This window comes from Pituophis catenifer, unplaced genomic scaffold, assembly GCF_029215685.1.
Source record: "Pituophis catenifer annectens isolate HBS135680 unplaced genomic scaffold, rPitCat1.0.hap2 SCAF_1, whole genome shotgun sequence".
NCBI lineage: Eukaryota > Metazoa > Chordata > Lepidosauria > Squamata > Colubridae > Pituophis > Pituophis catenifer.
In genome coordinates, this window is record NW_027256881.1 from 107,453,498 (window position 1) to 107,525,586 (window position 72,089).

General features: G+C 37.6%; 1 protein-coding gene across 1 annotated transcript; it reads right to left on the reverse strand.

The window, feature by feature from the left end:
* Positions 1-5,334: 5,334 nt before the first annotated feature.
* UFL1 (UFM1 specific ligase 1) lies at positions 5,335-37,795 on the reverse strand. The gene is made up of 19 exons (XM_070932839.1): positions 37,694-37,795; positions 34,549-34,694; positions 32,410-32,438; positions 31,572-31,669; positions 30,408-30,522; positions 28,559-28,689; positions 26,847-26,905; positions 22,809-22,955; positions 21,600-21,775; positions 19,774-19,953; positions 18,526-18,646; positions 16,856-16,978; positions 15,448-15,568; positions 12,898-13,061; positions 11,731-11,861; positions 10,537-10,617; positions 9,005-9,090; positions 7,736-7,916; positions 5,335-5,577 (listed from the first exon to the last, which is right to left on the reverse strand). The coding sequence occupies exons 1-19, from the start codon at positions 37,768-37,770 to the stop codon at positions 5,359-5,361; spliced, it is 2,385 nt and encodes a 794-aa protein (XP_070788940.1). The 5' UTR covers positions 37,771-37,795; the 3' UTR covers positions 5,335-5,358.
* Positions 37,796-72,089: the final 34,294 nt, after the last annotated feature.

Here is a 72,089-nt window from a genome sequence, read left to right on the forward strand (position 1 = left end):
ATAAATTCTAGCTTCTGGGTGACTTGGCTTTTCAGAATACCATCTTCCTTTGGCAGCATTTTGATCAAGGTTGCCTAGGTGCCATCTCTGTCCGAGTTGGATCCAAGAGTTCAGATTACAGCTCTCCATTTCAAGCAAGGTGTTTGAAATGTGTTGGGGGCACAAACCCATTTCTTTTTGTCTTTTAAAAAGCAACTACCAGCAGCTTCCACTGCAAACCATAGTGATGTCACAGGGTTGCTCTAATCACCCAAATGCTGCAATTAATTACATAATTGCTTCAGGAAGTCTGATGCAAGTACACAAGTCACAGCACTGTTGTGATTACATCATCACGCACATAGTTTTGCTTCCCTTGGGTTGCCCAACCCATACATATATATTCAGGATAGCTGCTCCTGGCTGCCTTCATATTTTGAAGTAGCTGTGCTTGCGCTCACAAGCACAACATTTGGAAGTTTCTAGAGGCAGCTGCGAGACTTTTCCTGGGGGAAAAAGATTCAGCTGTTTTCATAATTTGGTGTCAGTCCTCCTGGGTAATCCAGACAGGAAACACGATTAAATGAGCTAAATCTACCTAATTGTAAGGCTACATTAACAGAGCAAGTCTGAAGGTAGAAATTTCCCGTTCCCACTTTTAACCACTTGACAGTTGGGCAGGTCTTTCCTAAGTTTCGTTCTCTGCCTGTTAAACAATTGTAGGCTCCTCCCCCTTGTCTGATTTTTCCTAGGCAGCATATTTTCTCTTGTCTTCAAGGTTGCAGGTTTAGATTTGGCTAGTCTAAAGAAAAGAAGGGACATGATAGCAGTATTCCAGTATTTGAGGGGCTGCCACAAAGAAGAGCGGGTCAACTTATTGTCCAAAGCACCAGAGGGCAGGACAAGAAACAATGGTTGGAAAGTAATCAAGGAGAGAAGCAACTTGGAATTAAGGAGAAACTTCCTAACAGTGAGAACAATTAACCAGTAGAACACCTTGCTGTCAGAAGTTGTGGGTGCTTCATCACTGGAGGTTTTTAAGAAGAGACTGGACAGTCACTTGTCTGAAATGGCATAGGGCTAACCTTTTCCGGACCGAGTGCCCGTGTGTATGAACCCCCCAAATGCCCCCACATATGTGCACTCCCAGCACATGTGCGGCAGAGACCCGAAGACTAGCTAGCTGGTGGGAGGCACACATGCATGCGTAGCAGAGCTGAACTGGGGTGACGGCTTGCGTGACCACAGAGGCGGCGCTGCATGTCATCACAGGTATAGGGTCTTCTGCTTGAGCAGGAGGTTGAACTAGAAGACCTCCAAGATCCCTTCCACCTCTGTTCTGATTGAAGTCAGGTCATCCAACGGCCTCCCATCGACCTGTGCGCTCCCACGGAGAGGGCCTCATCGGGGTGCCATCAGCCAAACAATGTAGGCTGGTGACCCCCAGGGGGAGGGCCTTCTCTGTGGGGGCACCTACCCTCTGGAATCAGCTGCCCCCCGAGATAAGGAGAATCCAAGACCTCGGTGCCTTCCGCCGTGCCCTTAAAACCTTCTTTTTCCAGCAAGCCGGGCTGGCCTAACACTTTTTAAAATGTTTTTAATTGTTTGTTATTGTTTTTAATCATGGGGCCAAATTTATATATATCTTTTTAATTGTATTTTAATGTTTGTAGTTTATGCTTTTACTTGGCTGTTCATCGCCCTGAGTCCTCAGGGAATAGGGTGGTATACAAATTTAAAAATAAATAAATAAATAAATAAAATCCACATATTCCATTTCATTTGGAGAGATACTTCTTTTGGGCTTGTTTGAATACTTTGTGTGCTTCAAGCTCATCCAGGTTTTTCTTCAGTTTATGGTTGTAATGGGAATGCTTAAATAGTATTCCTTAACTAGAATTGAACAACCTTTCAGCTTTCAAAGCACAATGATCAGTGTTAGTTCCACTTTAGTTGCAAATTACTATACTCTGCAATCTGCAGAATAAATTACTTGTACACATGGGTAGAAATTATCGTACAACATTGGAGCTTTCTTCTAGTCGTCTTCTACTCTTCTAAAACAAATAGTAAACTTCCAGAGTTCTCAATGCAAAATGTTGGGTTCCATCCTAACTGCTTTTCCAATTTATTATATTCATGCCCTTTTTCAAACTCACTTCTGCATGTAACCTTTGCAGTTATTTTCTATATTACAAAATATATAAAAATTACCATTATGATTTCTTTTATCTGTTGGCCCAGACAAATTTGAAATACAGATTCATGCAGGGACCCAGGAGTGTCAAATAAATGCCTATGGTTATCTGGTTTAAAAAGAGTTATCAGAATTGCAATTTTGATACCTCAGGGTATTAAAAAGATAAAATAAATATCCCAACGTATTAAAGTTGGTTCTTCTTGCTTACCGAATATAGCAAAAGATCTGTAATCCTCTAGTTAAAATAAATATATGAAAACCTTACTTGCTTTAATTAAAACATTTTAAAAATATAATTTTATTCAGAAGCCCTTACAAAATGCATTATTGTATATATATTTAGGATAGATAATCATATAAAGCTATATCCAGTAACAAGTTAAATATGCTGAACAGGCTTGTGTAGAATGAGAGTCGGAGTATTTGAGTAATTAGCTTCTGTCATCTTTGTTTTTTTATCATCGGCTTAGCGCTATGCTGTTTGGATGCAACACGGAGGCACAGAACTGATTACAATACATCCCACAGATGCTAAAACTCATAGTTACATTTAGAATAAAACAGTGAGACTACTAGCTAATGTACACGTAAAGCTGGCATGTGGTGATTTACTTGGCTGCTTTTACCATTTGGCAAGTAATATATTAGCAACTCATCCTTATCTGCAAATGATTGAGCACTCCATGCAAATTTGAGCTGGAACCTGGGGTGATACTGCTGCTTCCCAGTTTTCAAGTGATTTTAAATCACAACCCTGTCTTTTTAGTTCTCTGATCCTTTCCAGTATCTAAAGCAAGATCAGAACATGAATACAATAGTACTATTTTCATTAAAAGGAGACCCTGAAAGTTAATGTTGGAATTTAATGAAAAACTCTGAAATATAAACACACACACACACTCATAGATTGATTCTGAACCTTTTACATTTGGATATAACTGGCAGTGGAGGGGGGGATGTTTTAAAAATTTGATTATTATGCATTCTTCTCGATCAGTAGATCAAAATTGAATTGCAATGTTTAATTTGTAAGAACAAACGAAAGAAAGCATAGGAATACAGAATAAGGCAAGACTGTTCTCCAATGGAAACTTGGAAGCACTGAGGAAAGCAGAATACTGAAGAAAAGAAAATTGGAACTGATGTAAGTAGCAGAGATCTGATCCAAAGTGAAGGGCAGAGAGAGAAAATGGGAGGGACAGGCACAAAATATGCCACAAAGGAGAGGATACTAGCATGGAGCAACTGGGTACATGATGGAGGTGTGGAAAAACCAGGAGGGTAAGAGTTGGATAAGGCAGGGAGAAAAAAAAATCTGTCCAAGAGGAAGGAAGGAAGGAAGGAAGGAAGGAAGGAAGGAAGGAAAAAAGAAATCTCATTTTGAGACAAGTAATTCTGTTATGCTTTTATGACTAAACACTCTTCCCTTTGAATCCAGCTGTCACAATCCTATTTTGTGTCTTCATTTAAAGCCAGCAGATGCAAATTACGTTACAAATGCAGACAAGACATGAAGAAACAACATCAATTCTGGCATTATAAAACCTGCTAATATTGTAGTATCCAAAAAGCACTACCATATTACTGCATATAAACTGGGCCGGGGGGGGGGGGGGAATCAGGAATTACATGAGTGTCGATAAACCAAATGCTTACTACAGTGTTAAAGTCTGATGAAATTATACTGCTAACACAAATGGATAGAATGAAAGAACACAGCAGCACTTTGTACAAAAATAAGAATAAAATCCTCCAAGAATAGCATTAGGATGAAATAACTCACTCAACAACACTGAGAAATACAGAAACTGATGAAAGTGCAAGTGGTAAGTTTTCCTTCTGAAAGAAGATAAAATCCTATTATTATGGATATTACTGAAGAAGCATCTTGCAATAAGCAGCCATAGATCCTATTTAAGTCCCTTTACTATAAAAATATGGCACGCTAGCAAAAACATAAACTAGAATATATTGGCCTCCAAAGAATCTTAAAAAAAAATTGGTGAGCAAATTTTCTCCCCCCCCATAAGATCAAAATGATATATCTTTATATTTAATATAAATTTAATTTTATTTAATTTATAGTATTTAACCTTTTTCAGTAACTTTAAGAATACCAGACAATTTTGGCCACTCCCATTTTCTTCATAATAATATGGCTTTGACATTGCCACTGTAAGAGCTTATGCATATTATATTGTATTCTTCACCAAATAATCATGCGTGTTGAAAAAAAGTTACAGTGATGGCTGTTGAAAGACCAGGTTATTTTTTAAATCACAGCCCTGTCTTTTTATTTCTCTGATCCTTTCCAGTATCTAAAGCAAGATCAGAGCATGAATAAAAAGGAGACGCTGAAAGTTAATGTTGGAATTTAATGAGAAAAATCTATCCATGTGGTTGCTAAGGGCTGACACTGACTTCATGGCACAGAATCAATTAATTTTAGGGGGGTGGGGGATTGCTATTTCCCTCTTTCTCCAGTGGACAGTTCTGGAGAATAACATACTAGATCCAAAACACAGTCTTGTATGTTACCAAATGTTTCAGAATGATTCCATGTTCAGGCAAGTCATGGTTTTGCAAAAATACTAGATTTCCTAAGGGGGGAAAAAACCCTCTCTTGTACTGAATGTATGAAATTGTAGGTTGTCAAATTAAAAAGAATTTCCTAGACAGTGTTGTATAAAATCTGAAAGTTGGCATGACTCTATATAAAGCACTTTAATAATACTATTACTGATATAACTAATATATTTTATATTTAAAGATCATTGCTACAGGCAGCCAATCTCCAAAACCGAATATTAATTCTGTTTATAAACCTGCCTAATAATCACCTGATACAAGAATTATCAGCTGTATAAATAATACGGAAATCAATTGACCACTGACCAAAATGTAAATGATTTTTGTAAAAAAAAAAAATCTTGTTTATTTAACTGCCCACCTAGGAGCTCTTGTTGTTATTTTCCCTTTTTTCATAATTAATATTCAATGAATATTTCTTGACTAGACGCCCACATTGCTACTACATTATCAGCTTCTGGGTTTCATAATACAATACAGTTTTCCAAGCAAAGCTTCTAAAAGCCAAGGCTGTTTCAAGATCATTAGCAATGTTTTTCTCTAAGAAAATATTCTGACTCTTTGAGAAGCCTGAAGGAAGTTTATTAGTTTTAACATTCCTCCGTTACAGAAGATTTTCTGGACCTGAGAATAAGATCTTTGACAGAGCCAGACAGCTCCTGGAGTTCTTTCCAGATTGCTTCTGTGTTTTCTTCAGTGTTCAAGGTGCTCTCGACTGAATCATCATCACCTTGCCCAATCTTCTTGTTTTGACTGATCAGTTGCTTCACTACTAATCCCTGGTATTTGACAAGAAGAGAATGCTGATCCTAAAAAGAAATAAATTAGAATTCAAAGTGGCTTTTATGAAGGCCGTAAGGAGCCTGAGTGGCGTAGGAGGCTAATGCCTCCTAAGGCAGCATTTAACATCCAGCTGCCTGCAATTACTGCGAGTTCAATTCTCACCAGGCTCAAGGTCGACTCAGCCTTCCATCCTTTCTAAGGTGGGTAAATTGAGGACCCAGTTTGTGGGGGCAATAAGCTGACTTTGTATAAATATACCAAAGTATGAAGGCTATTGCTTAACGCATTGTAAGCCGCCCTGAGTCTCCGGAGAAGGGTGGCATATAAATCAAATTTAAAAAAAAAAGGCTAATTAGATGAAATGAAACAGACAAAAATAAACTCAAAAATCCAGAGAAACAGGACGGCTCAAAGGAAATGATAGATCGCAAGTTCCAATCTTGCCTTAAAGTATGGAAGACTTTGGGCCACTCACTTTCTCTCAGACAACCCACCTCAAGGGCTGTTTTTGTGGGGAAAATGAGAAGCGGGAGAATTAATGTATGCCTCCCCGAGATGCACAAAATGAAAGTGGAATAAAAATCTAACAAATTAATTAATGCTTTCTGAACAGGATGATAACATTGGGATCAAGGCAAAAGAGAAATGTGCAGTTTTGTACACTGTGCCATATTTTAGTTCTTTTATGAAGAATATGTCAGATCCAGAAATGTAACATAACAGCTGCATCAAAGGCCTAATTTGTTAACCCAGAGCTATTTGGGTTTCATTTCGTTGCAGACTTAAAATATTTTGCTAAAATGTGGTAATAGAAATGCAACCCATTACAAAGCAATTCTGTACATCCCCATAAAATTAAGGCCCATCAAATTCAATGGATCTTTTCCAATAAATGAGCATAGCAGTGCCCATGAGCAGTGCAATTTAAGGGCTAGACAGTATTGTATCCATTACCATATCCCAAGCTCCATTGGTTTCTAGTGATCAGATGAGAAATCCTGTATGTTTGTGGGAAAGGGTTTTTTAAATTATTATTATGCCAGGCTAGCATAGTTTATGGTACAAAATCAGACTCTTTGAAAGGTCCATGAGATTTTTGATCCAGTGGATCCAGTGAATAACTCTATTTCTCAATCACTGGAACTCTGTCATAGCAAAGTCTCTTTCCTTAGACCTCTCTACTTCATTTTAATTCTGCCAGTCCTTCAAAAATAGTGGTTTATAAGTCATTAAAAAAAATGGTTTAATGAATGTCAGTATGTTCTTTTCTTTTGCCCCCTCAACCCCTATTACAGATGCAGAATGAACACTTGTGAGAAGGCCCAGGATTCAAAGATTGCAAGTCAGACTATAAGAGTAATATTAACTATTGTGAGGCCAGGTTCAATATGGAGATTCAATTGCAAACTGCAGATGACCTTAGAGGGGAAGCAACCACAAAAATGTAGTACTGCTGAAGTGCAGACACAAAGCATCAAAGCTGATGGAATGAAAAGGCACTGGCTCAATTGTACACGTATGTTTGAAAAGACATGATGCTACAAAATAAGTTCAAAAAAGAAAAAGGCCTTCAATCCTAGGATGTGGGCTGCAGTGCTGCTTGTGAAAAGAGACCAATCAGAAAGGAAACAAGAAGTGTTGGAATGCAGACATAGTTTCTTCCAATGCCCCAGACCAGGGGTATCAAGCTCGCGGCCTGTGGGCCAGATGTGTCACATGCTGGCCACGCCCACCCCCGGTTTAGTGAAGGGGGAAAAAGTTGTGATATGTTACATAACAACGACGTGACAACATGAGCTTGACACCCCTGCCCTAGACTCTGGCAAACAGAGCGGTAGGGGCAGGTGTTTGAGGAGCTCTGCTTTAATAAACAATCTCTCAATTACTGGAAGAACCATTTAACATTCATTGGAAACATTAATGGCTGAGTTGTGGTTGCATAAAACTCATGAGCCTGCTGAATGAGATATGGTTTCCAACAAATTAACCCCCATACACCAGGACTGGGTATAATTTTCTTAACCCCCTCTGCTTTTTGATTAGGTAAAACCAGATGTGCCTTAGAGTCAAAAACATAACCAGGAGAGTTTGGTGCTGAGTCCCTCTTGTCAGTGAATGAAGTATATATGTCTATGAGTGGAACATAGGAATATAAAATAATCTCCTAGTTTTCAGTGAAAATACCTCTGGGATCCTTGTACTTAAGAAGGTAATTATCTGCGGCACACATCTTCCTGGTGCATGAAGCATAGAATGGGTTGAAAATTGAAACACCAAGACTGATGTCAGATGGAGAATTAGAGCTGGATCTTCTGTGACTTTCAGATGTTCAATCAGAGCTTGTCTATGCTGAAACAGGATTTGTCTAAGAAATTAAACAGAAAGAGTTAAGAAAGATTTTTTTTTATCAACTAAAGCATGTTGAGATTTACCACAATGTTCAGCACATTTACAAAATAATGTATTAAAAACCATAAAACTATTGGCCTTGGAGAAGCATTCTCTTGGGAGCCAATGTGCATATTAAATACTGCTAAATATTGCTCTATCAACCTGTATTTACCTACCAATAAAATTGAAAATATTTAAATTATATCTAATTTTATAGTTATATCTATACTATAACATTTAAATACAATAGCAGATAATAAACTTTTTAAGAATTTAACAGGCTTTCATTATATCAGTAATATAAAATAATTAAAATTCTCTACCCATAAAGTGTTTATAGACAATTCTGGCCTGATGAGCGAAGCTGAAAATCATGACTAGATTAATTTCCATTTGCACAGATCTTCCTTCCTTCCTTCCTTCCTTCCTTCCTTCCTTCCTTCCTTCCTTCCTTCCTTCCTTCCTTCCTTCCTTCCTTTCCTTCCTTCCTTCCTTCCTTCCTCTTTCTCTTTCTTTTTCTCTCTATCCCGCTCTCTCTCTCAATCTGATAGTTTTAATTTCATTTCCCCCCCACAATCTATGTTCTTAGTTAAAAAGCAAAAAACAAAACAAAACAAAAAATCCTTGCTTTTCTAGTACTGGCAGCATCAGTGAGCAAAATCCTTGCAATTTGGTCAGCTCATCTCCAAACCTCCTGGTCTGCTTGTGGGCTTTTTAAACAATTCCCTGGAAATTAGATGAATGCCTTTCAAAGTGGAAGTCTTTCCAGCTGGCATATCTAAATGTTACAGCCTTGACAACAATACAGAAGTAGGTTGCCATTGCCTTCTTCCGGTCTTGAATTTGAAGCTTTTTTCTCCTGTATCAGTTGACTTTCTTCAGACAGAACGTGACCAGCTAATCCCTGTGCTATCGACTAGTCTTAGTATTCACACGCCCCTTTCTAACTTATTGGCAAGGGTGATTTACACAGAACTTCAACCCTCAGGCTCATATGAATCACTATTATATCCTCACCACAACAAGGTGGTAATCTTCCATCACCCCCAAATTAACACTTACCTTTCTTTCTTCTTATCTCCCTTTTTCACCATAATATCACAAGCCTCTGCAGCAGCATCAAGACAAGAAACAAATTCTTCCAAAGTCTTTTAAAAAATAGAAACAAACTCATTATTACCAGTTCAGGTTCCAGCAATTTCTCTAACAAAAGTATTCTTTTCTAGGCATATAAAAAGAATAAATCAATGAATCACCAGAAAGGGGAAAAAGAGAGAGAAAATACTCTTCATCTATCAAAGCAAGGATGTTCACACAGAGGTATGTACCACAGATAGGACTGTATTAAGTCTAGGTGAGATATAGGATAACATTTGAGAGGTCAGATACAATGGTTTGATAACTTAAAAAGAAACAACTTAAATATAGGATTTTGGATAGATCCAGTTAATTGAAAAGTGATTCCATTCCTAAGTCTGATCATGTTGTGGCCCCGCCCTCTGAGCCTATCTCATCGGAGGAAGAAAGCTATGAACATGAGGGAGAGGAGTCAGCCAGGCCTCCCTCTCCAGGCCCCTCCCCTCTGGCACTGTCTCATGTGCCGGCCGAGGGAGAGGAGATTAGCCAGAAGCCAGGTGTCTCGGATGAGAGTGAAGAAGGAGAGCCGTCATTCCTGGATGCACGCCAACAAAGGCGTGATAAACGGTTGCAGCAGTTAAGGAGGCGTGCTAGGGATTAGAACTGAGTCACTGGACCACACCCCCGAGACTATATAAGAGAGGATGGTGGCTGGTAAAACTCCGTGACGAACAAAAACTAACTTTGGCTAGTCACTTGAACAACGTCTGAAGCTGCCGAAAGGGATATTGTTTTGCTGGACTATTTGCAATGCGTATGTAATTTTATGTTATCTGTTGCAGTAAAAGCTCTTGGTAGACGGTGCTTATATTGCTGCCAAGTTTGAGATAATGACCTGTGTGCGTGCCAAGTACTTTCTTAACCCTCGGCTGGCTGTGTTTGTGTGTGTGTGTGTAGACAGGGACAGATCAGATCACTGATTGTGAGGATATACCTTTCGTAGATGCTCTGCCATTTTCTCTTTACCCATTACATTTTTGTAAAAATAGTTCTATCACAATGAGTCGCTTAAGAAAAAAATTAAACACAATTCTTATATCAAGGTATGGAATACAATGAGATGGATCAAATGAAAACTATCCACATTTCATACAGATTTCATTCAAAAGCAAAACTACATTTTAAAACTAATCTGACATTTTCAACTGAGAAAAATGTAATTAATGTTTCCTATTCCTATTAGGAAGTTTTATAATTTTATAACTCTCTTCTTCCAAATAGACATGAAAATTAATTTTCTACCATTGGTGTCCCTACCTTCATCTCCATTTTGATTTCTATGCAGATAAAATGTCATTTCCCCCTAATCTGACTGGTAGTAACCTAATAGTGGTTGGGGAAGAGTGGTTCAGACTTAATATCTACATATTTCAAAATGTCATTAAGCTAATAAATAATTAACAACATCCTTCAACAAATTAATTACAAAATAAACTTGTAATTAACTTGGAACTTACCTTGCCATTCAGAGAAACATGGAGCTTTGTTAAAGGACCTCTCATCTCTTCAGATAATGTACTTAAAATTTTTTTCCTCATCTGTTTGAGTTTTAAGAAGAAAAGAACATGTTAAAGATAATGTGAGGTTTCAAGGTCTAATTTGTTTATTTCTGAAAATGCTTAAATATTTCACAAGTATCAATATATTCTAAAAACTGTTGTATGTGTATGTGTATGTGTATGTGTATGTGTATGTGTATGTGTATGTGTATGTGTGCGTGCACACACGCGTAATTTATTTTTCCTAAGCTACAGTATCTCTTCCTTATTTTTACAAATAAGGAAAGAATTGGATGATAATATCCTAAATAATTTTTTTTATTTATATGCTAGTCTGGGAAACAGACAGGAAATATTGAAAAGTTTAGTCTTAGCTATTTATCTGAGAGGAAGTAAGATACCTAACTCACAGCTACTTAATTCTAAATGATACAATACTTGGCTTAATTTTTTCTTGTTTAGTTTATTTCTACATATTTAAGATACACTTAAGTTTCAAACTGCAATTGGAACACAAGGTAACACAACAGATCCTTTTCAATGTGTCACTTGCTGATCCTACTACACAGGTTTCATCTTAATTGTACTGCTGCTAAGTTGTTTCCATGCACTGTTAAAGGTGATAGTTATTCCTACAAATTACTAAATGGTTTAAGATCAGGATATCTGAAATATCATCCATTTTTCTATAAACCTGCCTATTTTTTTGTTGTTCAGTCACTAAGTCATGTTCAATTCTTCGCGACACCATGGACCATAGCACACCAGCCCCCCCCCCCCCCCCCCCCGTCCACCACTGTCCTTACACTACCTGTGTGATGTTTTCAGTAATATGCTGGAAATATTATTTCCATTTTAATTATTGTAAAATGACTTCAAATGTATTTGCTTTAATCTTCTCTCTTAAAGGGTTCAGGTTCCCCCATGCCTGTTTTTCTTATTTTAGCTTTTTTGAAAATCAATTTAAGTTATAAGTTGTAAGTGTTAAATTTTGGTATGTTTTGGAAGATTCTGGAGGCCATAATCAAACACAGTGAAACGTGGTACCTGTCAAGATTTTAAAATTAACTGTAAATGGGCAGATTTCATGCACAGTTTGGGAAACCCATCATTCTTTAAACCAAGACACTACAGAAAATTGCATTGTTGTACCTCAATTGTAATGGTAGTGTAGTCATCAGCTGCCATCATTACATCAGCAGCAAGGAAGTTGAAAATAAGATTAGTGATATCTGTACAAACTGTCCTCAGCATGTGTTTGGCAATGTTATTTTGTGTCTCATCTGTAAAGTAAAATTTCTATTATTAAAATGCTAGTTTAAAATCAGCACATTACGTAAGAAATCTCCACAATCTAAGTTCAGCATAATATGCATATATGGGTTAAATGGCAAAATAGAAATCTCAAAAAATAAAAAAAAAACTTGCCATAGTTATCCCTTTTCTATCCAGTAAACTTTCTTTGGGTCACACTGTGAAACTCTGTGTCCAGCTGCTTTTATTACTAAAATGTGACATCAAAGACCATGAAAAGCTTGCTGGAAATGTCAAATATTTCAAACTAGGTCATCCTGCTTCCAGCAGACCAAAAAACAACCACCCATACTATGTAAATCACAAATTACAGAATCAATAAAGATCAACACACAAATAGTGTAGAGATGAAGCAGCAGAGAGAAGACCAGAAAAAACAATGAGCCAAAGCTGTAGCAGAAAATGGTCTAAGAAAATTGAAGGAGCAAGATCATCAACCAGCTGGAAATCAACAGTTAGAATCAAGAAAATGTGGTTCATATGAAACCGAGGTGAAATAAACCTGGAACAAAAAATGGAGGCACTTCAGCTACTGCACAGTAAACACTTAATACATACATACATACATACATACATACATACATACATACATACATACATACAACTGTTTTCTTGTTTCTTCTGATTAAATATTTTTTAAAAAAATCTGGATTGATCAGAATCAAGTAGCATCACATATACAATGCTGTATTATGATATGATTTAATTTCTTCTTAGAAAACCATAGGAACCCAACCACAAGTTTTATGAGTTCAAAATTATGTTTGAACCAAACCACTATAATTATCTTCAAAAAATTATTATCAAAATTATTTTTAAAGCAAACTGACTTATCAAGACGTGTAAACCCAGCCTTTGTAGTTACTCACTGTAACTATCTAAATTTTTCTAATCTATCTGTTGTTTAGCTCAACTGTATTCTTCCAGTTCTCCATAATCAATAATTCTCTGCTCTAACAACAAAATGCTTATTTATTATGTTGTTATGAAAACTCTTTATCTCACCGGTGAAATGTTTTGCTCCTTTTTCAAATAACCGGATATTGTTATACAAATTGGAAACTTCTTCCTGCAAATCCTTAATTGTCCTTTTTCTGCTAGCTCCAGAATAAGAAGTTGAGGACAAGAATACTGAACGCAACACTTCCTGATAGTTCTTTGTTAAGGGCCTAAAGGATAGGGGGAAACAGAATACAGGGTGACAATTAGCAGAAACCAACCATTGGTCCAAAAATGATAGACTGTCAAAACAAAACAGCCTGATCTTGAATCAGAGAACTGCTGATGTCAGGCTGACCTTCACATCTGTCAGTACAGAGGAGTGAATGGCTTCCAATAAAGATAGGAAAGGGAAGGACCCCATACTAGGTGGCAGAATGCCCAGGCACGAAAAAGAATTAGCCCTGCAGTACTTTGTGTCTTATTGGCCTTGTTAAAATTAATTTTTCCAGTGGGCATAATAGGCAGACGGAATGAACTTGAGGGATAGGAGGAAGAGTTGCTACCAAGACAATAAACAGATAAAAAACAACAATATTGAATATGGGGAAGAAATGTAACTTGAAAAAAGAAATATGAGACACGTTCTCACAAAGATAAAGGGAGGAGAAAATGCATTCAAGATTCTGTTACTATAATCATATAATAAAAGTAATATAGACCTGTATCAGTGATGGCTAACCTTTTCTGGACTGAGTGCCAAAAGCGCGTGCACGTGTACCCAAACCCCCAAGATGCAATGTGTGCGCGGCCCCCAGGCGCATATGTTCTGCCCTTCTGTGCATGCACCCCCTGCACATGCTCTATCCCCACGCATGCACGCATGGCCTCCACAAGCTGCCCCCCATGTGTGCACGCCCCCTGCATGCACCCTGTGCATGTGGTGTGGGCCCCCCACATGTGTCCCACTCCCGCGCATGCATGCGCCTCCCCACACGCCCTGCCCCTCGTGCATGCACGGCAGAGATCCAAAGACCAACTGGCCAGCGGGAGGTACGCGCGCATGTGCAGCAGAGCTAAACTGGGGCGACGGCTCGCGTGTCATCAGAGAGGGTGTTGTGTGCCACCTCTGGCACGCGTGCCGCAGGTTCGCTGTTATGGGCCTATATGATTTTGGTTTTCTAGGTTGGTCTATCCTGAAGGATTGATAGTGGGTGGGAAAACTCTGTGTGTGTGTGTGTGTGTGTGTGTGTGTGTGTGTGTGTGTTCATGGGGGTGGAGGGAAAATACAGAATACATGGCTCCATTTCCTTTGGTGTTAGACATTTTTATAGGCCACTTGATGCATCCTGTGCAATTCCTGGAATCAAAGATTAGCTGTTTCAGTGATACTTTTCTAATATCTATTTGAAGTTGCTGGATACTAATAGCAGCATTTACTTTTTTCTTGGGATATGCTGATTGATCAAACAATTTAAAAGTCAATAAAACAAGAGTCAAGAAAGAAGTTTCACTTTTTTAGGGGCATTAATGCTTAACAAAGCAGGAGCATTTTCACTCATCAGCTGGAGCTGCTTGAAGGAATGACCATTTGTGGAAGATTTCAGGTCAGGAACCATAAGGGAATCTAAGAAAGCACAGATTCTCTCCATTTTTGCACTGTGCAATTTCAACCAAGCTACAAGTTACAAGCTCTAGATAAAGCCAGATGATTACAAAACAATCAGAATACACTTGCAGATCAAACCAGAGACTATTTTTGGTCCATGGTGACTATATTTCTATTTCTATCCTTCTAACCAAGATAAGCATCTTCTTAGCTCTTATTATATTTACAAAGATTTCACAAACATTACTTATCTGTGACTTCAGAGAAAAATTAGTAACACTCAACTGCTGTCAAAGTGAGAACAAAATACCCTGTAGACATGTATGGGGAGTGATTCTATGCATCTATTGTACGTCTATGTGCATGTAGGAAAAATTATGAAAGTTGTAGGGATTTGTCAATGCACTGCATCTAATAGGATATCTTCAGATAGTTACTGGATAGTCCTAAAACAGGGTTGCCAAACTCACGTCATCATGGTGTAGTCACGTGACGTATTGCAATTTTCCTCCCTTTGCTAAACCAGGCATGGGTGTGGCCAGCATGTGACACATCTGGCCCGCGTGCCGCGAGTTTGACACCCCTGATCTAAGATAATATAAATTTCTATCTCTCTGGAAAGAACAAACATTACAATGATCCATACCTGAGTAATATTATAAACTGCCTGCAGCTGTAGTTTCATTTGTGAAAATACTGAAAAATGTTTCTGCCCTTTCAAGTTCTATGTATTCCTTACAAAATGGAATGATGGGTTTCTGCTTGGCCAGTTATGGGCAATATATCTAACTGCATCCATTTCTAACTGCATCCATGACAAAAATCCCATTGAGATTTCACAATGCAAACTCTCTCCATTCTTGCACTGTGAAATTGCTACCAAGTATATAAGGAATGGAATGTATGCCTCAATGCAGAATTTGTCACTTGCCCTCTGCTGCTCCTGTAGATGTCTGTGTACAAGAGATACAGATGAATATTTTCCCAAGTTAAATGATTGCAGCTACCTGATTAGATGACCCGCAAGTTCTGTGATGAGCTCTTCAGGACAGTCCCTTATGTGCTTTCTTAAAACATCCTCAATTTCTTCTTGCGACATAAAATGGATCTCAAGTTGCTTGCTCCTACCTGTTGTAATATGACAAACATTTCTAATTGACTTAACAGATCCTTATAGATAGAAGAAGCTATTAGATCTTTACAGTAAAAGCTAGTGCAAAATAAAGTCATCTTAATATCAAAGGTTATTCCACAATGCAGGAAAACATTCGGTGCTGAGCATTGCTCCAAAATTATTCTAAATGATGGATATGTTCATGCCACAAACCTAAGGTTTGTTTCTTATAAAGTTATGGTGATGAATTGAATTCAAAACACAGATAGGTGCATTATTTAAACAGTCTTGGCTGATCTTGAAAAGCTAAGCATGGCCAAACCTAGTTAATACTTAGTCTACAGATAATTTAGGAACTATAGTTATAGGTTGGACTATGAAACTGAGAAACATCCTGGAAGAATTCATAGCAAACCAGTTCTGAACAGATGCCACAGAAACTACATGGATGTGAATGTGAAGCCACCAGGAAACAGGTGACTCAAAATCTTTAATTATTTAATCCAGTAAAACAATCTATGAGAGAGCCTTAATAAAATGGATTTCCTACCTTGTTTAAATGACCCATTACTGCTACTTGGTGCAAATAATGTGCTCTGGTATTGGGGTTGGGCAAAGCATTTGATTAAGAGCCGTGATGGCACAGTACTGTAGACTACTACTGCTGGCTGCCGGCTGCCAGCAGTTCGACAGTTCAAATCTCACCAGACTCGAGGTTGATTCAGCCTTCCATCCTTCTGAGGTTGGTAAAATGAGGACCCAGATTTTGGGGGCAATATGCTGACTCTGTAAACCGCTTAGAGAGGGCTGCAAAGCATTGTGAAGCAGTATGTGAGTCTAAGTGCTATTGCTGTTGCTATTAAGGTGCTTCACAACATACAAAGCGTAAATGATTCACCTGTCCTTGAATTATTAAAGTAGCCCCTTCCTTCAAATGCTTTGCATAGCGCCACCACATAACAATCAGATGTAATTTTTTAAGGTAAAAAATAATTAAAATTTAAAGTAGCTAAAGAGTTGTATATTGGGATTTTTTGTTTTTGTTCATTTCTTTAGTATTTGAGACAGTATCTTTTCAGGAAGTGTCACTTTGACCTTAATTTACTTCAAGACACTTTTCAAAGAATTATCTATAAAAATCATCATCATATTTAACTCCTTAGTGGGGGTATGTTCATATACATACACATTTTTGTAGGCATGCATTTTATGATAAATTCAAGCATGTACAAATAAAATGAAACACAAAATAGACTTGGAAAACTACAAGAGGTGGCATAATCAAAGCAAGCACTACTTACTTGTGCTACTTGCTTGTGCCTCGTCATCACTATCGGCATCTTTTCTTGCCTTCTTTTTGGTTTTTTTAGTTTTGATTTCTCTAGCATTTCCACCACCACTATCTCTCACCCTTCCAGTGCCCTCTGGTGGAAAAACAATATAGTTACCATTGGTCATATGAATGAGTCAAGTCATATTCACGGAACACATTCATAGAACATCATCTATTTTCATAAGCATAATGAAATGGAACTGATATCCTTCTGAAAACAAACAGGGGAAAAATAGTAGTCCTGAATTTATAAACACATGCATGGAATTAGTAAAAAGCCACTGTGACATGATTGCATAATAATGAATTAAAGAGAACTAGGAGCACAATAGTTCAACATTTATTCTAATTTTTTAGAATATTGATGAATTCAATATTTTTTAGAATATTGATGAATGAAAATTATTCTAATTCTTCATCCATAAAATATATGTAGAACTGGTTGCAAAATGTAACTCCGATGTAAATCAGTTACTAGGAAAAAGAGAGCCAACATCTATAGCAAGACCTCAACCATACATTTGCTTAGGAATGAAAGAAAACACATTTCAATCTCCAACACTGGAATTAAAATAACACTGTTTTCCAAAAGAGGGGAAACGATTATTGTAGGTAATTTAAACAGAACAATGTCCTGTAGTATTTTTCATATAAAATGACCTCAATTAATCAGCCAAAACATTTTAGCTACAAGCTATATTCAAATGCTTTAGATGTATGCTCCACTAAATAGTTGTAATCAGAAAAATTACAGAGTGGCATCGTTATTGAGGGCTTAAATTGTTTATATTAAAACATTTTTACAAAGAAATGCTTGGATAAAGTGCATTCTTTAAAAAAATGTTTTGTGTTTGTTCCTCCATAGTTATTGTTATTGGAGAACAAAACCGTCTTTTAGCTAGCTATCCTGTGATAAATATCACTTAACAGAAGGGCCATCTATACACAAGTTTGCCTGATTTTCATGCAATCCACACTAATAAATTTTTTGTTATTTGTTCAATGGGACTTTCTTCTCTTTCCTCTCACCACAAGTTTCCGCTGCCTGCAATCCCTATTTCAGAAGTCTCACAAATTTTAAGAATGAGGGCTGAGAGAGGAATAAATGCTTTTGAAGGCAGGCCCCAGAAAAGCCAGAGGGCTTTAACTCTGAGTAAACACATACCATGCTATTATCTCCTCAGCAGCATCATGGAAAAACTACAAAGGGTCCTTGGTGCTCTCCGAGCTTGGTTGCTTTCTTGCAGACATTTCATTACCCAAACTATTACCTGACCTGCCTAAACTAGGTCACCATCCCAAATTTTAGCTAAAACCCAGTCTCCCTAGGGCAACAACAGAAGGGACACCACTGTTCCTCCCACTGGTCAGCTTCAAACAGGAAATTCAAAAGATAACAAGTCAACTACAACAGGCAAGATAGGTTCCAACCACATCAAAGAGAACAAAACACTTGAAACACTTCTGTCCAGGAAAAAAAATGGAACTTGTCCATATCTGAAACAAGACCATTCAATTTCCCGCTATGTCTTGAATAGAGTATCCAAAACTCAAAATTTCGACTGGAAGCCCAGATCGTCCGAGATGAGATGAGTACAAACTATTCTGGATACCCATGATTATGTCCCGCATCTTTACCTGTGGCTTTCTTCCTTCTTTCATCCTTTTTGTCTTTTCTGCTCAAAAATGTGTTTTCCATAAGAGCAGACTGTTTCAGGTCCTCTTCTGTGATTAAATGAACGGGGTCATTTTTCATTTCCTGAAATGAAGACCATATCCAAATATGTGTGTCATATTAGGAATTCCTGTGGGGTGTCAAGATTTTCAGTTATCTTCCCATCAGTTTAATATTAGCCTGAGACCCAAAGAAGTTTGGAGCAGTATGAGATCAATCAGGGAAAGTTCCAATTTATCTCATTTAAATTCTAGACCCAGAACTGAATACAGAATCTGTGATTCAATTGAAGCTAAACCTAGAAAAAATATATAATGTGGAAATGGTTTGGACATCTATGAGATCCTATGTGGGCCATCTGCAGTTCAAATATACCTTCCATGCCATAAAAACGGTAAGCTAAGCCATTGATGCACCTCTCTCCCCGTCAGGCAGCAGTTCTAGTTATAAATATGTATGTCTGTAGCCTTGTTCAGAGATAGGCAAATTTAAAAAAATGCTCAGGACAAGCCCTTCAGAAGACGTTTTGCAAATCATCTCTTTTAAACAGCTGTTCATTTGTCCGTTTGCATGTGCATGATCAGCCACTTTGCTTTGCGTTTCTGATTTTTTTAAAAAAACCCTGCCTATATATTTCTGCAGATACAGAAATCATTGTTTCCTCTCTGTTGTACTTGGTTTATCTGCAACATTGCCTCGAGTCCATCAGTTGAGACACCTTGGAAGAGATCCAGTGGCAAATTATTGTATCTTTGCATACCAGTAAAGAATAAACTGGGAAAGGCCAAAGCTTTGTAGCAATTAGCTAATAAATTTCCCAGAGCTATCTGGCTACCTTTAGAAAGATGATACTGAACTATATATTCTTTTCTCTATTAGAGAATGATTATTATATTTTGATGACAGATACAAGCTCAAATAATCTTTGTGGAAGTAACATATGTGTCAGATCCAAATTCATTACTATTATCTTGGACACTACATATTGCATTATGTCAGTTTTTGATAGGAAACATTTAATCTCACTATCTTTCACTCTAAATGGCTATTTTTCCTGCAGAGAAATGTTTACACCTCAATGCTTCACAAAATTGCTTACAGTATGTATGTCTTGGCTGTAATTTTGCTTAGGCTACTCTCTTAGAAATTATAAATTAGTCAAGCAATCTTCCCCAAGGATTGTTTTGAAATGTTACACACAGTAAACCAACCTTTTCAGCTTTCTGGTGCATAAGATCACTAAACAAATCAGCACAGCTGCTGATAAATTTCTCACTGACTACATTAGTGTCACCAAAGACCAAGGCTGAAGGTTGCTTATTGAAGGATCTCATCACTTGCTGAAGCAACATGCTGGCATCTTCTACAGATAATGAACTTGGAAGAAGAGGCTAGGATCATAAAACAAACACGGTCACATTCAAGCTTACATTTATTGGTTAATGAACCACCTAAACTTTTTTAAAAAATCAAGGAGGAAGCAAGCACTTCACAGTGTATGCAAAATATATTTAAATTTCAAAATACTACCGGTATGATAAAAGCTTCATACTTTTATCATAGTATTTTGAAATTTCTTTTTGCTTTTTGGTGCCATCCTCTTTATTTGATTGTTATAACATATATGCAGTCGTTTGTAAATTTGATATATGATAGTAAACCTGGCACAGAATTTATCAATGCAAATCTCAATTTCATAAAAGAAACTAACCTTATTCAAAACATTACATTTCCAACAACTGGTATAAAAATATTAACACGATGCTTGATAACATCATGGCATCATGTGATGGTTGTGAGAAATCCACATATACATCTGGATAAATCAGGTTTTACTGATCATACTGCAGAATTAAGCTAACTTTGATTGTTCTCTTGTATTATATCTATGGTAATTTGAATAGATATAAATTGTATGGAAGAATGCATAAAGAGAAACCACCAAGATTTTAACAGTGAGCACACTTGTAAAATAAATAAAGGAAAGGAAAGGAGCAAAGGAAAGACAAACTAGTATTAAAATGTAAGTTAAGATACTGTAACTCAAATATTATGTTCTGTAGAATTTGGTTGCAGGAAGTTGATTTCAAGCAATAATTCCTTTAGGATGAGGACAGGTATTGATATATGTCTAGTAAGTCTTGCTACAGGGAAGTGAAGAAATTACTACTGCAGCTCCATTCTAATAGCTCCAGACATACAGTAAAATTCAATAGTCATTTATAGCAGTAAAATGATTGTGTTTTTAGACAAAGTTCTGTAATAAACCAGATGAAATAGTTCAAGCAGGCATTAAAAACAGTGTAAGTTATAAATTACTATTGAGCATAAGTAAGGTACATTATTAATTTAGGAATCCTAATCTCATTCAGGTCTCTGTTTAACAATTGACTTTAATTTTACCTCTACATTCATTCAAAGACATTTAATATCAAGTACTTTCTAAAGGGATGATGAAATAGAAATCAGATGTCAGCCTTCAAAGAAATCTGATAGAATTTTAAAATATAGAATACGTTCTTCTTCCCAACTGAATCACGGAGCAATACAAAGTATGTCACTGATATTATATAGAAGGCTATATTAAGAAATAAATCTGTTCATTCAAGATTTGTAAGAAAATAGCACTTCAAACAGCATTACATTTTGTTGCCCAGGTTAAATATTGATTTGATATAATCTACTCTTTGAAAATTAACCTGTTAATTCTTTTCAAATTAGAATAAATGATTGTCGAATGATTTTCAACAGCCTCACAGGTTGTACTTCTAGAACTCACACTATTTCAATCTGTCACAATTAGATACACAATATTGTATTAAAGAACTACATACAAATACAGGTACAATACATCACATCTCATATTATGATTATAGCACTCTGAAGTACTCTGTAAGATTCAATTCAAGACTCTTTCTCAGCCCTTCCCACATATATTTGGGATTGAATGCAGGATTTTCTATAGACAACATATGTCACTAAAAACTAGATCTTATTTCTCAACAATAAAAGTAATCAAAAGTCAGAAAAAGCATACCATAATATCCACCCACAGACCAGAACTGATGGCTTCGTCCACAGATGCCTCCACTTGATCCAACATTTCACGACCAACACAAGATGCTTTCAGAAACAAAATTGGCAAAGACTTGTATCTTTTCTTTATGTAGCTCACAGGATCAGGGATGCCAAGTCTTGACAATGCATCGAATTCTACAAAATTATATAAGGTCTTTTACAATGACATACAAAGTATTAAGCATGGGGGGGGGAGAGAATATTTATTTCTCAGTGGATTCTAGACCCTTCTTTATATATGGACTGTGGGTTTTATTCTGAACTTACTTAAAAGCCTCTTATCTTCAATTTATTTTATTTATTTCTACAATGTATGCGCTACTAAATTCCAAAAAGGCTCTGAGGCACTTTTATTAATACAAAAGGCAATACAAAAATAAACAATCAAACCCTAAAAGCAGTATCAGTCAGCTTCCTAGCCATTAACACATCAAGAAAAACAGTACCAAGAGCAAATAATACCTACTGTAAAGAGGGGACCTGCCATACAGACCACCCCAATTTTTTTCCAGAACATCCCAGTCTTGAAAGCTTTCCTATGGCCAAAGGCTGCTTTGACCACTAAATTGTGGTCAAAGCAACCTTAGCTTTATTCCAAAGATGAAGGGCAGCTCTATCTATAGAGCCTTTCTACTACTCAGATTGCCACCAGTTTTGTCCCTCATAATAAACTGGTTACCAGCTTCTATAGGGTAAATGGGGAGGTAAATAAGAAAGCAATATATTATTTTTCTGAGCCAGAAACTGTTTTTATAATCTGTATCCATGGGCTTTGGTGAAGCTATAAACACATTTCTCCATTCTTTCTATATGTTCCTTTCTATAAAGGAACATATTGCTCTCTTTCTGGGAATGTAATAGTTGGTGATTGTGGACTCATAATTCAGGAATCATAGTCCCAAGTATGCGCTTTCTTTCTTTTCCATAACAATTAATGGTCAAATTCTCCCTTATAGGAGAACATAAAAGAGCAAATGTAAAAACTCCTGTTTAGTGACGCTACCTTTTAACAATTCATGTTTTCCCTAGTTACTGCAGTTCTTTTCTTGGTCATACAAATGGACGCAAGGATAATGAGAACTGACAAGTGTACATGTGTATAAACAACCTCTAGAATATATTTCTCTTAATTATTTTAAAAAAGGGTTGATCAAAAGGATTTTGTTACCTAAATAACCATTTTGCTTGAAAAATGAATCCACCCAATTACTCTGAGTTCTGGCGTAAATGTCAGGGATAAACACAGCTTTATCTTGCCTTCCACCAACCACTGTGCCTTTTAGACATCCAGAATTAATAAGTTCTTCAAGCAAAGCTGAGGAAAACAAAATGAAGTAGCCACAGTATTAGAAAGTTTTATAAAGAAATAATGAAAGCAAACTTAGCTGCAATAATAAAGTACCGGTATGTACCCTTACGTTTCAGGAATAGAGCTGGCAGAACATAGTAACATAGTAAGTAGTTAAGCATATTTAATGGTCTACAACTAGGTTTCTTTTGTGAAATTATATAGTTTAAGACAGGATTCGCTTAGTTTCCGGCTTGATTTGTAATTTGGAAGCATGAAAGTTTGGATTAAAGTGATTTTTCATGTTTAAACATTGTTTTTGCTTTGCAAATCCCATCTGTCTCTTGTAACGGCTATCAAAAGTCAAATTCAAATTATTAAAAAGGGAAATGGAGAAGTGCTTCTAGGCATGTACCTGGCCTTAGATTAAATGATAATGTATTTCTATATATTCTGCCATCTACTCTTACATCATCAGTGGGGCATTTTCTACAGGTTTAGTCCCATTTCTGCATCAGCAATAAATTCAGCCATAAAAAATAAACATGAGAATTCATACATTTGTGCGCACATTTTGGGGAATCTTCTTTTCTAATATGTATAGATTTGCAAGCAGTAACTTGCTGTTTATCCATACCAGTGGTGGGTTGCTACCGGTTCACCCCGGATCGGGCGAACCGGTAGCGGCAGAGGCGGGAGGTTCCACCCACCTGTCCGCTTCTGCACATGTGCAGAAGCATTACGCACGTGCGCAAGTGCACCCATGCCCATAAGCGAACTGGTAGTGATGGGTTTTGAAACCCGCCCCAATCCTTACATATATTTTTATGAACTTATTTCATTAATAACTACATTTAATGAGTATTACAAAATACTAAAAGCTATGGATTCCGACATATTGTACGTATGCATTTTTTCCTTTATAAATTTATAGACAATTTATATACATAAAAAATAGAACATAGCTAATAACCAGGTCTTAAAAAATAATAAGCACAGGGAATATCAGCCAGATTTTTTAAAGCAAGTAGTTGCAGATCTCTCTCACTATTGCAATATTTAAACTCCAAGAACAACTAAGACTGGAGTGAAGTGAAAGGTTATGATGTGTGTTTTCTTGGGTTTTTGATCCCCTGGCTTAGATAAAGCTTCTGGACTTTGGGAAGCAGTTATTTGCATCAGACTTCCGTTTGTTGACATAAAGTCCCTAGAAACTTTCATTGTAACAGCTATTATTTTAATAAAAATAGCTTTCATAGCAACATGAATCATTTTGAGTTTAGACAATAATGTCCTTCTGGGAATAGCACTCTAGTTCTAAGAACACCAGCCTTTAGAGTGGGCTAAGCAATTGGCTCCGAAGCAAATTATGATTCCATTTTATGGACTTCAATGAATCTATTTTAAATGGGTACGCATCTGAATCCAGCTCACTGTATTCAAGAAAACAACCATTGTACACTATTGATAGCATGGCTATTCTGTTTTCTGTCAAGGGCAGACAACAAAGTGGTTAAAAGGCCAGAACAAAATGCTTTGGGCTCCTTTAGGGATAATAGAAAGTAACATGTGAATAAGGCTGAAATAGTTGAATGACCACCAAAGAAAGCCCAAGGCCTCTTCCTAGAGTGTGGGGAAAAAAAGACACTCTCTTCCCAATCTCTGCATTGTAGAGCAAAGGCAATTACAGGTAGTCCTCGACTTATGGACCACAATTGAGCCCAAAATTTCTGTTGTTAAGTGAGACATTTGTTACGTGAGTTTTGCCCTCATGTTACGACATTTCTTGCCACAATTATTAAGTGAATCACTGCAGTTGTTAAGTTAGTAACATGGTTGTTAAGATGGCTTCCCCATTGATTTTGCTTGTCCCATGACTTTGGGACATGGCAACGGTCATAAGTATGAACCAGTTGCCAAGCATCTGAATTCTGATCACATGATCATGGGGCTGCTACAAAGGTCATGTGAAAAATGGTCAAAAGTCATTTTTTTCTTTTATAACTTCAAGCCGTCACTAAATGAACTGTTGCACCTGTACCTTGAGAGAGAGTTATAGCCTTCTTCTTTTCTGAAGCCTTTTTAGGTAAATGAATGATTTTAGTTGGTTTTTAAACTGATTCTTTTATTGTTATTGCTGATCGGCAGTTGCTTTGTTTTAATTGTGAGTATGCAGGGTATAAATCGAAATAATAAGAAACGTTAATATACTGCCTGATACGGTACAGAGTCAGATTCACTCGTCTTTCTAGCTTATGATTACCTAAATGACAGGTAGTGGACCTCCATTGTTTCAGGCAACAATCTTTTCTAGATCTGGCTAGAAATGCCGGAGATTGAACTACAGAATACAAACTACTTTTGTGTACTATCAGCTATCATGATGGTGCTGACATGTATCATACAAACCATTTTTCCATAACAACTTCTCTGCTATAGTCACCTGAAAACCTGGAATAACTAGCTCAGACCCAATTCTATGGGTTTTTTTTAAAAAATCAACAGATAGCTGGCAAAACAAATCTGACACTGTGCTAAGAAAAATGCACACATGGTTTCAGGCTTCCAAATATTATCAAGGGGGAAGAATGATTTCAACAGGATTGCAAATTTAAACCTGGAGAAATTAAAATGAAGGCAACTAGGGAGAAAAACAAGATTGTTTACAGCAACCAATTTATTTATTTAATACGCCACTTAGTCTTCTGATTCTAAGTGGCTTACAACACATGAGATAAAACATTAATAAAATAACACCAAATTGTAAAACCAAAAATAATAAACAAAAAGGTAAAAATCTATCTATCTATCTATCTATCTATCTATCTATCTATCTATCTATCTATCAAATTAGCTCAAATTCTCTCTTGAAGATAACTGTTTTCATTACCATCCAATGCCATTAGTTTAGTAAGGGCAAACTTAACTTGGGGGTAAGTTATTACAGAGGGAGGGGTCATCTGAGAGTCCAATATCTTCTTCTTACTTCTGGGCTAGATATTTGGAACACCTCTTTATTAGACTGTGTGAATCAAACAAATTCTATATGATGACAGTCAAGGTAACAAGAGCCCAAGCCTACTGGCAACTAAATTGGATACAGAAGTGAACTGGCAGCCAGCTAAACAGATGTTATACTGCTAAGTGGACGAATGCACGTCAATATGTAAGCTTTTGCTTACTGTAGCAGTTGTAGCCTCTTAATCATTTTCAAAGGTAGCCCCATCTAAAGTAACTTGTAGTAGCGTAACAAAGTTTGAGCTACCATTTTTTTTTTAAAAAAGGACAAAAGTAGTAAATGCGCTGAAGCTAATCAAAGGCTCTCTTGGCTTTAGCTTCCATCTGCTGATTCAGCATGACAACCCGGAAATGTCCATCACCTCCTTCGGGGGCAATGCTATCCAATTAAACATTAAGGGATGAACTATTCCATCACACAAGAAAGTTTCAGAAACGAGGTCTTGCTAGAATTGAGTCATTGTCTGTTTTGCCCCGTCAAGCCTCTCATAACCTCTAGCCATTGAGTCAGGACCTCTATACATCTCCTGTTCAGTCTGGGATTGACATCTAAAATTTGATATCACAAATGTATTGATGATATCTGATCTCAAATGGATGGACGGTTTGTCCAGCAGGCTCATATAGATTTTTAATAAAATGAGAGAGAAGGTCAAGCATTCCACACTGAAGTGCCCAACAGGTCCTCCCCCAATGGTACCAGCTGAACACTGCCCACTGAGGAAAAAGGAGTACCAATCAAAAACCATGTCTCCAATTCCCAAGCTCTGCAGGTGACTCAAAAAGTTAATATGGTTGCTTACAGAGATGTAGCAAGAAAATAGATAATGAGCTTGTTAGCACTTTGAAATGCTACTTTTACTAAATGGAAAATAAAGAAAGCATCTGAGCAAAACTCACAGTAAAGCAGATGTTCCTGAAATCCATGTCGAGTGATTAGGTTAATTATTGGTGTAGGTCTAAGAAAGAAGTGACATAAGCATCATGTCAAATATTGTGTCACCATGTCCTAAATAACCAGCAACGATCTTCAGTACAGATGAACTATTTTCTAGTGTTTGCTGTGCTCAATAACCAATACTGTTTTTGTGTTTGTTAGCACTGTATGGTAATACAATGAAAAAGTGTGGAAATTTGGGGAGGAGGCATATGCTCACTCCTAAACAACTATTTGGAAAATGCAGGGATCACCAATTAACATCTCTCCCTTTGTTTTTATTTTTAATGACTTTTTGGCAAATAAAATAATGAATATGGAATGCATTCTCATCTTAGTTTTAAAGGCCTTTATAAACTAGATTTTATGCTACAGAATTTAACTCCAAATTAAACATTTATTTACCACTTGGATTATTTTATGCACACCATATCATGATAACAACTGTCAGTACAAATTTGATGGTTAAGGATGTAACAATTCTGAGTACAGTATTAAGGATCCAGAGTGAGTAGATATCAATTAAATCCATTTTTTAGATATTTTTCATCATATTGCCACTTCATACTTTCCTTTTTGGGTTCTTGTGCAAGACCACCATTCCACCTAGCGCTACATACTTAGAATTACAGTAAATTTACTCAAAATATTCTACTTGTATTATCAATTGTATAAGTCAATGAACCAGTTTTAAGCCCCCAAGTGAACTGTCAGGATATGCATAGGGAAGTGGGGATTATAGAAGCTACTGGGCTCTTCTGGACCATGAATTTCTTGATGGAATTTTATGAGTCACCAGTAGTTTGGGCATGATGCTTTGAAAATCAATTGAATAGGAGTAAATTGGAATACAGGTAAACAATGGATAGGGGCAAGAAGCTGTGATGTATGAATGGATCCTTTTTCCTATCTTCTTTTTCCCTTTTTCTTCATGAAAAGAGTAAAAAACCATTCCAGATTTTTTATATTGCTCTATATAGATCTTTTATGTATCTTTTAAAACTTTTGAAGGGTTTTATCAAGAATGTAATTGGCCTAAAGCAGCTAACAAGCAGTATATTGACTGCTTTGGAAACTCTAATAGTTTTGAATGTATTAGAGAAAATATTTTCAGAAGCTAAACCAACATTCACCTCTACCAATAATTGAAATGTTTATGAAAAGTTGTTTTAAGATTAATGGTCTCAAGTTTTAAAAACAATAAAATACAATTTTTATGCTTTTAAAATGAGGTATAAAAGAAAACATACAATATAACCTTTTCATGCAACTGCATTCCACAATAGATACCTCGGTGCTACCTCGGTATTCATCTTTAATTGGTTCCAGGAGGTACGAATACCAAAAATGATGGGTACCAAACAAACTTTTCCCATAATGTGGTTAGTCACAAGGCAGCCGACATTGACAAGTTCTATCTTGTGTGTTGAGTACCAAACAAATGATGAGGTATATAAGTCTAATGCTACTGCTAGTTTAAAAACTGAATGGCCGGATGCTAAGCAAAAAATAAACAACCCACATTTGGCATTCCACAAATCTAAACTTCATGACTATCTGTGAAGAACAGAAGGCTAAATTATTTTACTTGTACCTTCAAAATACACATTTCATCAAAAACACTTATAAACGTATTAAATTACTCATAGTCATCTTTGCATTTTCTTTGACTTACCGGGTAATGGCCCGGAAGAGGCCACGAATACGGGCCCGATGTCTTGTGACAAATGTCTTAGTGAAAATCACCCCACGGTTATCCTGATCGAATTGGCCATGAATAATTTTTCCCAAGCGAACAGAAAACACCTAGAATAAAAATACACCAATTAAGAGAAGAATCACATTACATGCTATTATGTAGGAGAAATTCTTGTGCATGAAAATTCTAAGTTCAACACATGAGTAATATCTAACTTGCACGTTATCTTATTTTACTTGTACATTAATATAAGAAAATGATTATTTTATTTCTGGCTGCACAATATTTTGTTCATATTAGAGATTAATTGACCTTGCTAATATGTAATTCAAATGTTAAAGAATGGACCACTATCACTCATTGCCTATTTGCCTTCCTGTCAATTCGTCCTGCTCCTTTCCATTTACTTCTCTTATATGCCAATACATAATGTTTCATATGCCATGAACATCAACAGTTAGGACAATAATTACTGACAACACCCATCATGGTTTGTTTAATAAAGGCATCATAACTTCATACTATGCATTAATTGTACTTGTTCCTGGATCAATGGGCCCTTTTCACACCCTGGTCACCTCCCGGTTTAATTATTGTAATGTGCTTTGACATGGGACTGCCCATGAAGAGTATCTAGAAACTTCAGCTGGTGCAAAATGCAGTGTCATAAGCAGTTATGAGTGCCTCTGGTAGAGTACTGCTGCATTAGCTGCATTGGTTACCAGTTTGTTTCCGGGCCCAATTCAAGGTGTTAGTGTGGATCTTTAAAGCCCTAGATAGCATAGGACTGGGTTAACTGAGGGACTGCCCTTGCCCAATTTCATTTATCCATCCCACCAGATCTATCAGAATGGATACGTTATAGGTTCTATTATTTAGGGAGAAACATTTGGTGGGCCCTAGGGCTAAGGGCCTTTTCTGCTGTGGCCCCCACACTGTCAAATCTCCTTCTCCTTCTAAGCTTTCAAAAGTCCCTTAAGACCTGGTTAGCCAGGAGGCCTGAGGATCCCAGGGGCAGGGGAACTAGTGCAGGGGTGGGTTCTACTTACCTTTACTACCGGTTTGCAACGGGATCGCTACCGGATCGCAACGGGATCGCGTGTGTGTGCTCGCTTACGCACGTGCCTTGCTTCTGTGCATATCGCTTCTGATGACGTCAGGGTCAGTGGGCGGAGCCTCCCATAGGTTTTACTACCGGTTCTATAGAACCAGTCCGAACCGGGGGCAACCCACCACTGAACTAGTGGTACTATTAACACTCCTTCATCTATTATTCTTGTTTTTAGCAGTTTTATGGGTTTTTTAAAAATGTTTTTAATATTTGTTAATAATGGTTTTATATTTTGTATTTTATTGTTTCAGTTTTGTTGCATGCTGCCCAGAGCCACTTCCTTGTGAGATGGACCGCTATACAAAATAGATAAATTAATAAATGTACTGTTGCCTACATCCCACCAACTAGAGAATATAATATAAGCAACCCATTAACACAATCTCAGGATTCAAACTATTTTGTTTAATAGAGAATTTCATCAAAGCAATCATGTAATTGGTTCTGAATTACTTTTCATAATTTAAAAGCTACCTTTTAAAGGTATATTTACTTCCTGTTATTAGGCAAGCAGTTGCCAAGGAATTGGCTACAACCTTACCCTAACAATGTGGCAGAAAGAATTAAATTAAAGCTATGCATTTGAGCTTAGTTATGGTTTAAATCTCAAGTTAAAATAGTGTTATCACATTACATTTAGGATATATCTGGCATTCCAAATAGCTACCAAAGTGAAATAGTTTCAGTGAAAAAAGTAATTTTCAGATGAATTACCTGCTTCAAGAAGTCTCCTGGAAGATCGTACACCTTGCATAAGTCAGATATTTTCACTTGGCCGCATTCCTGCAACTTGTCATTTATTTCTTCTGCTATGTGATCTAAGTAATTTCTGATATGACATGAAGAATCAGTATTAGTGTAATGTTTCAAATGTGCTATTAAATATACATCATATCAGTATATGGTTTAGGAGTGGTACTTGATGATAAAACAGAAAAGATTTAGCTGTATGGTTCCTGACTATAAAACTTTCAAGGAACAGAGTAATTTTATTCACATAAAAGCTACTGTTAAATCCATATTTTCAGGTAGCTGATGAAGCAACAATTTCGTTGTTTGTGGAATATTATGCTATCATACCTCTGGATCTCTGTTTCTTTGGTGGGTTTTAAGAGGGCTTCAGGAATGTTAGTTTGTGCCTTCTCTAGTAGAGGCTATTGTTTTTAATGTTGTTTTTGTTTACTGTTTTCAATTTATTATTTTTTCTTGTAAGCAGTTCACAGCCAGGGTATAATAGGATGCACACAGGTCTATAAAACTGCAAAGTGGAAATGGAGATATATAAATAGCTAATTCTTTGGTCTTGTTGTTCTATGAACTTCCATGTAGTTTATAAAATTCGATATTTCTTTCTACTAAAATCCCAAGCTACAAATAGTGTAATGTAACTTAAAAGTAAGGGAACTTTTGTATGTAATAAGATTTTTTAGAATTTATTTTTGTCTCTTTTACTAGTCCCCAAAGACAGACTACTTGTTACTGCTCTCATTCACCTTCATTTTAGATGTTAAGAATAAATGTCTCTGTTTTTACTGTGCTTTCCCTTTTTTAGCTCTTCCCCTCCTAGTATTATTTAGTAATTTTATTTGAGTGTGATTTAAACTTGATTATAATAAATAAATAAATAAATCCAGAGTGGTTTTCTTTAGTTTGGATATATTTTTTTTACCATCTAGACAGCAACACTATTTTAAGATGAACCATTTATCTCCAGTTTAACAAGAAAAATACAATATATTGTGGTTTACAATAAAGTCTAGAATAGCATTTTGATTGGATTCGAAACCTGAAAGGTTTATGTAAATGTAGATAAAGCTATTCCACAAAATTATATCTCAATCATAATTAGATTGCATTTAATTATCCTAAGCAACTCACTCATCTATAAGCTGTCCCAATACCAATCGAACTGTTCGATCTGATTTGACAATGTTGTTAGCTCGGTTCTCAATATGGAGCAGATCAACGTTTATTATCTGGCAGAGCAAAGAAAGGAGGAATAAGTTAGTAATTAGTATTTTATCACTGTCACTGACCTGAATTCAACAAATTAACAGCAGTTGAAACAGAACAAATGCAATAGTTTATAGCAATCAAAATGTATCTGATTTTACAAATACTGTAGTATAGCAAAATAAATCTAATTTGTTACCTCCTGTTAAAACAATCTACTGACAATTTCCTACATAATTATTTAGCAGCTATTCCAATACACGAAATTTTAACTAAAATATGGATTTGAAAGATTAAGACAAAACATGAAGTAATATATTACTAAAAATGTTATAAAATAATTCAATTTACTTGAAGTCTGAAAAGAAAAAAGGTTACTGGAAATGAAATATTTTATTTAATTCACCGATATTTTAAATGAATATCGGTGAATATTCATTTTTATTTATACACTCACCAACATTCAACAATGGATGACTAAAAGGAAAGCTTTTCTCAAAAGTTACAACAGCTTTAAGAGAAATGAAAGAAATTAAAACAATATGATAGAATATTTCAGTATGAATAAAATATTTAAGTACAAAATTATAAACATAATAGAAACTAAGTAGGTGATATGTACAATGATTATAAAATCTACATATATCAAAGTTTATACTTCCTTTAAAAATTATTTAGTGGCAGAGCTATTAAAAACACCTATAAACTTCAAACTGACTTAATAAAGGGAAAATAAACAATGTTTATAATAAAGTCCAATTACCTGTTGCAAATCCACAATGTTCACCCGACCTGTAGTAAGATAAAAAATGAATGCCATGAAATATTAATATTTGTTCATTATGTTTTTCATTTTGACTTCAAATCTCCAAGGTAACTTGGGACAACTTTAAACATGAATTATGTCTATGACTGCTGCCTATAATATTTTCTCCAGCATCATTGCTCCCATCTGTATGCTACTTTCATCTGAATAGCAATAGCAATAGCACTTAGACTTATATACTGCTTTACAGCCCTCTCTAAGCGGTTTACAGAGTCGGCATGTTGCCTGCAACAATTTGGGTCCTCATTTTACCCACCTTGGAAGGATGGAAGGCTGAGTTAACCTTGAGCCTGGTGAGAGTTGAACTGCCAAATTGCAGGCAGCCGGCAGTCAGCAGAAGTAACCTGCAGTACTGTACTTTAACCACTGCGCCACCGTGGCTCATATACAGGTACACCCTATCGTAAATACAGGTAGTATTCAACTTACAACCACAATTGAGGCCAAAATTTATGTTGCTAAGTGAGAAATTTCTTAAGTAAGTTTTGCTCCACTTTATGAATTTTCTTGCCACATTTGTTAAGTGAAGTTGTTAAATTAGTAACATGGTTGTGAAGCGAATCTGGTTTCCCCATTGACTCTGCTTGTCAGAAGGTCCCAAAAGGGGATCCCATGATCCTGGGACACTGCAACTGTCATGAATGTGAATCAGTTGTCAAGCATCCAAATGTCAATCATGTGACCCTGGGGATGCTGAAATGGTCATAAATGTGAAAAATGGCCATAAGTCAGTTTTTTGAGTGCCATTGTGACTTTGAACGGACACTGAGTGTATTGTTGTTAAGTCGAGGACTACCAGTATTCTCTTGCATTAAGGGAAACATACCATTTATGATGCAGAACTGGACTTCTACAACTTTAAAGGCAAAGACTTAATCAGCACCACCAAAAATAGTAAAGAGGGAGAAAATGCTGAGTACAAGGATTCAAAGTAAGCCTTACGTGATTTTTTTTAAAAAATTGGGGCATAAAGCTGCCTTCTTTAGTAAAAATGAAATCAGCTCAAAATGCAAACATTAATTTGAGTAAAGAAAGAGCAAGATTGCTAAGGATGAAGTCTCGACGCGGTTTTTTTTTTACATTCTGCAATAAAAACTGCAATCATTTTATTATAGAAACATGATATAATCCTTACAGTGAACTTCAAAAGAGCTAACTCTTATCATCTCTGTTTCACGAGGCTGGGAAGGTGCTGCCACAAGCGTCATGACGAACACATTCACAAGAATGAAATCTGCCTTGGAAAGTATTTTAATATTACAGGAGTACTGCCTTTATCATGCAAGGAATGTTTCGGAAAGATGAAGGAAGTTATGCAAGATTTGTCAAGAAAATGTCATTGGAGAGAGAAAATATTCAAAGCAATGTAGTCCTGAATCACATTGGCGTACCATAGAGGCACTTCTTATAAAAATGCAAAGAGATGGGAGATCTACTTTTTGTTCCTTATTCACTTCATGGATAAAGTATCAGTGAACTAATGCAGTGATAAAAAAAAAAAATCTGTGTCCAATGAATTGTTTTAACGGTTCTATTCAATACAGCTATGTAATTTTCCACCGGAGAGGAATTCTGCGCTTGGAATCCATATAAAAATACTTTTCTTGCCATTCCTTCTAAGAAATGACCATTGAGTATTATATTAACCAAGCAATATATAGCTTGGCTATAAAAGGGATTTCATATACCTACTTACCTGATAGGAAATGTCATTGAACTCAGTGAAATTTCTGAATACAGCTGTTTAGTGTTACATAAATTTAAACAAAATTATTATTAGCATTTTGGCTAATGCTTTTAGAAATGAAATGTCTAAAATGTTTCTCTTGTTAAATTCAAGTACTCTCTCAACAGTCTAATGACAGAAAAAATGCATTTCTACTGAAAATATGGCTTTGTAGAATCTCAGTATCTACTATTAGGCACTGTACCATGATTTCAGTTTTAAAATTATAATTATGCAATGCTTAAATAAGAAAGATACACATTTCAGTAATACCTTTCTTTTAAAAAATAAGTGATGCTTAACAACAAATTCTGTCAACTTTTGAAAATTACATCAATACACACACTTACCGCCACGAATATGAAGTTCATCACGTATTTCTTTGCTAATCTGTGCAGGAGTGATATACTCTTTTCCATCAAGAGTATGTACTACATCCAACTGTTTTTCAGTAATTAACTTAGAAACAATCTCTATGCAATTACGTTCTGACAGTCTGTATATTGAAAGAAGAGATAAAGAGAATTTGCATATAATCCTAAATATCTGACTTTAAATGTGTCATTTTGCCACTATAGGTAGTCCTCATTTAGCAACTGCTTCAGCAAACAACTATTCAGTTATGATGGTGATTAAAAAGTAACTTTGCGACCAATGCCTACATTTACAATGCTTGCAGTCTGTCTGTCTCTCTCTCTCTTGTCATGTATTCACTATTACAGTCAGTTAATTTGTATTGTCCTGTGCCTTAGCAACCTTTTCCCTACTTGTGGAACAAACTCTCTCTTCCTCAGTTACTTTTCTCCACAGCATAGTGCATCTCTATTGCAAGTTAACAAGCTCAGCTGTATGAGCTTAATTAGTTGATTAAATCTCTCCAGGACAGCTGCTGCTTGAAATTGACCAGACCTTAATCAGTTTCATACTAAAGGTTTTTTGGCCTCTTAAGCAGCTGGTGGCAGGAAGTGTGAGGAGGCTAGGCAAGCAGCAGACTTTAGTGTACATTCCTTTCAGTGTATATACTCCATTGTCTGCCTGCTTACTCTCTTGTAATCCCTTCCTCTACAATGAAATTAAATAGAAACATTAATTCTCTTCTTCCCAATTATTCTAGTGCTTGGTTGAACATTCCAAATGGTGGGGGAGTGAGGAAAAAGGACTATAACATTTGCTCTTTTATCCAGTTTCCTTGTGAGTTTGGGCTCAGGAAACTTTCCCCATATTTGGTTTTAGCTGGCTGTTTGGGGTTGTATCCTTCTGATGCTGTAAAGCAAATGAGAGCTGAAGTGAAATCATCAGCATAGTCACTGTCACATAATTTTCACGTAGCAAGTGCTACCTTTAATGACCAAATCGCTAGAAGCTACCAGAGTCAAAAATTCACAGTCAAAGCAGTTCAAAGCTGCCTATAATTTAGGTCTGGACCTTCTTGTGTATTTTCTATCAAACTTCCAGTATCCAACTTATCAGAAATTCAGCACCCAGCGTTTTGAAAATTCTATAGAAGCTAAAATTATATGAAATATATTTTAAATATGAATCATGGAGGCTACTATTTCCAAATTAAACACATTTAAAATCAATAGGGTCAGATTGATATATTCATCCAAATAGGATTTTATGAAAACTGATTTTCCCAATGCTTATTATTATTGTAACTTCATTTCCCCAAAATTCTGTTTCAAGAATCCTGCTGAATTAAGTAACTTTATCACCACGTTTTTTTGATAACATCACTTTTTTTCTCAATTTCCTGTTGATACCACTCTTATGGCAGAAAGTGAAGAGGAACTAAAGAGCCGTATGATGCGGATGGAGGAGGAGAGTGCAAAAGTTGGCTTGAAACTCAACATTAAGAAAATTAAGATCATGGCCAGGCTCAATTCCTGGCAAATAGATGGGGAAGAAATGGAGGTAGTGACAGATTTTATTTCCTGGGCTCCAAGATCACCACACATGGGGACTACAGCCAAGAAATTAAAAGACGCTTGCTCCTGGGGAGGAAAGCTATAGCAAAGTTAGACAGCATACTAAAAAGCAGAGACATCACCCTGCCAACAAAAGTGTGTATTGTCAAGGCTGTGGTTTTCCCAGTTGCAATGTATGGCTGTGAAAGTTGGACCATAACGAAGGTTGAGTGTCAAAGAATTGAGGCCTTTGAACTATGGTGCTGGAGAAGACTCCTGCGAGTCCCTTGGACTGCAAGGCGATCAAACCGGTCAGTCCTAGAGGAGATCAAACCTGACTGCTCTTTAGAAGGCCAGATCCTGAAGATGAAATTCAAATACTTTGGCCACTTAATGAGAAGGAAGGACTCAGTGGAGAAGTAATGCTGGGAAAGAATGAGGGTAAAAGAAGAAGGGGACGACAGAGAATGAGTTGGCAGGATGGAGTCGCTGAAGCAGTAGGCGTGAGCTTAAATGGACTCCAGAGGATGGTAGAGGACAGGAAGGCCTGGAGGAACATTGTCCATGGGGTTGCGATGGGTCGGACACAACTTCGCAACTAACAACAACATGAGATTATTGCAGTCTGTGAAAGAAACCAGTACTTCAAGTGTTGAACATTTGAAGATGTCACCAGCAAAGCTCTTTCCCCTATAATGAACATGCTTCAGACAGGAAGGCCACACTGGTAAATTTCATGTACTTTCCATGAAAAGCGGCAAAGAAACCCAGGCATACTGAATAGAGCAGGAAGGAAACCCTGACATGCTGGATAGATAAATACAGATATATGTAGGGAGAATTTTTGTTCCTATTCCTTTGATAGTAGGCTTACAGGAAAATCTAAGAAAATCCAATGATTGTTTGTTTAGTTCCTGGCATGAAGAAAACCAAGGGTGAAATCCAGCAGGTTCTGGAGAACCGATAATGGAAATTTTGAGTAGTTTGGAGAACCGGCAAATACCACCTCTGGCTGGCCCCAGGAGTGGGGTGGGAATAGAGATTTTGCAATAACCTTCCCCCAGGAGTGGGGTGGGAATGGAGATTTTGCAATAACCTTCCCCCAGGAGTGGGGTGGGAATGGAGATTTTGCAGTATCCTGCCCACCAAGCCACGCCCACAGAACCGGTAGTAAAAAAAAAATTGGATTTCACCACTGAAGAAAACCATCATGTTTGTTTAGTTCCTGGCAAGGGAAAAATCATCCCAGTCAATCACCACTTGACAACAGCAATCAAGTATGGGATGCATGCAGGTGATGCTTTTGAAAGGAAGCCCCCCCAAAAAAGAAAAGAAAAAAGAAAGAGCAGCTGTAATTGAGAGCTTACGGTAACTTGTTCAGAAACCTCCCCTTTTATTAAAAGCGGGAAAGACGCGCCGCTTCTTCTACAAGCATTACGGTCCTGGCATGGGGCAGAGAGTTAAGGGGCAACAGAGCATTGGAAAAGCGTCGCTCGATATTGGGGGGGGAGGACGTGCAGCGAGCGGACGGGCGGGGGGGGGGACTTCTTCCTCGTTCCGCCCACTTAGTACTTCCCCCTCCCCTCACCTCTGCGTCGCCTGGGCGAACTGAGCGGATTGAAACTGCTGGGACAACTTGAGGATTTCTTCCCACGTAGCGGCCATCGCAGCCCCAGGTCTGGTCGGGGGCGGGGAGGGAGGGTGGAGAGACGACGGAGCAGAGAGAAAGGGGCGTGTCCAAAAGAAGGCTTCGAAAGTCACACGTCAGCTCAAAGAAGCCTTCCCAGCGACCGGCCGCGAGCAGGAACAATATTCCTCACGTCTTCGCAATAAAGGCGCTTCGGTCGGTGACGGCGCCACCTGCAGGAGAGTTTCTGCCATTCCCGACTCGGAAACCTGAGAAAATATTGGTCGTGGGTGCGTGGGACAAACAGACTTACTCTTTTGATTCTTGACATTTCCGAAAATAGGCTGCCCCTGGAAGGCTTTTAAAAGTAAAAAGAGAAAACCATCTCCGTATGCTGCAACCCTATTGGAATCAAATCTTTTAAAAAAACCAATGCGCATTTCACGATGTTCGAGAAATAACTTTTTTTTTTCTTTCCCCCCCCCCTTGCTTTCCCCCACTTTTCTCTTCCCTTTTTCCTTCCCTAACTTTCCTATTATTTACTTTTGTATTTTCTTTGTTGCAATATTTTCAGGATCAGACTCAATAAAGATAATAGAAGTTATAGGTTTAAATATAATTCTCTTTAATCATAATAGGCATTCTATATTCGCTGAATATTCAAGATAGAAGCAAGGAAAATGGGGAGGATGGCTCCTTTTATATACAAGGGGCGGAGCCAGGAATGGGAGTGGTAAAATATGAATACATTAAAGCTCAAGTAATAAGTTAACCCCTGATGTTCCATATATACATTATTTACACATTAGAGAATAAGGCATTTACATCTGACAAATCCCCCTCTAAATGCCGGTTCGTTATACAACACCAGTTACATTCAGATTCAGGACAATATAATACATATAATTTAGAAGTTAAATATTTGTGTTGTTTAGAAGGTAAGGGTTTTGTTAATATGTCAGCTAATTGTTCAGAAGTATCACAATGTATTGCTTTGATGAATCCGTCTTGAGATAGTTGTCTCACGTGCTTAAATTTTATATCAATATGCCTGGACCTTTGTCCAATTGCATCGGATCTAGAAATTTCAATGGCCGCTTTATTATCTTCATGCATAATAAATGGTAAAGTAGGTTTCTTCCAAACATCTGTGATCAAATCATTGAACCATACAAGGTTATTTGCAGCTTTAGACAAGCAAACATATTCTGCTTCTGTGGTAGAGGTGGCTACCAGTTCTTGTTTACCAGTATACCAGTAAACTGGACAATCGTTCAATAGAAAAACATAACCAGAGGTACTCTTTCTGCATGATGTATCACCAGCCCAATCTGCATCAGCATAACAAGTAATTTTTGGTTCTTTGTCATTATTGGGTTCCAATATTAAACAAAAATCTAATGTACTTTTCAGATATCTTAAAATTCTTTTGACAGCTTCCCAATGATACAAGGTTGGTTTGCTAACATATCTTGACAATAAATTGAGAGGTAATGCAATATCTGGCCTAGTCCAATTAGATATATAAAGGAGTGAACCTATAACTGATCTGTAAAATGTGTTGTCTTTAAACTCAGGGGAAGATTCATCATTGTTTCTAAGAAAATCAGTTTGCATAGGTGTGTCACATGTTTTGGCATTATTTAAGTTACATTTGTTTAGGAGTTCAATGATTTTATCTTTTTGAGTAAGTTTGAATCCCCTTTTTGTTTTGTTAATTTGTACACCAAGGTATTTATTCACTTTACCTAGTGATTTCAATGAGAAGTGTTCGTTTAACTTATTTACAAAGATTTCCCTGCTCTCTTTATGCTTTCCAATATATAAAATATCATCCACATAAATTAATACAAATTCAATATGATCATTACTCTTTTTTACAAAGAAACAGTTATCAGCAGTGGTGGCGTTGAAATCCATGGTCTTTAGTACTTTTACCAAACAATCGTACCATCTTTTGCCAGATTGCTTCAATCCGTACAGACTCTTATTTAGTAACCAAATTTCGTTCTTATTAGTGTATTGACTGTGTGGTGCTCTTACATATATTTCCTTATCTAATTTTGCATGTAAGTATGCAGTCTGTATGTCATATTGAAACACGTCTAGATTGAGTGCAGATGCTACTACAAGAGCTGTTTTGACACTCTCTGTTCTCACTGTGGGTGAATATGTGTCAGTATAGTCTTCTGGATATTTTTGTGCATAACCTTGTGCAACTAGTCTGGCCTTGTATAAGGTATTACCTCCTTCTAAATTCTTAATTTTATAAATCCACCTGGTACCTATAATTGTTTTATCCTTAGGTGCGATCGCAGGTGTGAATACATTTAATCCTTGTAAACTTTTCATTTCTTTTTCCATAGCTAGTTCCCATTTTTCTCTTTCTTCACGGGGAAGTTTCAATACTTCCTCATATGTATTAGGTGTTATTTGTTCTCCATCCATATGCATAATATAATCTTTGTATTTATTTGGTATTTGGTTTCTATTATTTCTAATATTTCTTTCAGGTTTGCTATGGTTGTCATGCAAATATCTGGCTTCCTTTTTTGTTAATGTGTCTGTCTTTATTTTATGCTGACTATTTGTCCAAGTTTTGGTTTTGTTCTTACTTTTGTTAATATTTTGATTTTCTGTTGTTCCTTCCTCGCAAGATATATTATCTTTGCTTTTATTAGGAAAAATTTCATTAAGGTGCAACTTAGACCAATTGGCCTGCTCATGAAACACAGCTGTTCTGGATACTATAAATTTGTTATTATTATCGATGAATCTGTACCCTTTGGTTCCAGTTTCGTATCCCATGAATCTTAATCTCCTGGATACGTTTTCTCCCTTTCTCCTCAATTGTTTAGGTATGTGCACGTCTGCAGTAACTCCAAATATGTGCATGTGTGCTAATTTAGGTTTTCTATTGTACATCACCTCATATGGTGTCTTATTCACAATACTGGACCATGTTCTATTTTGAGTGTAATTTGAATAATGTAAGGCTTCTGACCAAAATTGTTTGCCTAAACCAGCATCCTCTAATGTGCATCTAATCATGGTTTGTAGTGTGGAGTTCTTTCTCTCTGCAATCCCATTTTGAAAGGCAGAAAATGGATTGGACGTGAAATGTAGCATCCCTCTATCCTTTAACCATTGGGAGAATTCTTTAGACATGAATTCACATCCCCTATCTGTCATAATTTGTTTTATTCTGATATTATGTTGTGTTTCTATGCGTTTGTAGAATTCCTTAAATTTCTGAAAAGTTTCATCCTTGTGCTTTAATGTGTAAACAAAACCATAGCGACTGTAATCATCCACTATTGTTAGGAAGTAACGTTTTCTATAGGTAATTGATGGAGTTAATGGACCAACTAAGTCCATATGTACCAAATCAAAAATATTGTTAGTTGATCTGTTAGATTTTTTTGGTCTAGGACTGGTTTTTAGTTTGGTGGATTTACATACTGAGCATTCTAAATAATTTTCACAATTTTTTATTTTTACACCTTCTGCGTGTTCAGTCATTTTTTGTACTACAGGAAAGCTAGCATGTCCTAACTTCCTATGTAAGATATGAGCACACTCATCATGAATTGGTTTACCTATTTTTGGTTTCTTCTCATTGTGTGTATTTTTGTTATCATGAGTTAATTTACATTCATCATTGTCACTGTTACTGACATTTTCATCATCTGCTTCAATACAATCTTCCATATTTGAATCAATGTTATGTAACCATCTTTCTTTGATTATCAGATAGGGTAGACCCCCTTTTATCATCACAGTGCCTACATTTGTTTTGTTCTTTTCTATAGTTGCTTTCCCCTTTGAGAAAACTATATTGATGTCAGATTCTCTGCTTAGTTTTATAGCACTTAGTATGTTGTGAGGTATTTCTGGGATTAATAATACCCCCTCTATTTTCCCTAAACCAGGCAAGGTCACATTTCCTCTGCCTAATACTTGAACCTTTTCTTGATTAGCTACCTTTATCACAAACTTATCTTCTGTAAATGAAGATAATATACTTTTGTTATTAGTGGTGTGATTTGTTGCACCAGAATCAATAAGCCAATTATTGTTCTCATCTTGTTGTGTTTTGGTGCTGTCTTGTTTATTTAGCCCATTTAGTGACCCAGATTTTCTCTCTTTTGAATTTTCTCTACCCCCTCTACTTTCTCTGTAGTTTGGTGGACTTCTATATTTGTGTCTATCTGTGGAAGATTGTCTGTAATTGTATTTGCTCCTATATTCTGGCCTATGTCTCTCCCTTGAGACTTTGGGACAGTCTCTTCTACTGTGTTCCCTGGATCCACAATTGTGGCATCTAAAGGCTTCATTATATTTATCTTGAAAGACTACTTTCCTAAAAGATTTGTGTTCTGTTTGGTTACTGGAACGATTTTTTCTTGAATTGTCTTCTGCTATCAATTTGTTAGATAGACTTTCTATTGATAAATATCCCAAATTAATGGTATCTAAGTGTGACATAAAGCTATCCCATGATGGATCAAGTGAATTGATAATAACACTTTTCATAGTTTGATCTGAAATCACTTCCCCCCTCAATTGCAGCTCAGCTCTTATTTTGTTTAGATTTATCAAATGTTCACTTATAGAAACCCCTGGTTTCACTCTAGAAGAAAAGAAATCCTTAGACATTCTTGTGGTTGTGGCTACGCTATCGCTGTGAAATAGATTAAACATGCATTGAATTATTTCTGATACAGTTAGGTTTGGTTTGATGCTATGATACATTGCAGGAGACACGCTAGAAATTATTATGAAAAATGCTCTATGATGTAAACAGTCTATTTTTAAAGTCCAAGGTCTTCTTGGAGGACTAGTTATAAAGAATAGTAAATTTTCTTTCATAAAAATAACCTGAAGCTGTTGGTACCACTCTTGTAAATTAATGCCATCAACTCTAAGTTTTGGGAAGTCACTGGGTAAGTTCCCCACATTATTTTGTCCATTACTTACAACCTGAGGCAGTCCGTGGTCTCTCAAGTGCAGGAAATTACAGAACGGCATTGGGATGCTTGTAACGAGTCTGCGCGGTTCTCTGGCCAATTCAAGTCTTTCGGGGCCGTCTACGTAGTTTTGCACATGCGCGTTGCTCATTTCTTCTTTGGCGCCGTTGTGGAAGGTTCTCTCCATTTCAGCTCTCTCGATCCGCTCCTCTTCAGATGAGTCGGTCTCTGGCTCGGTTTTTGGGGCTTTGGTGATGGCGGCGGTTCTTCTCTTTCTCTTGTGTGTGCTGGCACTCGATTCTGTCTGCGGTGTAGGGCGGAATCGGCATGGCTCTCTGGGTTCGGGTGTCGTCGTTTTCGAAGTCAGGATGGGAGCGTGCAGGTCTTGAGTTGTCGGTTTGATTTCTTGCTTCTTCGTCGATGTCTTGGAGATTTTCAATCTTGGCCCAAAAGCAGCAAAAAGCGTTTTCATTGCTGACTTTACTTGAGACTTTGTTAAATCGTCTTCACTTTCTGATTTTGGTTCATCTGAAGAGTTTGAGACTTCTTTTTCACTTTCTTCGTCTGATAGTGTTTTTCGCGCCAGAAATTTTGAACTGAGCGTTTTGATTGGCTCTGCTTCACTCTCTTTTGAAGTTCGTTGAAACCAAGATGGCTGCCGTTCAAAATTTCGCGCGGGGTCACATCTTTTCTTTTTTACAACTATTTTCTCAGTAGTCATTTCACTCACAGTTTTTTGATCTTTGGGTTTTTCTTTAATGACGCTTTTCTCTCTCGCTGCTCCGCTGTTCCTCAGCATCTCCTGGAGGTCCGCGATGAGGCTTTCATCATTCTTTTGGCTTTTTAGTATTTTTAATATTTCTGACCTGAGTTCGTTATTTTCTATCTCGATTTCTTCCTGGTCGTTATTTTCACTCATCAGTTCTTCTTCTTCAGTGGTGTATTCTTCGGATTCTCTCGAAATCGCATTAGTGGATTCGTTGATCATCTCTTGATCAGTTTCTATTTCTTTGCTGTAGGCCCTGGTGTTGGGCCTATCTTTCTTGGACATTTTTAATTACTTATTGAGTCAATTAACCATCCTCTGCTACCAGCTTGTTGCAATATTTTCAGGATCAGACTCAATAAAGATAATAGAAGTTATAGGTTTAAATATAATTCTCTTTAATCATAATAGGCATTCTATATTCGCTGAATATTCAAGATAGAAGCAAGGAAAATGGGGAGGATGGCTCCTTTTATATACAAGGGGCGGAGCCAGGAATGGGAGTGGTAAAATATGAATACATTAAAGCTCAAGTAATAAGTTAACCCCTGATGTTCCATATATACATTATTTACACATTAGAGAATAAGGCATTTACATCTGACATTCTTTGTATGTTATATTATAAACCAATAAAGAACTATTGTTAACCTGAGAAACAACTTGCGGGTCCGAGGAAAAGGATGACACTCCCTCCTCCCCTTCTGAGTGTCTTAAGACAATCGTGGCAAAGTTGTAGCTCTTTTGCAAAAGGTTCCTTCGCACGACGTTTTCTTTCCTTAAAAACTCAACAAAAAATAAAAAAGACAAAAGAAAAGAAGATACCTAAGGTCTTGTTAGATTCGATCTTGACAGGTGGAGAACTCCACGGGAGTTAACCTGTACTCCTTACACTCAGCTGACCTACAGCAGAAAGCTAAAAAATACAAAATACCACCCCCTCCAAGAAACAAAACAACAACAACAACCCAACAACGACAACAGCGCGAGACGGAACCTTTCCTCTCCACGCTGTGGTCATGTTTGCAAAACAACACAATTGAGAAGGACAGTGATTAAACGGTGAAATGATAATTTATTTTTTTTATTTATTTAGTTTGTCAAAACAAGATAACAGATATAAGTATAAACATAGATATGAACACAGGAAATGGGTATGAATAAATGGGGACAGTAGGACAGGGACAGTAGGCATGCACTTATGCACGCCCCTTACAGACCTCTTAGGAATGGGGTGATGTCAACAGTAGACAGTTTAAGGTCTACATTTAAGTATAATACATGAACGCATTGCCTCCTCAACTGAACCTCTTCTAAAAAAAAGAGAGAAGAGGCCAGAAACTGAAAAGCAGTTGGCCCTAAGGGAGCCTGGCGATTTCTGATATATTGCAGCTAAATTGGCAATAAATAAGTGCTGCTCCACAACTAAGACAACAGGGCTCAAGAGGGACATGGAAATGAGCCAGAACCAGGACAAATGATATGTTTGTAGATACCCTAAAGATGCAGAAGACGTACAGTCTCCTTCAAATCATGTTTTATATCTGGTGGACAGTCCATATAGTTTTGCTTGACGGAAATGTAGAACTGATATGTCATGGTCTTTTTCTGCAGAATTACCAGTCCCAACATGTAGTCCTGGATTTTCTAAGTGTTTCCCCATCTAATAGCTGTTCAGGCTTGATCATACTTAGTTTCTGATTCCAGACAAAGTTAGCAAAGTGCTTGCTACCTCTGCCAAATGCAAGAAACTTTCACTATTGAATGAACACATAAAGGATCGTGTTATATTAAATGATGTACAATGCCTGTCAGTGGATTGAACAAATTTTTTATACAAAGTTAAACATTGCTGTAAAATTTTGTAGCTGATCACATTTAGGACATCCTTTCATATGTTAGTCCATTGATTGTCTAGTGCAAGGCCTTGGATGAAGATGTTAGCTAGAGTGGATAGCATCAGAGGAATGTCTGTCATGCAATAAAATGTTTGGGAGATTTGGAATACTGGAAGAGAGAATAATATGTTGAATAAGATTTTAATTTCTAAATTGTATTTATAGCAACACCTTCAGGGGGAAAATCCTTTCAAACTGGTTGTTATAAATATTGGACTGGCTATTGAAAGGTGTCTGCAGGCGAGTAAAAATCATATCCAATCAATATATTTCTGCAATCAAAGTTCAATTTATCACCCCACCCCCAAGATAAAATTATTGAAATTAGTGGTATGAGATTGACAAATGTGTCACATCTGTAGTCGCCACATTTTCACTGTAGCCACATAAAATGTTGCTATTGTGTTGGTGGTAAGATGGTTACAGCCTGAAAGAAGAATATATTATATTATAATATAATATAATTCTTCTATCCTTCCTGGGAAATATGGTGGGGAAGAGGGGGGGGATTCAATAAATTTTTATGTTTAAATATACTATCAATAGTAATTGTCAATAAAAATATAATTGTAAACTATCTTTACTGTGTCTGTAGAGATTCTCAGTCATCCAGGTCATAGTTGTTCCAAAGGTGCTTTTTCAGGAGGTAACTGGACTTTCTTGTTTTTTCTTTTGAAGATGTTTCACTTCTCATCCTAGAGGCTTCTTCCGCTCTGAGAGGATAGTGGAGAATGGAAGGATTTATATTCTTTTAGCTATACAATTTGGGATGAACATCCTTTGAATGGTGTGGGAGTAGGAATGGATTTCCAGAAAAAAAATTACAGACTATAGGAACCAGGAGCACTATTCAGGTGACCCTAAGGACACAGATAAACTTCCAAATGCTTCAATGACTCTCTAAAGCAGGGGTGTCAAACTCAAGGAGAGCAGGCTGGATCCAGCTCACAGGATGCTTAAATCTGGTCCGTGAGGCCAGCCTGGAAATAGCAAAGGACCGGCCCATGATGCCTCTGGCAACCAAAAAGGGGGCGCAGGGAGCATCCTGTTTTGGCCAGCAAAGTGCTGCAGAAGGCCGACAGGCACGGAGGCACACACGGTCTCCCTGCTCCCCATTTTGGCCGGCAGGGTGCTGCAGGAGGCATCCATCCCATCTCCCCCCTTCTGCCTGGCCAGCCCGTGGAGGAGAACTACAGTGCTGATCCGGGCCCTCGAAGAAATCCAGTTTGACACCCCTGCTTTAAAGGGTGCAAATTTCCAGCTATCTGCAAGGAATATAAATACTTAGATTCCGCACTACCCTGTCATAGCTGAAGAAGCTTCTTGGATGAGAAGCAAAATGTCTGAAAAAAAGAAAGAAAATCCAGTTGCCTCCTGAAAAAGCACCTTTGGGATATCTTCACTGTGGATAAGGTTGAGACAATGGCAATGTCACTGAGGATGTATGACTGAAAAACGATTCATGGTTGTGCCAATGAGCTCTCATTGGATAATATCAGTTTAATGGGGCAGTGAAGTGAACAGTTCATTTTATTAATTTCTTAGATATCACTTAAAATTTATTTTGTAATTCAGCACTTCATATAGTTCATGCAGTCATCCCTCTGAATGTGTCTTACTCTCTAAGCTTTGTGTAAAATTAAAAAAGGCATTATGGGAAACTAAAATAGTTTAGAATACAGGGAATACCAAAGATATCTTTCATAAGATCCTTTCAAGCCTGGAGAGAGTTACCTGAACAGATGAAAAAAAAGGGACAAATGGGACACAAAAAGAGAACATATTATTTATATTATTCCCGGCACTCATAACAATTCATAACCTTCCTGGCACTCGTAACAAAAATTACAGTGAAAAACTGAGAAAAAAACCCTTAGATCTACATTTAGATGAAATAACTTTTTCTAACATCAGAAAGACTGGTTTTTCAATCACAATATTTTCCAACCCTTTATTTTCAAGAATATAGACAATGACATACTTTTCAAATTTTACCATAAAAACAATCAGACATGTGATCAACAGATTACAGTGATTGAAGAGCCTTGGTACTACAGTGGTTTAAAGCACCCTGTTATTAACACAGCTGCCTGCAATTTACTGCTGGTTCGAATCTCTCCAAGGCTCAAGGTTGACTCAGCCTTCCATCCTTTCTAAGGTAGGTTAAATGAGGACCCAGTTTGTGGGGGCAATAAGCTGACTTTGTATAAATATACAAAAGTATGAAGGCTATTGCTTAACGCACTGTAAGCCGCCCTGAGTCTCCGGAGAAGGGCGGCATATAAATCAAATTAAAAAAAAAAAAAATTTGCTGCGGCTGGATTGAAGCTGATTGCTGGAATCAGGAAATAAATTGAATAATGTAAATCAAAGTTATTGAATCGACAGACATGAAAGAAAGAAGCAGATAATTTACAAGATCGCAAGATATAAAAGTTTGAATGACTTATGTGTAAAAAAGTTCCCGTCCCATCCCAAAAATCCTCAAAATCCTCAGAAAGCTGGGCAATATTTGATTTAATCAAGTTCAAACCAGATCTGAACTGCTGTATTAAAATCTAACATAGAAAGCGGTGTCATTCTGTTAGGAGCTAATCTATGATTTATTAATTTAGTTCAGTTGTATGCTTCAGTGGCTTTTGCATTGGATGACAATCTTAATTAATAAATTTACTGCCAATTCTTTTAGCATATTCTAGCTAATTCATACCTAGGGTCAAACTTGATCTGTCCTTGGCAAAAAGCTCATTCAGCCAAATCGCAGCTCAGAGGGAAGTTAAAACAAATTATTCAAGTTCATACACACTCCATACACACTTCATATATATTACTCACCGAATGCAAAGAATGGATGCAGTTTCCTGGCAACTTTACAAGAAAATAATGTCAAGCCAACATTGCTAAAGTATTCTATCTTTAAAAAAATACTAAAAGGAATGATGTGAGATGAAATTATTACCAAGATGCAAGGCAGATTACAGGTAGTCCTCGATTTACAACCGTTCATTAAGTGACCATTCATAGTTACAACTGCACTAAAAAGAGTGACATGACCATTTTTCACACGACCACTGTGGCATCCCCATGGTCATGTGAACAAAATTCAGCGCTTGGCAACAGATTCATATTTATGTTGGTTGTTGTCATGAGGTCATGTGATCCCTTTTTGTGATTTTCTGACAAGCCAGATTTATTTAACAATCGTGTGACTTAGTGTAACAACTCCAGTGATTCACTTAACCACTGTGGCAAGAAATGTCATAAAATGGGGCAAAACTCACATAACAAATATCTTGCTAAACAACAGAAATTTTGGGATCAATTGTCGTAAATCGAGGACTGTCTGTACTGAGTTTGGGCTTTAAGGTTTCTTTTATGCTTCAGATTTAGCCTTCTGTTTTTTTCCTGATAGGTCCAAGTTCAAACCATCGATGATAAGGGGTGAGGAAGAGGGGGTAGGTCTTAACTTTGAATGGTCAGTGACTCGTCCTAAATTGAGGACTACCTGTGAGTGTATAGCAGCATTTTAAGACTTGGCTTTTTTTTTCAAAGCATAGATAATCCTCATCTGTATACAGGGTATGTGGGGGCGGGAACTCATAAATACTGAATCATTTGAAAAGAGATCAGCCTAGTTTATTTTGATCACAGTCAACAGTATTAACACAATCCTTTAATCCCATCTCTTAAAATAAATCATTCAGTACTATCGGGTTCTTTGACATGCATTCATGTGTATATACTAGATTAGATTACTGATTACAAAGAGACATGTGGCATCTAAGCATTGCTTCAAAGGGTGTTCTTTTTAATTAAGACCCTATTATTTAGTGGAGATCTCGTTTTTAGTGAGAAATATGATAGACTGTTTCTTATATGTAAGTATGCCAAGTCTTTTTCTTTTTCTTTTACCCTCTTGCCATCTAAATCTTTGGCAGCTGTAAGCAAGCAAATAATATGTTTATTATTTAAATTGGCTATAACTCTTTAAAAGGAAATGTTTGGGCAAAAATATTTTCACCTTCAAATGATTACTTACACCATTTTTGTTGCATGATTGATAATACCGCCATTCCGGACATCAATATTTTTATAGGTTCAAACTTTTACTCTATTCAGAGCTATGAATCTAGGAGCACTCCCAGATCACAAATACACTCTTTCGAGGGAATGAAGTCCCCACCAAAACCAGCCGGAGGGACTAAGAAACTATAAAAAGTTTTTTGAAAAGCAGCTCCAACTGTTCAGCTACACCTCAACTTACGACCACAATTGAGCCCAAAATTTCTGTTGTTCTGCAAGACATTTGTTAAGGGAGTATTGCCCCATTTTATAACCTTTCTTATCACAGTTGTTAAGTCAACCATTGCAGTTGATAAGTGAGTAACCTGGTTGTTAAGTGAATCCGGATTCCCTATTGACTTTGCTTGTCAAAGGGTTGCAAAATGGGGATCACATTAACTCGGGACACAGCAAGGGTCATAAGTAGGAACCAATTGCCAAGCAACTGAATTTTGAGTTTGGGGATGCTTTAAAGGTCGTAACTGTGAAAAATGGTCATAAGTCACATTTTTTCAGTGCCTTTGTAACTTTGAATGGTCACTAAATGAACTGTTGTAAGTCGAGGACTACCTCTATTTCAGTTCATTATGTCCCATCTAACCCCTTTGGTTTCTAAACGTTGGGTAAGCTGCCAATTTCTCTACTCCAATTCTGAGACACCGTAACCCACAATGATGGATCATTTCCTTCCTGTCCTGTTTTTATCAAAGGCCTTCTTGTCTGTATTGAATGAAACAGAATACCACTACTGCCATCCTGGGAACCTATTGTGGCGATGCGGTTGACTGGGATTTGAATAGTAGAGGAGCACCATATGGCATCTGCCTCAGGAAGTGCCTTTATGTCCACACAGTCATAACATTTTCTCTTAGCTCACCAGTTTGTTAATATCTTGTTATTGGTTACTTTACTGAGATAGATTATTGAGAATGCTGAATTGCATAGATCACACTCAATACCTACAAAATGAAGCTGGATTCTTTCCCTGCTCTAGATGAATTTCATAATTCTCTTCAAAATAAAGTTCTGCTCCAGCTTTTGAATAAGTTTGAACTAGGGTGAAAGGCTATTGTGCTTATTAAGACAATAATTGGTTGATAAATTGCTGTAGGCTTTTCTGAAGGAAGAATAGTAAAGAAAGAAAAAGATTTGCAGTATGCAAAACAACTATAAACTGGAGGGAAATGTTGCTTATGATTTTCTTTACCATGGATTATGTTTTTGCCTTTACTTTCATACCCCTTGAAAGCAATATTACTGAACTCGGATGAAAAGCGGGATAATCATTTTTTAATTTTTATATTTCAACCCTATATCAAAACAATATTGTTTGTTTGGTTTTAGCTTAGTTGTTATTTGAAAGCAGCTGTTGTGCATTGTAAACTACAATCAGTAGTTGCATATGTTATGAATGAAGTTAATTGTGGCTAATTCAACAACTAACAGGATTTAGTGTGAATTGAGTCTGTGGCATGAATTAGAGGAGGTATGTCTGGATTTTGGATTGGTACCTTTTATGGAGCAACCGGATGGATAGTTGCTATATAGGAGGTAGGTATGAAGCAGGGGTGAAATCTACTTATCTTCACTACCGGTTTGAAAATGCACGCGCCGCGTCCCATGCGTGCGCAGACCCTCTGCACATCTTCAAACCCTTCTGTGCATGTGCAGAGGGTAAAGAACAGGTTACTTCCTGGTTAAAACCAGGAAATAATGACGACCGGATGGGTGAGCGGAGCCTCGGGCTTCCATTGCTACCGGTTCTCTGAACCACCACCCGCCATCACTATCGTTTCAGCCGAACCGGTCCAAACCGGTAGCATTTCACCCCTGCTATGAAGTGCTTTACTGAGTATCAGTATTTTTAAAAACTGAGCCAATTGGTTTAGGGATTAAGGCCCCAAGCTACAACGGGAGGGTTTCTTGCCTCCCGCCTTGAAAGAGGCGGTGGTGAGGCCCCTCCTCAAGAAGCCTTCTCTGGACCCGGCCGTTTTGGCAAACTATCGTCCGGTCTCCAACCTTCGCTTTGTTGCGAAGGTTGTGGAGAGTGTGGTTGCGCGACAGCTCCCACAGTTCCTGGATGAAACCGTCTATCTAGATCTGTGCCAGTCCGGCTTCAGGCCTGGGTACAGCACGGAGACGGCATTGGTCGCATTGGTGGATGATCTCTGGAGGGCTCGGGACAGGGGTTGTTCCTCTGTTCTGGTCCTGTTAGACCTCTCAGCGGCTTTTGATACCATCGACCATGGTATCATGCTGCACCGGCTGGAGGGACTGGGGGTGGGAGGCACCGTGTTGCGGTGGTTCTCCTCCTATCTCTCCGACCGGTCGCAGTCTGTGTTGGCAGGGGGGCAGAGGTCGACCTCGAGGTGCCTTGCTTGCGGGGTGCCGCAAGGGTCGGTCCTCTCGCCGCTCCTGTTCAACATTTATGTGAAGCCGCTGGGTGAGATCATCCGTGGTTTTGGGGTGCGATGCCATCTGTACGCTGATGACACTCAGCTGTACATTTCCACCCCAGACCACCCCAATGATGCCCTCGAAGTGATGTCCCAGTGTCTGGAGGCCGTGCGGGTCTGGATGGGGAGGAACAGGCTTCGGCTTAACCCTTCCAAGACCGAGTGGCTGTGGATGCCGGCGTCCCGGTATAGCCAGCTGGTGCCATCTCTGGCTATTGGGGGCGAGTCACTGACCCCCACAGAGGGGGCTCGCAACTTGGGCGTCCTCCTGGACACACGGCTGTCTTTAGAAGAGCATATGACGGCCGTGGCCAGGGGGGCTTTTTATCAGGTTCGCCTGATACGCCAGTTGCGCCCCTTTCTGGATCGGGAGTCCTTGTGCACAGTCACTCATGCCTTGGTTACGTCACGCCTGGACTACTGTAACGCTCTCTACATGGGGCTCCCCCTGAGGAGCACCCGGAGGCTCCAGCTGGTGCAGAATGCGGCCGCGCGGGTGATTATGGGAGCGACGTGGTGCTCCCACGTAACACCTCTCCTACGCGAGCTGCATTGGCTCCCGGTGGTCTTCCGGGTGCGCTTTAAGGTGTTGGTTCTCATCTTTAAAGCGCTCCATGGCTTAGGGCCAGGGTATTTGCGAGACCGCCTGCTGCTACCGATAACCTCCCACCGGCCAATACGCTCTCACAGAGAGGGCCTCCTCGGGGTGCCGTCGGTCAGGCAATGTCGGCTGGTGGCCCCCAGGGGGCAAGCCTTCTCTGTGGGGGCACCCGCCCTGTGGAATGAGCTGCCTCCTGGAATACGATTGATCCCGGACCTCCGGACCTTCCGTAAAGCCCTGAAGACATTTTTATTTCATCAAGCCGGCCTAGCCTAAATGGTTTTTTAATTGGGATTTTAAATTTTATGGATTTGGGGTTTTAAATTTGGGTAGCCAATGATTTAATTCTTTTAATTATCTTAACTTTTGCATTTGTATGTTTTTTAATTTTGGCTGTTCACCGCCCTGAGTCCCTTCTGGGAGAAGGGCGGTATACAAATTAAATAAATAAATAAATAAATAAATAAATAAATAAATAAATAAATAAATAAATAACGTGGAAGTCCCTAAATTCTAGTCCCTTTTTAGCCATGAAAGACAGCTGGGTGACCTTGGGCCAGTCACTCTCTCTCACCTAACCCATCTCACAGGGGTGTTGTGGGGAAAATAGGAGGAGGAAAGTGTGTTGGATATGGTTGCCATCCTGAGGTATTTGTGAAAATAGAGGTGGGATATAAACAAACACACTTGCCCAAATGTGGACTTGGATGGCAGAAAAGACCTTAGTATTAATATATGAATAGTTTCCAATAAAATGAGGCCTTTGGGAACAGTGAAAGTACTGCTAAATGACAAGCATGAGAAAATAACATCACAATGATACTACAGTGATAATTTAGCTTAGCCACTAAACATTTACTGCAATGTGCTCTTGATAGATACTGTTGATCAATATTGCATACAGCAACTGTTTTGTATGCAACAATTCCGTGTCTTTGTTATTCTTTACTTTTCTTGTAGAAAAGAGATAGAAAGCATAATATATGTTCCACTGAACTGAAAAATTGTAAACTTTTAGGTCATTATTTTATTTTTTGTTTTTTTTGAAATCAAACCTTCTTGCATGTTTCCAGATAAACTTTGGCTTTGTTTTGTTATATTTTCTTGTAAAGTTGTATCAGAGTGATTTAGAAAGAGGAAGAAAAACTGCTGTTATGTGAAGAATTAACTTGAAAATGTCTATTTCCAACTTTCTATCTGGAACACATGCTGTGAGCTAAGTGATCTGAGATATTAAGGGAATGTTCATTTCAGTTATTTATTCATTCAAACTTGTTTTTCACATTTTAATATTCTTGTAAAAATAAGAGTTATTTTTCTAAATTACAGCTTTGTGTAAAATGGGGACAAGGGAGGAGGCAAGAACCAGAACTGATAGTTTTGAGAACAAATTGAGGTTTGCAAACACATGGGACAAATTGAAATTGAGGGTAGTGTGTGTGGGGGTAATTTTTTCTTGGTTTTTTTTGTTTTGTAATTTGCTCCCTCGGATCATTTTCTTTTGTTTTTATTAATGCCACATTTATTTAAAGCCAATTACAGTATTCCCTGTCCATCGTAATATTCCTAGAATATACAGATTAGAACAGTGGTGGATTGCCTCCAGTTCGGACCGGTTCACAAGATCCGGTAGTAAAACCGGCGGGAGACCCCACCCATCACCCCAGATGTCATCATCGGCGATCTGCGCATGTGCAGAAGCGATCCCGTTGTGAACCGGTAGTAAAGGTAAGTAGAACCTACCCCTGGATCAGAACCTTATTTATTGAATCCCTAGTTCAATCACTTCATGGCTGCCCTGTAGCTTTTGAAAGCACTTGCAGAATTGCAGATAATTCAAGTGATTCCTCCTTTTTGCAATTGTAATGTTATTTACATTTGTTTCCTATTTTAAGAAACCTGATTAGATGAAGCTGTACTGCTTTGAACTCTGAAAAAAAAAACTGATTGTGGAAAGGTTGCCCTGAAGACATCACAGATAAACAAAAGAGAAGAAGATATTATTAAGCAAGAAGAAATGACCGTATGAAATTGTTAATAGCCAGGTGCTGCTTATAATAGGATGAGTAAAGGGGCTATTTAGGTGACATCCAAAGCAGTTTGGGAAATGACATTTTAATTAATTTCTTTTTATAGCTGTCTTGCCCTGTCCACGTAAACTGTTTTCAACTTAGTAGATATAATTATTTTACAATTGGTAAACATACAGAGGTCTTCTGTATGGTGGGGGTTTTGTGTGTGTGTATGCTATTGGAATACCCCATTTACTGAAAATTTATTGAGTCTCTGATGATGCCAACAGAGTGCAGTTATGGTGGAATGTACATCTGGAGAACTGGGAGGGAGGGAATCTCAGCAAGAGCACCAGAGTTGTATATGCCAGAGAGAAGCCCAAAAGAGCCTTGGTGGTGCAGCGGACTAAGTGCTGTTATGTAGCACTTAGCTGCCAGCTGCTTGTAATTAGTGCGAGTTCAAATCTCACTAAGCTCAAGGTTCACTCAGCCTTCCATCCTTCCGAGGTAGGTAAATTGAGGACCCGGATTGTGGCGGCAATAAGCTGACTTTGTAGAAACACCACTTATTAGGGCTTTATATAAAAGCCCTAATAAGCAGGTATATACAAAAGAATGAAGGCTATTGCTATAAGTACATTGTAAGCTGCCCTGAGTCTTCGGAGTCTTCAGATGTCTTCTTTCAGTGCAAAGCAGCTAAAGCTTATGTTGAGATGATAATAAACAAGTATAAGGATTATTGATAGAAGAAGTAAAGTGCTAGTATGTTGTTTTCTTGTCTTTTTATAGAAATTTTTTTTTAAAAAAGAAAAATCTGCTCCAGGATCCATCTATTATCAGGTGCAAACAGGCAAGGGCAATCAATGAATGTCAGAGACAATTGATGGTTGGTTATCTGAATGTTCTTTGCCAACTGAAGTGGACAGAACATAGTGCCACCGTCCAAAAAGTAAAGGTACATGCAGCATAAAGATAAAAGCAGTAAAGGTACAGTACATGCAGAGTACTCTGTTTTATAGTGAAAAAACAAAGCTGGATAACGATAATTTTCTGGAAAGGCTTATAAGCTATGAACAGATTTCTCCATTTCAAAGAAATAGCCGTGAGGTGGTATAGGAATTTTACACTGGATAATGAGAAATAGTAAACATTTGACCTTTTTGTCTTTATGCCTAAGATTTATTTTTAAACGTCTAGCTTCCAAAATACAGTGTGAAAAAAGAAAAGAAAACAAAAAGGAAGGAATTGTGGATAGACAAATGCTACTGATTTGGAGAACATGTGGAGTTTTGGGAAATATGGAGAGGCCTTCAAGGCATGGGTCCCGAGTATCTCAGGAGTTGTCTCACCCCAATGGGATTGGCTTGTTCCATTCGTTCCAATGGAAGAGGTCTACCAAAGAATTTCAGCTCGCAGGATCTAGGAGAAAAGCCTTATATCCCCTGCTCTTTGGAATATTCTTATCCTGGAGGTGAGCCAGCAGCCCCCCCACTTCTTAAAACCTGGCTTGCTAGCTGGCCTGGGGCCATAATAGGGGTGCGTAATGGTGATGGTGACTTATGGGATAGAGAGAGGATCTCTCTCCCCCGTGTGGCCTGTCCTTTGGTTTTTAGTCTTTATTTAATCTTTCTAAATTTTAATTTTTTGCATTATCTTTTAAAAATATTTTTATTTCTTTGTAACCACCCAGGGTTGCTGCAAAAGGGAGAAGGATGGCATATAAATTTAATACATACATACATACTACATATTTTTGCCCTTAATGAAGATAACATTAAAGAGTATCATTTTATTATAGTTGTTGCTTATCCCTAACTGAAATCTGTAATTCCATTGCACCTATAACAAGAAATATTTAATAAAAAAATTAAGTTAAATCACACATCTGCTGTTCGAAATTCCAGGTTCACAGCTTATCGCTAAATAAATTCAACGTGGCATGGGAGTCCAAGTTCTGAACTGAGGCTTTGTAATTAACGTTGCCATTTCCTTCAGGTTAGCTGAGAAATTAGCTGCCACTGTTAGCAATTTCAAAAGATTGGCAGGGTAGCTCATTTTCCAAGCTGCGTTTTGGATATTGAAGTTGGTTACCGCATATAGCATATAGTTCTTTGTTCTTTTACATTTGTAGAATTTTCCTGTGGAAGAAAAAATTAAGCATGCTTTTTCAACTTTCACTGAGAGCCAGCCAAACATTTTCTGTCAATTTCAAAAGACATTCGAAATGCCAAAATGTGACTGTCCTTGGAGCAATTACCTGTGGTTTACTGTAACTATACAATTTATCAACTCAATAAAACAACATATAACTTTGTGGAGTTCTGTCACTAAGCAAAGGGAAAATAACATATAACTCTTTTCTTCCACTGAATGTCATTCCAAACCAGGACCTTTTATGATTTCTGCAAAAACATGATTTACATTTTTAGTAACTACAGTATTATATGGATATTATTTTTGCTTTCATGATTTCATTTCTTTCCTTATATTTGACAGTGAACTCTAGATGGCAGCATAGATGAGTGGATATTGAATGATGGAAAAAACACTTGCTCTAAGCAAGCGTATTCAAACATGATGTTAAATTATTTTCCCCTTTATCAATAGATATACTGTATGTATTTTTTACAGGTATTTCTGTATTAGTTTCATATATACATATACATAGTGTGTGTGTGTGTGTGTGTGTGTGTGTGTGTGTGTGTGTATACATATACATATACACATACATACATACATAGCAGGGGTGGGTTCTACTTACCTTTACTACCGGTTCGCAGCAGGGCCGCGCGCATGTGCTTGCTTCGCTCGTGCTCGCACGCACTCTTCTGTGCATCTGCAGAAGCGTTTTGATGACATCGGGATCAGTGGGCGGAGCCTCCCGCCGGTTTTAGTACCGGTTCTATAGAACCGGTGCGAATCGGGGGCAACCCACCACTGATACATGGGATATATATACAGTATATACATACATACATGGGATATACTGTATATATACAACCACACACATACATATATATATGTGTATACACGCACGCACACACACACACACACACACACATATATCCCCCTTGGATGGGACATGTCTTTTTTAACAGAAGAGAATCTCCCACACTTTTTGTTTGTTTTATTAATAACATTATATCAAAAAATTAAGTTACAATACAGTATAGATTGATAAAAATATATTAATTCTGAAGGGATAGCTAGATTCAGAGTTATGAATGGTAACAGATGGTAACCTACCACAGATGGTAACCTACTGCTAAGTAAAGCAGGAATAGGAAATTTTGCTCATAGACAGAACTCTTCTATAAGTGCGCTTACCGATTCACCAGCAGAAATGACAGTGTTGACAAAATATCCAGATGGTTACGTTTTTGTTATGACTGAGTCCAAGATCTGTATGACATACTTCCATTCTCCTCATTCTCATCTCCCCCTGTCTCTCTCCTACAGTAGACCTTGTAGAAGTGCAATGATAGTCAATGGTAGCCAAAAACCATCTGATGCTACCTTTTCCAAGTAACAGATTTTACAGTCTGCAGTGTAAAAAGCATAGCATGCTAAAGCTACAATTTCCAATGAAAAACCCTCTCTTTATGAAACAATCTCAACAGAGCAGAACCAAATGCCATTCAAGGCCTCAAAGAATAACAGTAGGTTCCCATTTCTATTTATTTCCATTGGGGTTTTTTTTTTTAATTAATAACACAAAAATAGAAAAAGGAGCAGAACCCAAAGGTAAGGGTGGTGGAGATACATACATTGTGAAAGAGAAGAAAAAAAAATACAAAAAAAGTGCTGTAACAAAAAACTGCAAAAAATATGAAAAGAAAGAAATGATAGGTGAGTTATAACAATATACAGTTTTAATTTAATATATACTTGTCTAATGCAAATATTATTCAAGTGCATACATATATTTCTAATATATTTATATGACTAGCTTTTTTATATCTACTGTATTCTGCATAAATGAGTCCTATTTTCATTGCACTTGTCTATACAATGTCTGTGACTATAGGTAATCTGCTCATAAGTGGCAAGTGCAAGCAGGTTTTCAATTCATTGACTAAATAGAACCATAATTTATTTTTCCAGTGCTAAAATATTAGTCTCTTAGCCATAATAAGGACTTGGAGAATCAATTTATGCAGTCCAATTGTCAAGTTCCATGTTTTAGGTATGTAGTTATCCTCTGAAAATTTTACCTTTTGTTGCACAATCATATTTATATAATAGACTACTTTCTCCCAAAAAACCTGTGAAGTATAGGGCACTATGGAAACATACGTTTTTAAGAAGCATTATCCTTATTACATCTCCAACTAAATGCTGGCTTTGACAGTCCTTTTCTATACAATTGTAATACCATATTTTTTGGAGTATAGGACACACCTTCCCCCCCCCAAAAGAGGGTGAAAATCTGGGTGCATCTTATACTCCGAATGTAGCCCTGCCCAGCTTCTCAAACGAAGGTTTCAGAGGCTGAAAAAAGCATTAGAAACGAAGCTTCAGAAAAGAAGCCCCCAAACAGAGCTTCAGAAAGTTTTTTTCTGAAGCTCTGTTTCGGAGGCTTTCAGAGGCAGAAAAAAGTTTTTTTCTGAAATGGAGTTTCAGAAGTTTCAGAGGCAGAAAAAAAAGCAAAAAAAAAAACCAAAAAAAAAAAACCAAGGCACAGAGCTCACAATCAAGGAACCTGTTACTAAAATTCACCTCTGGGAACAGCTGATTGGGGGTATTCCCGAAGGCCAATCCACCTGCCAATTAGCTTTTTTCTTATTTTCCTCTCAAAAAACTAAGGTGTGTCATATACTCAGAAAAATACAGTCATTGTTTGGATTTATAGCCCCAAAATTCTAAAATTTAATTTCAGCTCCATTGATACTCTTGCTGTAGAAGTTAAGCCACTCTCACATTTTCTTGACAATATAGGAACTTCTTTCTTTCATTCATTTCTTTTTTTTTCTTTTTTTTCCCTCTCATTCAACAACAGTAACTATAACATGAAAAAGAGCGCAAAATAAGGATGAATTACATCTGCAAAAACCATATATGGAACATTTATTAGAGAAGCGTAGCTACAACATGTAAAATGTAGTTGTTAAAGAAATATTAAAAGAAGGATTTGCAAAAGTCCCACCATTCAGTCATGTAATGTTTTGCAAGTATTTCTTTTCCAGAAAACAATAAACTACCCTTGAACTGATTAACATCAATACGTTCTAGGGAAAACAGGATATTCTGTAACCATGGAATTTTGCATAGAAATGCAATAAAAGTGTCAGATTCTTTCATTAATATTTGAGAGAGAAAAAGAGAAACACTGAGATATCTTGTGATATCTATTGATTTGATTTACCAATTTAAACATATTAATTTTTTAAAAAAAGACTTATCCAAAAAGAGTGGTTAATACAGAAAGCATTGAATTCAACCTCCGGTTATTGTTGTTCTAAAATTATTCTTTGGTTCTTTCCGAATTCTATTTTCATTTTCGTGTTGATCTCCGTGGTCTGTGTTCAATATACTGTAACACTGGAGATTGCGGCTATATGACTTGTCCTTGTCACAAAGTCCACTGGTTTAATACAACATTTATTTTGCTTCTGATGCAGCTGGAAGACAGCACTGATCAACCTTAAATCCTTATTATTATAGGAGATCAGACAAAGATTGGATAACATCCCAAGAAACAAACTGGACACAGAGCTATTGCCTTCTTTCAGACTCAGATTGCCTCTTGAAAAATTTTCCTTTGTGGAACTGTGTGTCAATGTGCCAGACAATGCTAAATCTAGCATGTTGGGAGAGACAAACTGGGTTATATTTGAACTGATCACATGTTTCAGAAAATGGAATAATTTGTTACAACTGTATTAGTAATAGTACACATGAGACGTTAATGCAACACAGGGCCTACATCAAAATACCATGCACTTTATATTTGCCTCACTTTTCTCAGCCTTCTTGCTGGGGTAGCCTTCAGGAAAGGCCAATTCTTAGAGCATTCCAATGATATTTGAATATTTGTCTTCTTTTAATAGAATAGAATAGAATAGAATAGAATAGAATAGAATAGAATAGAATAGAACAGAATAGAATTCTTTATTGGTGAAGTGTGATTGGGCATACATGTTATAATATTTTGAGGATCAGACTCAATGATGAATTCAGAAGCAATTTCTTCAGTTAAAGGAGAGTTTATTCATAATAGGCATTCTACTTATTCTGTCAGATTTACAGTGAGAAGCGAGCATGAGGTAAAAGCACTCTCTATTTATATCAAAGGGGAGGAGTCAAGGATGGGGGTGATTACATATGAATACATTAAAGGAGGAGGAATAAATTAACTCTTAATATCCTGTACATATATACATATCTCTTGTTATAGAATAAGGCATTTACTTATGACAAATCCCCCTCTAAATGCCGATTCGATATATAACAATGATTGCATTCGGATTCAGAGCTATATAGTACTTGTAATTTTGATGTCAAGTATTTGTGTTGTTTAGAAGGTAAAGGTTTAGTTAATATATCAGCTATTTGTTCTGAGGTTTCGCAGTGGATTGCTTTAATGAATCCATCCTGAGATAATTGTCTGACGTGTTTAAATTTGATATCTATATGTCTGGATCTTTGACCAATGGCGTCAGATCTTGATATTTCTATAGCTGCCTTATTATCTTCATGTATGACAAATGGTAGTATTGGATTTTTCCAAATATCAGATAATAAATCATTAAACCATACTAAATTATTTGAGGCTTTAGATAAACAGACGTATTCTGCCTCTGTCGTGGAAGTCGCTACTAAATCTTGTTTCCCAGTGTACCAGAATATTGGGCAACCATTTAAAAATAATACATAACCTGAGGTGCTCTTTCTACATTTGATGTCACCTGCCCAGTCTGCATCAGCGTAACTGGTGATAATAGGTTCTTTAATATTATTGGGTTCTAAGAGTAGGCAGAAATCTATGCTGTGCTTTAGATATCTTAGTATTCGTTTAACTGCTTCCCAATGATACAAAAGTGGCTTACTTACATGTCTAGATAATAAATTAAGTGGCAGAGCTATATCAGGCCTGGTCCAATTAGATATATACAAGAGAGAACCAATAATTGATCTATACAATGTATTGTTCTCGAATTCAGGCGAAGATTCATCCATATTCCTTAAAAAATCAGTCTGCATAGGAGTATCGCAAGGCTTGGCATCTCTTAAATTGCATTTTTCCAGAAGTTCTATAATTTTATCTCTCTGAGATAATTTGAATCCCTTTCTTGTCTTATTGATTTGAACTCCAAGGTATTTGTTTACCCTTCCTAGCGACTTTAAAGAGAAATGTTCACTTAGCCTGGATACAAATAAGTCTTTCTTTTCTTTATGTTTGCCTATATACAAAATATCATCCACATAGATTAACACAAATTCTAATGATTCACCTTCCTTTCTAACAAAAAAGCAATTGTCTGCAGTTGTGGCTTTGAAATCCATATTTTTAAGCACGCTGACAAGACATTCATACCAACGCTTGCCGGATTGTTTTAATCCATACAAGCTTTTGTTAAGTAACCAGGTCTCATTTCTGTTTGTACATTGGCTATGAGGTGCCCTTACATATATCTCTTTGTCGAGTTTTGCATGTAAGTATGCAGTCTGCACATCATATTGAAAGACATCAAGATTGAGTATAGCCACTATGACTAAAGCTGTCTTAACACTTTCAGTTCTTACAGTGGGAGAGTATGTGTCAGTGTAATCCTCAGGATATTTTTGAGCGTAACCTTGTGCGACTAATCTAGCTTTATATAATTTATTACCCTCTTCTAAATCTTTGATTTTGAATATCCATCTGGTGCCTATAATTGTCTTGTTCTTAGGTGCAGGGACTGGTGTAAATACACCTAATTCACGCAAGCTGTTCATTTCTTTTGTTATGGCTAATTCCCATTTTTCTCTTTCTTCCATGGGAAGTTTTAACACTTCCTCGTATGTGTTAGGTGTTGGTATCTCGTCATTCACACACATTATATAATCCTTATACTTATTAGGTAATTGTCTTCTGTTACACCTGATTGTTCTTATTGGAATGCTCTCATTATCGTGTAGATATCTTGCTTCCTTTTTGGTTAATGAATCTGTTTTTATCCTGGTGTGGTTACCTGTCCATGTTTTGTTTTTGTCATCATGTGTGTTATGTTCATGTTTCTCTCTTTCTATTCTGTCTTGTTGTTTAATGTTTGGTTTAGTATTTTGGATTATCTCGTTAAGATGTATCTTAGACCAGTTGGCCTGTTCATGAAACACTGCTGTTCTTGAGACTATGAATTTGTTATTACTGTCAATGAATCTATATCCTTTTGTGCCTGTTTCGTATCCCATGAATCTGAGCCTTCTGGATACGTTATCTCCCTTACGTCTTAATTGTTTTGGTATGTGTACGTCTGCTGTAACCCCAAATATGTGCATGTGTGAAATTTTTGGTTTCCTATTGTACATCACTTCGTATGGTGTTTTATTTAGGATGCTAGACCAGGTCCTATTTTGGGTATAGTTTGAATATAGTAATGCTTCTGACCAGAATTGTTTTCCTAAACCAGCATCTTCTAATGTACATCTAATCATGGTTTGCAGTGTCGAGTTCTTTCGTTCTACTGTACCATTCTGAAAAGGAGAAAATGGGCTAGTCGTGAAGTGTAGCATTCCTTTGTCTTTTAACCATTGTGAGAATTCTTTTGACATGAATTCGGATCCCCTATCTGTCATGATTTGTTTTATTTTGATATTGTGTTGTGTTTCTACACGTTTGTAAAATTCTTTGAATTTTTGGAAAGTTTCATCTTTGTGTTTTAAAATATAAACAAATCCATAACGGCTATAGTCGTCTACAATAGTTAGGAAATATCTTTTTTTGTAAGTGATGGATGGTGTTAATGGACCAACCAGATCCATATGTACCAGATCAAAAATTTGGTTAGAGGTCCTTGTTGCCCTCTTTGGTTTTGGGTTTGTTCTGAGTTTTGAGGATTTACATACTGAGCATTCCAAATAGTTTTTACAATCCTTTATTTTGACGCCATCAGCATGTTCAATCATTTTTTGTATTACAGGGAAACTTGCATGTCCCAATTTTCTATGCAACATGTGTGCGCATTCATCATGAATTGGTTTGCCTATATTGGGCCTTTTGTTATTGTGTGTATCACTAGTGGGTGTGTCTTTGTGGTTACAGTGTGTATTGGGTCCTTCATTGTCATTGTTGTTACTATGTTCACTGTCTATGTTAATGTCGTCATCAGTGTTTGTATTGATGTTATGCAACCATTTATCTTCTGTTACAAGGAAGGGTAGGCCCCCTTCGATAATTACACTATTCAATTTAGTCCCATCCTTTTCTAGTATTGCTTTTCCCCCAGAGAAGATTATATTTATGTTGAAATCTTGGCTTAATTTCACTGCACTAAGTATGTTATGTGATATTTCTGGTATCAACAATACCCCCTCTATTTTACCTAAACCAGGTATATTTACATCTCCTTTCCCTATGACTTGAACATTTTCTTGATTGGCTACTCTTATCATAAATTTATCATTTGTGAATGAAGACAGTATTTTCTTGTTATTTGTTGTGTGATTAGTCGCCCCTGAATCTATGAGCCAAGTATTGTTTTTTGATTTTTGTGTGATGACATCGTTATGTTTATCTAATCCATTTAATGATCCTGATTTTCTGTCCCTTGAATTATCCCTATCCTTTCTGCGTTCTCTGTAGTTTGGGGAGTCTCTATATCTGTATCTATCAATAGATGATTGCCTGTCTTGATATCTACCCCTATAATCACGGTTTTGTCTTTCCCTATGAAACATGGGGCAATCTCCCTTAGAGTGTTTTCTGGATCCACAATTGTAACATTCAATTGTTTTTTGGTGATTCTCTTGGAAGGCTACTCTTTTTGCCTGTCTGTGTTCTGTGTATGCATTGTATCTACTTTTCCTCAAATTATCTTCAGCTATTAACTTATTTGACAGACTTTCTATGGATAAGTATCCTAGATTGATTGAGTCTAAATGTGATATGTAGTTATCCCATGATGAATCTAATGAGTTAAGGATAACGCTTTTCATTGTCTGTTCTGATATTATTTCTCCTCTTAGATGTAATTCTGCTCTGGTTTTGTTTAAGGATATTAAATGTTCACTTATGGTGGTTCCAGATCTTAATTTGGCTGAAAAGAAATCTTTAAACATTCTAGTGGTTGTTGCTACACTCTCACTATGAAATAATTTAAACATGCATTGAATTATTTCAGAAACAGTAAGATTATGCTTAATACTGTAGTACATGGCAGGTGATATGCTAGAAATTATTAAATAGAATGCTCTGTGATGCAGGCAGTCCATTTTTAGAGGCCAAGGTCTTTTGGGAGGATTGGTTATAAAAAATAATAAATTTTCTTTCATAAAGACAATCTGAATTTGTTGACACCATTCCTGTAAATTGATGCCATCAATTCTAAGTTTTGGGAAATCACTAGGTAGATTCTCAATATTACTATTCCCACTACTTACAACTGTGGGTAGTCCATGGTCTTGTAGATGTTGAAAATTGCAGAATGGTGTGGGTATTCTGCTGATGAGCTTGAAAGGTTCTTCCTTTTCATAAAGTTCATTGTAGTTCTCTGTGTTCATCTGCGCATGCGCGTTGGTCATTTCTCTGCTGAAGCCGCTGGGAGAGGTTCTCTTTGCTGTAGCTCCCTCGTAGTGCTCTCCTTCTGATGATTCGGTCTCCAGCTCGATCTTGGGTGTTCTGCTGGCAGCTGTGGTTCGTCTCTTTTCTTTGGAGCTTTCTTGCTTGGGGTATTTTGTTCTTTGGATCGTTTGTGGTGTGGGGGAAATTTCGCAGGGCCCTCTGGGTTCAGGCGTCGTCATCATCGTTGTCCGGATCGAGTCGTGCAGGCTTTGAGGTGTTTGTTTATTTCTTCGTCTCTTTTGTATTTTTGCATTATCGGCTTTTATTGATTCTTTTGAAATTGTTAGACTTGTGCCAAATGTTTTAAATAGTTTTCTCATGGGTGTTTCGATTTCTTGTTCGGTGGATGATTCTTCTGTATCTGTTTCTGACTCTTCAGAAGAATAAATATAATTTTTGCTATTTTTTGTGTTTTTTTGCGCCAGAGTTTTTGAATGGTGCATTCTGATTGGTTCAGCTGTGTTCATTTCTGTGGCCGGTTGAAGAGAAGATGGCTGCCTTTCAAAATTTTGAGCGGGACCTCTGGTCTTGCTTCTGGTTATTTTTTCTTTCGTTGTAGGTTCGCTCACCATTTTTGTATTTTCGGGTTTGGCTTTTTCAATTTCTTTTTCTCTCGCTGCTCCGTTTTCTTCCAAGAAGTCTCGGAGTTCCGCGATGAGTTTGTGGTCATCTTTTTTACTTTTTATTAGCCTCAGTATCTCCGATCTGAGGTCTTTGTCTTTTATTTCGTTTTCTTCTTGGTTGTCGGTTTCATCTGCTGTTTCTTCGATGTCTGTGGTGTTATCTTCAGATTCTTTGATTGTTGTATTTATTGGTTCGTCGATCATTTCTTGATCTGTTTTTGTTTCTTTATCATTTGCCCTGGTATTGGGTCTTTCTTTTTTATTCTTGAGGTTTTCTTTCTTAGGCATGTTGGATTTTATTGAGTCAGTTCAACCATCGACTGCTACCAGTTTGTTATAATATTTTGAGGATCAGACTCAATGATGAATTCAGAAGCAATTTCTTCAGTTAAAGGAGAGTTTATTCATAATAGGCATTCTACTTATTCTGTCAGATTTACAGTGAGAAGCGAGCATGAGGTAAAAGCACTCTCTATTTATATCAAAGGGGAGGAGTCAAGGATGGGGGTGATTACATATGAATACATTAAAGGAGGAGGAATAAATTAACTCTTAATATCCTGTACATATATACATATCTCTTGTTATAGAATAAGGCATTTACTTATGACAATACAAGGAATTTGTCTTTGGTGTATATGTTCTCAGTGTACATAAGGAGAATAAAATACATTCATCAACAACAAAAAGATACAATACTTAGTGATAGTCAAGGTTACTAAGAAGCTATCAAATCGTACTAGGAAACAAATAAAAACAATATAATTGAAAGATACAAGCAACATGGTTATAGTAATAAGTGAGATGAGATAGATACTAGTAAGGAAGAGAAGAATAATAGTAATACAGTCTTAGTAAATTATTTGACAGTGTTGTCGGAATTAGTTGTTAAGCAGAGAAAAAACTGTCCTTGTGTCTAGTTGTTTTGGTGTGCAGTGCCCTGTAGCGTCTTTTTGAGGGTAGAAGTTGAAACAATTTATGTCCAGGATGTGAGGGGTCTGTAGATATTTTCACAGCTGTCTTTTTGACTCGTGCAGTATACAGATCCTCAATGGAAGATACAGATCCTTATTGGTTGGGATACTCCAATTTTCCAATTCTCTATTTAGATGGAGACGCAAGGGCTCCTCCTGCCTTAGCCTCTTGGCAGCAGTACTCATTCTAAGATTTCAAATACTCAATATTCGTCTAGACCAGTGGTTCCCAAACTTTTTCAGTCCACCGCCCCCTTGGTACTACAAACTCATCCTCAGTGCTCCCCACCCAGGGATGGGTTCTACTTACCTTTACTACTGGTTTGCAGCAGGGCCATGCGAGTGCGCTCACTTCGCTCGCGCATGCACGTGCTCTTCTGCACATGCACAGAAGCGTTTTGGTGATGTCGGGGTCAGTGGGCGGGGCCTCCTGCCAGTTTTACTACTGGGGCAACCCACCACTGCCCCCAGCCCCACCCCCTATAAATAGCATTGTTCGGAATAGTGGTTTGCACGACCCACTAAAGAAGATAGTAACAGTAAAATACACGGAATACAGCCATTTTTTGGCCTCCTGAAGCCTTGTCCCGCATGTCCCGTTTTTGTGAAAAATGGGCCCGTTTTTCGCAAAAACAGGGTGGGCAGAGCCTTTGGGAGGTCTGCAGGCTGCTCCAATACAAATCTATCCCTGTAACAAAAATAGCTAACACTATTAGTTAACACTAAAGATGGGAATGCAACGGGAAGAAAAGCACTTTCAGGTGGAAGCACTGCAATCCCCTCCCTGAATCCAAAACGGTTCCCAGTTCCCTGCTGCACATTGCAGTGGAACTGGCCTCCCGTAGCCTGAAACGTGGCTCTGATTATTACATTGGGGAATCTGGGCAGTGGTGTCTGGAAAGGAGGGGCGTTTTTCTTTAGGAGCTTTTGTTCGGCTCTCTCGGCTCCTGGGCGCAGAGGGCTTAGGCGGCAGCTCCTACATTGCAGGGGAGTGAAGTCATTGTGGCCATTGCCTGCCCTAAGCTGCCTGCTGGGCGGCCAGAGGGGTGACCAGCCGCAAATCGTGGCACCCTCCTTGTTCCCTGAAGCTGCCAGGCAGATTTCCCCCCCCCCCGCAGACCGTCCCGAAGAGGGTTGTTCCTCAGGCTGTGTCACGACCCAGATTCCTGCCGCCTGGAATTGCCCGAAAATGGCCGAAGGGTGTGAGCCGGCGGGTAGTTAGGGCTACATTCGGCGTATAAGATGCACCCAGATTTTCTCCCCCCTTTTTGGGGATAAAAAGGTGCATCTTATACACCGAAAAATACGGTGAGTTTTGCCCCATTTTACGATTTTTCTTGCCATAGTTCAAATCAAAGTTCAAATCAAAGATTTGATAGTTCAAATCAGAGATTTGATAGTTCAAATCAAAGATTTCTGAGACTAATGTTGAATACTTAAATTTCAATAGTCACCAATCCCAGTCTTAAAATGAGTTTAGAATCAGTGGGAGTCACTGATAACAATGAACTAACTAGCTACTGATAATGAGTCCAGTCATGCCTTTCTTTTCCTTCTGTCCAAGTTTTGCAAATACTTTTTCCAGGTATATGTTTTATTCCAAAGTATACAAACCATTATTGTTAGGGAAAAAATAGGTCTTCCAAGCAATTTTAAAAGACACTGTCAGAATGATTCTGCTCTCACTCCCCTTGTGGCTCCTTGAAAAGCACCCCCCCCCCCACACACATATGTAAATGAAAAGAATAAGCTTAAAAATCCTAGCCTTTTAAAATTGAAAATATGGAGAATTGGGAGGATGAATATGAGACACTAAGGGAGATGTTTCAAAAAGTAAGGGAGGCATTTAAGATAAATAAAGAAGCAGAGAATTGGTTAGCTTGCAAAAAAAAAGAAAGAGAAAAGATGAATGAGAAGCAAGAGAAACAAGGAGCTAATACTGAAAAGGAAATAATTGAAAAAAAAATAAAGATGATTACACTGGGTTCAATAGAAAAAATGGAATAAGATGAAATATACTGCTAATAATTAAAAATATGAGGGGAAATTTTGAGAAATATACTTGATAAATGAAAGAAAGACTGGAGTTGCCTGGACTCCATAGTGGAAAATATAAAATTGAAAATGAATACAGCAATAGAGAGGGATGAAGGAAGGAGAAGAGAGATGGAAGAAGGAAGGAGAGAGAGGGAAGGAAGAGAAGGGAAGAAGGAAGGGAAATTAGAGTAGGAGTGAGGGTAAGAGAGGGAGGAAGAGAGGAGGAGAAGGAGAAAGGAAGAGGAAGTAGGGAGGAGAAGAAGAGGGGGGAAGAGAAAGTAAGAAGGAAAGAAAAGAAAAGAGAGAGGTGGTAGGTTTGAGGAGAAAGATTGCTGTACAATAAAAAAAGATGAAATGGAAGAAAGGCAACCCCAAACAAATATAAAGATATTAAGATAAAGAATGAATTGTTGAACTTTAAAGAATAAAAGAGAACAAATATGAATAAATAGCAATAATTAGAAACACACATACAAACATACAATGTATTTTCTTTGAACAGAGTATTTGGCCGGTTCACAAATTTAAACAGTGTTTAGTCATTTCAATTAAATTTACAATTTCTATATTTCCTTTTTGCCATATTTATTCCTCATCTATTTTTTTAAAAAAACAATATTACCCTTCATTCTCATCTCTAATATTAATCAAATTCAATTTTCGCTTCTATTCTATATTATACCCCTTCCCATTGTCATCAATTTTTATATCCATCCTCACATTGGTTAATTATGTAATATTACAGTTCTTTAATACAAATTAAACATTTTAATATAAATCAATTAGTTATAAAACTATCTTTTTTGTATATTAATCAATATGAATATAAATATTCCAATTATTTCCATGCAATCCAGTTTCTTACAAATCAATTAATTATATTTACTAATAATAATAAACCAAATAATTTCCCCCATATATTCCTCCAAACCACAACTTAACCATTTCTGCTTTCAACACAATATACAATAGTATCTCAATTATTACAATTCCCTAGTTAAATAGAGCTTTTTTTTCTTTTGTGTTTTAAAAACTTGAACTCTCCTCTTTTGCCCTAAATTTCCCATTGTTTGCACCTACCTTTTTTGATGAGGAAAAAGAAAAGAAATCTGCCTCTGCCTAATTTTCCAATGTTGCGGCAAACAGCAAAGCCAACAACCTCCTTTACTTTTGGTTTCGGTTTCAGCTTGAATTGCACAAGGAGAAAAAAAAAATCTGCTCCAGCAATTTAGCTCTTTGTAGCAAGCGGCAGATCCCTGCGCAAAACAGCTGAGAGCAAATCAGCTGAGAGTTGCAACTCTAATCAACGGGCTAATTAGCCTATGCTGAAGCTGAAAGGAGTTGTTTTTTCTTGCTGTTTGCTTGCAAGGAGGTAACTGCACAGGCCAAAGGGTGGTGGCTACCCTCTTTGCCACTTAGCGCTCCCCTGCCACCCCCTTTCGCCTCTAGCACCCCCCTGCCGCCCCCCTTGCCTCTTACCGCCCCCCTAAGGCATCCCACCGCCCCCCACGGGGCGGTACCGCCCACTTTGGGAACCACTGGTCTAGACCTACTGGGGATCTGATTCAAAGTTTTCAACATTATGCTGCCCTCCCCCATCCATAAATGTGTGCCTAAAGTAATTTGAAAAACAAGTTGCATATATTAAAATATATCTGTGGATAGTTGAATGCCACCCATCTTAAAAAGAAGAAAATGTCTCAGAGACATCCTGTTTAAAAAGATTTTTAGGCAATGTTTCCCATTTTGACCCTGTCACCCCAGAGCTCTGGATTGGATTGTTCCTGAATGTTCTTTGGTTTTCTGAGAAGATCTGGGATCTAAAGCCCCAGAGGAGTTCTAGAAGCACCATTGGAGGAAAACCAAGAATGAGTTTACTAAACAAGGGTATAAAGGTGATGAAATGTCTATCAGCGTGTCCACTGGCAGCTGTCTAGTTGGATGAGCTGTTGGATACAGATAGGACGTTGGATCATTGGCAGTGCTGCTGTGAGGAATATTCTGGCTGTTTGGCAGAAAAGTTGGATTCCAACTGCACAGATTTAGGAGAGATGCCAGAGATACAGTCTAGTAATGTGATTTGGGATGGTTTTTGAGGAATTGAATAGTATTCTCTGTACTGCTTGGTTGGCTACTGTTTGTTGGATTCAGAGCTTTTCTAGCTCATGAAGACGACAGGGCCAGTTGTTCTATGTGGTGGTGTTGGCCTCATTGAGAGGTTGGTAATACTGGCAGTCTGTAGGAGATGTGGTATGCCCCCTCCTGAAGAGGTCATCCCTGGACCTAACTATTTTAGATAGATCCTTTCTCCAATCTTTTAGGGAAGAAGTGGATGGGGGTGCAGTTCCAGAAGACCCTGGAGGGAGCAGATTTCTAGACCCATTGCACTTGGGTTTCAGGTTGGAATTCAGTATGAATACAGCCATGGTTATCCTTGTCTATAACCAATGAAGAAGGTAGTATGTGTACCCTTGATTTCTCAGCAGCTTTTAATACCATCAACAATGGGGCCCTTCTGTAGCAATTCTGGTATTGAGAATTGTGGGCGCCATATTAAGTAGTTCTCTTCCTTCATAGCCAGTTCTAGTCAGAGTTTGTGTGTGTGTGTGTGTGTGTGTGTGTGTGTGTGTGTGTGTGTGTATCAGGAGTTGTTGCTGCCTTGTGGGATACTATAGGGCTTGACATGCTCCCTCTTATTTAACATCTACACAAAACTGATGACTGAAGTCACCTTCCAATTTGGGGTACAGCGTCATTAGTATGCTGCTGATACCCAATTATATATTTCTACCACAAGCTGGTCAAGTGAGGTTGTTAAAGTTCTGATACAGCATCCAGATGTTTTATAGACTAGCTCAATCCTATCCAGACTGAATGGCTGGGACTATCTAGAATCAGGAATTTTCCATTTTTATTCCTGGGTGGGTTGTACTTTTACACTTAGAGTAGTACACAACATGTCGTTTTTCTTTGATTCACAGATCCTGCTCAGGGAGAATCTGGCAGCTGTACCTAAGGCAGCCTTTGCACAAGCCCAGCCGGTACACCAATTGTGCTCTTTCCTAGATTGATTGGCCCTCCAGAGAGCCACTTGTGCTCTAGTCACATGACAACTTACTGTAACTACTGCAAAACACTCTATGTCAAACTGCCTTTGAAGTCCACTTGGAAGGTCAACTGGTCCAGAATGCAATAG

What these genes read in the sequence shown, in the direction of transcription:
- UFL1 (XM_070932839.1), bottom strand. Translation starts at nt 37,770, where the DNA reads ATGGCCGCTACGTGGGAAGAAATCCTCAAGTTGTCCCAGCAGTTTCAA. An exon ending in TGCACCAGAAAGCTGAAAAG is followed by an intron (nt 18,647 to 19,773) that starts GTTGGTTTACTG and finishes TCTTCATTTCAG; the next exon opens with GAAATGAAAAATGACCCCGT. An exon ending in TAAGTACAAGGATCCCAGAG is followed by an intron (nt 5,578 to 7,735) that starts GTATTTTCACTG and finishes ATTTCTTTTTAG; the next exon opens with GATCAGCATTCTCTTCTTGT.